The sequence below is a fragment of the Humulus lupulus genome, chromosome 1, assembly GCF_963169125.1.
Source record: "Humulus lupulus chromosome 1, drHumLupu1.1, whole genome shotgun sequence".
NCBI classification, from domain to species: Eukaryota; Viridiplantae; Streptophyta; class Magnoliopsida; order Rosales; family Cannabaceae; genus Humulus; species Humulus lupulus.
Genome location: NC_084793.1, coordinates 218,330,774 through 218,402,862, shown reverse-complemented (window position 1 = coordinate 218,402,862; position 72,089 = coordinate 218,330,774). Strand labels below are relative to the sequence as shown.

At 37.9% G+C, this 72,089-nt stretch overlaps 1 protein-coding gene across 1 annotated transcript; it reads left to right on the top strand.

Moving 5' to 3' along the window:
- The first annotated feature begins 39,087 nt into the window (after nucleotides 1–39,087).
- On the top strand, nucleotides 39,088–41,038 carry LOC133829515 (protein FAR1-RELATED SEQUENCE 5-like). Its single transcript, XM_062259228.1, has 4 exons — nucleotides 39,088–39,348; nucleotides 39,978–40,036; nucleotides 40,109–40,417; nucleotides 40,501–41,038. Exons 1-4 carry the CDS (start codon nucleotides 39,088–39,090, stop codon nucleotides 41,036–41,038), a joined length of 1,167 nt encoding a protein of 388 aa, XP_062115212.1.
- The last annotated feature ends 31,051 nt before the right edge of the window (nucleotides 41,039–72,089 follow it).

The window sequence follows — 72,089 nt, the reverse complement described above, 5'->3', positions numbered from 1 at the left end:
ATTTATTCAAACTCATATATTATTAGGTCATTGAATTTGAGGTTCAATAAATCAAATTATGAACTTATTTCACTTTTACTAATAAGCCATATATATGGATAATTAGAAATACACAAACTTATAATTTTTGTAAGTCCATAGTCATATGATCCAATCACATTGATAAGAAATTATACATTAAAAGTTCAACAATGATTCAAGAATAGAAATGGAATATTATCCAACATTCATTACTATACCATTCATTTCTTATTTTTATAACTTAATATTATATATATATATATATATAAGGAAAAGTTCTCAAAGGTTATTACCCACATATAGGTACCTAGATAAATGTGCAAATATGCTGACATGGCATATAGGTGACTTGGTACATCAAGTTACCAACAAGTAAAAATTCTTTTTTTTTTTGGCATAGACTTTTTTTTTTGCATTAATTTCAAAATTGGCTTTTTTTTGTCATTAGGAATGGTGATTCCAACCAATAAGAGGTAAGCTCTATTTTCAAGTTTCGAATTAATTTAAAATTTTAAAAATTAGGGTTTCATAATAAATGCACACTCATTTCTTAAACTCTCTATTCTTCTTCTTCTTCTTCTTCTTTCAAATTAAAAAAATAAACATAAAAAAATCAGAATTGCACCATCATTTTCGTGAGCATGTGAAGGAGAGAAAGAAGAAAAAAAAACGTGTAAGGAAAAAATAGAGGGGGAGAGAGAGAAAACGTATGGGAGTAGAGGGGAAGGGGATGAATAATAAAAGGAGTAGATCTAAGGATTTAGAAGGAAGGGTTGAAAAGAAGAGACAATTTTTTTATGATAACTCATTGTCTCCTAATCGAATCAGGTCAAAATTGCTTTTAGATCGCGCTCGTCGGTATAGATCTCCTATGAAAAGTTTGGAGTCTTCCTCTTCAATGTTCAAAAGTAGAACTCGGCGTTGTCTTCATAGTGAGTCTTATTGTTCTTTTTGTAAGGTAATATCTTCATATCTATATATGTGTCTATGATTGAGGTCTCATTTTATGTTTATGTTAGAACACTTCAATTATATTTTCTAAAATATTTTTTCTATTTAAAAATTAGGAATACGAAAACCATGTATGTGTAGATGAGGTAGACCGTGACGTTCCTATCCCACCATGGAGTTTTGTCATACCTGATGAAGATGGTGATGCAATGACCATTAATATATCATCAGATGTAAACAAAGGGAACCTTCAAATTCCAGACCATGTAAAATGTGTATGTATTATTATTTTTTATTATTATTATTTTAATTATTTTTGAAATTTTATATTAGTTTATTTTTTACAGGTTGGGGTGACAAAAGTAAATGCTTTGCTCACAATGGTTGTTGGTTTGCAAAATATTTTGGTTACAAAGATCCTTAAATCTAGAGAAATGTTAAATGGTTCAAATAATATTATCCATCAACTTCGTCGTCGTCTGGTTGGTATATCTTAATTAATTTCATAATTTTACAGTATGAAACATTATCTGGTTGGTATATGTTTATCTAATTTTATTTATTTATTTATTTATTGTTTTGTATAGCAACTATGTGAAGCATCTCAAATATCTGAAGACTATAATCAAGATATCATTGATAGTAGCAATGTAATCAATAAATAGGGAGATGTGGAGTAGTAATTTGGTTTACTTTTGTATTTTTATATTGTTGATCGAAATAAGTTTGTTTAATTTCCAATGTAGCATTTTAAATATTATTTGGTGCAAGTATATGTAATTTCCAATGAACTAATTGAAATATATTTTTTTAATTTCTTTAATGTATTAAACTTTAATTTCGAAATTATTATTTCAAATTTGAGATTTTATTATTTAAATCTTATATTGGAAATCACAACTAATTAATGATTTTTTATGTACCCTAAAATAATAGATGACTATTAGTTTTTCTAACAATAATAGAACATCAAAACAAAAATAAGAAATAAATATTTCCATATTACAGTATAAAATACAAATTTAAAAAGAAAAAACAACTTTGATTTATGCCAAAGTACTTTGATTATAGGTAAAATGAATCAATACAACTCTTCATTTTTTCCCAAAAAATGTTAACTTAATTCATTTTATTTTTTCCATAAATTACAAAACAATACAACTTTTCAAATTTTCTATTATCAATAAATGAGCATTTATTGATAAGATTACATCATAACCAATAACTATTTATATTCTTTGCCTTGAAAATATATTTTTAAATTGAAACTTTTTTTAAATCATTATTTTCGGCATGCACTAATTAAAAAAAAAATCGACTAGCATTAAAAAACTATTTTGATTTTTTAAAAGAAGCATATCTTTGTATTCTCTTGGGAAAATCAAATTATGCTGTTTTGAAATTAGATATTTATTCATTAGTCCTATATTGCCCAATAAGGAATCTTATTCATTTAATATAATTGGTTAGGTAATTTATAAAATCCATTAATTTAGAGATTGCTTAATGGTAAATTGTTAATTTTTAATTAAAATTTTACATTGAAAACAGAAAATTAATATACAATTTCGGCATTAATTTAAAAAAAAAAATTGGACAATTTCACTCCAACAAAATTATTAACATTATTAATAAATAAATAATAATAAGATTTTATCTGAAGACCCAAAAAGAAATAAAAGTTTATTTTCATAACAAATCCTCATAAGAAAATGTCCATAAAAAAATTAAAACATAATAGAATAAAAATATTATAGTAAGACCTAAGGAAACACATAGAAACAATAAATTTAAAAAAAAAAAAAAACACTTGAAGCATTTTAGAAATTGTCATTCTTCTTTGTCATCTTCTTCTCCTTATCCTTCAAATATTTCTCCCACACCTCGTTCTTTTTCCTCTTTGCATCAAAATAGTTGGCTACTGATTCATGCAGAGTTTGCATCGCAAAAGTGCATCTTGTCATCTCTAGAACAAATTCATCCATGTTGTTCTTCAATTAAAGTAGACGACTGATATTTTCATTAAATTTTTGGAACATAATATCGAAATATATTACATTTGGATTGTTCTCTAGTTGAGCATCAAGTGGATTCACATCTTTCTCACCACCGCTAAACTTCTCAGTCTTGATATTCTTCAATTGAGACTTTGCATCATTGTCAAACTTCTCAACCTTGATCTTCTTCAATGGAGAATTTACTTCATCATCTTTAGAATCAAAGGGTGAAGAGTTATCTTTATTCTTTGAATAGGTTGAATTTGATATGTTGATGATAGACATGGTAGTTGAATGTTTGTAAAACTTGATTTTTTTTTTTTTTAAAAAAATAGGACAATTGGTTTGGGCTATATGGGAATATATTTATAGTGTGTGTTATGAAGAAACAATGCAACCTTTCAAATTCTTAATAAAATATTTTGGATTTATTTAAATTAAGTAATAAAATATTATTGAAAGAATAAATAATTAATATGTGGTAACTTCCCAATGTAAACACTAATCATGCATTCACATTAATTAAATATTATTTCTATTTTATAAAATAGACCCATTAATTTTGGCAACCTATATTTTAATAAGCAATTTCACAAATTAAATGCATTTAACAAAAAAAAAATTTCAAAAACTGAAAAAATAATAACAATATTAAACTATGTCATTTAATACAAGAACCACACTTTCTTAATTTAATGAATAAATAATTAATATGTTGTTACTTCCCAAATGTAATTAGTAATCATGTAGCAACATTTAATTTAATATTGTCTTTTTGAATCATTTATCAATAAATTTCGGCTACTACCAATTTTTATAATTTAATATTAAATTTTTAATAAAAATCACCCATTAATTTAAGCCACTATAATTTTAGTTACAAATTTGACCAATTAAATGCTTTAAAAAACAAAAAAAATCAAAAACCGAAAAAATAATAACAATATTAAACTATGTCATTTAATGCAAGAACCACACTTTCTTAATTTAATGAATAAATAATTAATATGGTGTTACTTCCCAAATGTAATTAGTAATCATGTAGCAACATTTAATTTAATATTGTCTTTTTGAATCATTTATCAATTAATTTTGGCTACTACCAATTTTTATAATTTAATATTAAATTTTTAATAAAAATCACCCATTAATTTCAGCCACTATAATTTTAATTACAAATTTGACCAATTAAATGCATTAAAAAAATAAATAGAAAATAGCATTAATAATTTAAGACACTTAATACAACTACCACAATTTTTTGATTTAATGAATTTAAAAAAACAAAATTAAATAAAAATTTGATAAGGTGAAACTGTATAATTTTATTATTGGCAGATATTTACAAATTTAATTAATTCTTATCCTAAACTAAAATAAATCCGAGAATTTAATAAATCATTAAATTATAGTATTGATTTAATTTTATTAATAATGAGAATTATTTTAATAATACAAAACGAAATTATAATTAAAAAAACCTTAATTGAAAATTTTAAAATAAAAATTTGTTTGTTGTTTCAAAATAAAAAATATATATTTATATATTAGGGACATTATATTTGCATTCCAATAATATATAAAGACACTCCATTAATTAAACAAAAAATTAATTTTATATTCATTTCTAACACTTTTTCTCAAAAAAAATTATTGGCATTATTTAATTTTTTTTTGTTAATTTCAAAAAGCTTTTTTATATTATTTTCATCATTATTTTTAAAATATAATGTTTTTTTTTTATGAAAAAGCCTCTTATTTTACCAAGTTTTTAATATATATATATATTTTAATATTATTTATTTAAATATTTAAAAAAAATTATTATTTATATGTATTGTTTAAAATATGAAAAATAAAAAAATTATGTCATAATTAGGGCTGCTTAGTGCAATGTTATCTAGTAATAATTTTTCGGGATCGGATCCCCTTCTAAATTCTCTACTATATCTTAGTGCAATGTTATCTAGTAGTATTTTTCGGGATCGGATCCCCTTCTAAATTCACTACTCTATCTTACTCAGCATGACAACTATATGAGACCCTAGCGGTAGTATTGGTTTACTAGTGTACGTAGGAACGGTTCATTATGTAATAATTAGGTCTGCTTAGTGCAATGTTATCTAGTAATAATTTTTCCGGGATCGGATCCCCTTCTAAATTCACTACTATATCTTAGTACAACGTTTTCTAGTAATATTTTTCCGAGATCAGACCCCCTTCTAAATTCACTACTCTATCTTACTCAGCATGACAACTATAAGAGACCCTAGCGGTAGTATTGGTTTACTGGTGTACGTTGGAACGGTTCATTATGTCATAATTAGGTCTGCTTAGTGCAATGTTATCTAGTAATAATTTTTTCGGGATCGGATCCCCTTCTAAATTCACTACTATATCTTAGTACAACGTTATCTAGTAATATTTTTCCGAGATCGGACCCCCTTCTAAATTCACTACTCTATCTTACTCAGCATGACAACTATAAGAGACCCTAGCGGTAGTATTGGTTTACTGGTGTACGTTCGAATGGTTCATTATGTCATAATTAGGTCTGCTTAGTGCAATGTTATCTAGTAATAATTTTTCAAGATCGGATCCCCTTCTAAATTCACTACTATATCTTAGTGCAATGTTATCTAGTAGTATTTTTCGGGATCGGATCCCCTTCAAAATTCACTAATCTATCTTACTCAGAATGACAACTATATGAGATCCTAGCAGTAGTATTGGTTTACTAGTGTACGTTGGAACAGTTCATTATGTCATAATTAGGTCGGCTTAGTGCAATGTTTTCTAGTAATAATTTTTCAGGATCGGATCCCCTTCTAAATTCACTACTATATCTTAGTGCAATGTTATCTAGTAGTATTTTTCGGGATCGGGTCCCCTTCTAAATTCACTACTCTATCTTACTCAGAATGACAACTATATGAGACCCTAGCGGTAGTATTGGTTTACAAGTGTACGTTGGAATGGTTCATTGTGTCATAATTAGGTCTGCTTAGTGCAATGTTATCTAGTAATAATTTTTCAAGATCGGATCCCCTTCTAAATTCACTACTATATCTTAGTGCAATGTTATCTAGTAGTATTTTTCAGGATCGGATCCCCTTCTGAATTCACCACTCTATCTTACTCAGAATGACAACTATATGAGACCCTAGCGGTAGTATTGGTTTACTTGTGTACGTTGGAATGGCTCATTATGTCATAATTAGGTCTGCTTAGTGCAATGTTTTCTAGTAATAATTTTTCAGGATCGGATCCCCTTCTAAATTCACTACTATATCTTAGTGCAATGTTATCTAGTAGTATTTTTCGGGATCGAATCCCCTTCTGAATTCACTACTCTATCTTACTCAGAATGACAACTATATGAGACCCTAGCGGTAGTATTGGTTTACAAGTGTACGTTGGAATGGTTCATTATGTCATAATTAGGTCTGCTTAGTGCAATGTTATCTAGTAATAATTTTTCAGGATCGGATCCCCTTCTAAATTCAGTACTATATCTTAGTGCAATGTTTTCTAGTAGTATTTTTCGGGATCGGATCCCCTTTTAAATTCACTACTATATCTTACTCAGAATGACAACTATATGAGATCCTAGCGATAGTATTGGTTTACTAGTGTACGTTGGAATGGTTCATTATGTCATAATTAGGTCTGCCTAGTGCAATGTTATCTAGTAATAATTTTTCAGGATCGGATCCCCTTCTAAATTCACTACTATATCTTAGTGCAATGTTATCTAGTAGTATTTTTCGGGATCGGGTCCCCTTCTAAATTCACTAATCTATCTTACTCAGAATGACAACTATATGAGATCCTAGCAGTAGTATTGGTTTACTAGTGTACGTTGGAACAGTTCATTATGTCATAATTAGGTCGGCTTAGTGCAATGTTTTCTAGTAATAATTTTTCAGGATCGGATCCCCTTCTAAATTCACTACTATATCTTAGTGCAATGTTATCTAGTAGTATTTTTCGGGATCGGGTCCCCTTCTAAATTCACTACTCTATCTTACTCAGAATGACAACTATATGAGACCCTAGCGGTATTATTGGTTTACTAGTGTACGTTGGAACGGTTCATTATGTCATAATTAGGTCTGCTTAGTGCAATGTTATCTAGTAATAATTTTTCAGGATCGGATCCCCTTCTAAATTCACTACTATATCTTAGTGCAATGTTATCTAGTAGTATTTTTCGGGACCGAATCCCCTTCTGAATTCACTACTTTATCTTACTCAGAATGACAACTATATGAGACCCTATCGGTAGTATTGGTTTACTAGTGTACGTTGGAACGGTTCATTATGTCATAATTAGGTCTACTTAGTGCAATGTTATCTAGTAATAATTTTTCAGGATCGGATCCCCTTCTAAATTCAGTACTATATCTTAGTGCAATGTTATCTAGTAGTATTTTTCAGGATCGGGTCCCCTTCTAAATTCACTACTCTATCTTACTCAGAATGACAACTATATGAGACCCTAGCGGTAGTATTGGTTTACTAGTGTACGTTGGAACGGTTCTTTATGTCATAATTAGGTCTACTTAGTGTGTTACACCCAGATTTCGAGCCATGAAAATTGTGACCTCGAAACCTGGACTTATAAGGAATGAATTCGAAGTCTGGAATATGACCAAGATCTAAGCATCGAACCTGCGAAGTGGAGACGACTTTGAAGATAATAGCCTGGAAAACCTCGCAAGCTCGAAAGATAGACCCCGAGATACATCTGTGCTCGGGATGGCCTCGGATTAGAACATCGAGCCTGACGCGCGTGTGAGCTCGAAGTCATATAGCCTCGAGAAGTTGTTATAGCTCGAAACTCAATAAGAAACCTGAGTGAATGGGGGCCTTGATGATATATGATAATGACTTTGAGCATCCTAGTGAATCACCAATAAAAGACGCGGTCTACATTTATTATTCTAAATCCCCTATAATCAAGGGATATTATTTGTTCAGTTATACGCCCCCTGATCTTCAGGGGATGTTTCCTTGTATATCGGATTGCAGGCTTTTAATGCCATTTAATTTATTTGCATATACAGAATAACTTCCCAAATTATGTGGGATAGTATTCTGAAATCTTCTCTATAAATAGAGAGATCATGCACCATTGTAAGGGACCGAACTTTTGTGAGCTTGAGGAAAACTCTGGAGAATTCATCCTTGAAGGATTTTCGGAGATATTCTTAAGTCTTGATAAGAAAGACTCGTGGACTAGGCAAATTTTAACTGCTGAACCACGTAAAAAATCTTGTTTGTATTATCATATTTTGTGGCCATTATTGATTATTGTTTTCGTGCTCTTCTTTCACTATTGACGAAAAACAGCGTCAACAGTTTGGTGCTTTCATTGAGTGCCTTAAGCATTCATTCCTGAATAAGTCATGGCCACTAACAATCAAAATACACCTGAAGAGAATTTCCCAAGACGTCCTGAGAAACAGCTGGTGGAAATCCCAGATGTCGAAGAAAGGAGTGGATCCTCCGATTCTAGGGGACCACCTCCTCCACCAAGAGATGAGGATATGTATTACAATCTTGAGCGATGTGTTCCTATTGTGGAACTTGAGAACCGACAACTGAAACAGCAGTTGGCAGAGGCCAACAAGCGGAATGAGGATTTAGCTAGGATAGCCGCAGAGGCACAGGTGGCTCAGCCCCCGCCTTCGCGTGAAAACCAAGCACCTCCTCCTAGGGATGTGCATGTTCCTCCCCGTAGGCCCCGTGGGCGTCCACGGAAAAATGCTGCCCCAAGAAATACTCGGGCTAGGGCCCCGACACAACCTCCGGCACCAGCAGAGCCACCCGCTCCTCCTAGGCCCTAGAGAAGTACTCGGGCTAGGGGTCCGGTTAATCCACCTGTGGAAGTACCTGGGGGAGCTGAGAACAACCGAGCCCCTGCAGAGGCTCGGACTCAAGTCCCTGGGAGCGTACCACACGCAATCAACCCATCTCAAGAAAAATCCAGACCGTCTAGGCCGCGAAATGGGTGGCAGCCACCGTCACCCATACGGTTCCCTCCATCGCCTATAAGGTATCCTTCACCTCCTCGCAGGAATACACAACCAGTTCGAGATCAGAACAAAAGGCATGCGAAAAGGAGACAAGGAAACAGGGGAACTTTTCAGGAGCAGAGAGGTGCCCTATCTGAAAAGAGTCAAACATCTCGGTCTCGCACGGCGGAAACGAGGCGGCATGGAAAAAACCCATCTCGGAATAATCATGCGGCAAGTTTCACCAGTGACGACTCGGGAGATACCAGGTCGGTCAGCATGCATGATCGAGGTCGTAAGAATACTGGGAGCCGCAGGAATCGCTTCGACTTACGAGAACATTTGAATAAAAGTCGGGCCAATGTTGACCCGATAAATCCGGACCTGAGGGATCGCTTGAATAGGCATAAAGATCCCTTACGGAGACGCGAGCCTGGAATTGTGATCGACGACAACCGATTCCAAACATTTCCTCTCACGGACCCAGTCCAAGAGAGAATCGATCAGCTGGAAAAGGCATTCAGGCTTTTGAAAAATGAGCAAGAACATGATCGATATGAAGATTCTGATGAGGAGCTTGAACCGTTTGCTCCCCATATTTCCAACACTCCATTTCCCCAAGGGTTTCGGATCCCTCATGTCCCGACGTTTGAGGGAAAAACCGACCCATACAGTCATCTGAGTACGTTCAACACCATAATGAGAGCCAGTAACGTGGGTTACGAGCTCAGATGCATGTTATTTCCAGCATCATTGACAGGACCAGCAAAAAGCTGGTTCGAAAAATATAAGAGACATTCAATAACCTCTTGGGAGCAGCTGTCTAAAGACTTCAAAAAGCAGTTCAAGGCCATGATGGGGGTTCGACCTGAAGCGTCAACCCTAACTAATGTTCGGCAACAACCAGGCGAAACATTAAAAAGTTACCTTACAAGGTTTAACTTGGAAGTTGCCCGAGCTCGGAATGTGGATGACAGTGGACACTTAATGGCTGTCCAAGCTAGAGTAATGCCAAGAAGCGCCCTCTGGGATGATATGCAAAGAAAACCGGTGAGGTCCCTAACCGAGTTTAATAGATGAGCGCAGAGGTTTGTCAATGTAGAGGAAGCGAGGTCGACACTTAACGTGACTTCCCAGCCCGAAACTACAACGATAAACGTAAACTTTGCCTCAACCTCGGCGGACCCAGTAGCTTCAAAGTCTGCTGTGGAAAACCCTTCCAAGAGAAAAAAGAATGAGGGAAGTAACCCCGAGGTCGAAGGAGGAAAGAAAAAGAAAGGGGAGAGATATTTCTCCGTGTACAGAGTGTACACCGAGCTCAACGAGTCTCGGGAGAACATATACCTGGCTAATGAAAACCAGGTCCCCTTTAGGCGTCCGGACCCGATGAGAAATCAAAAGTCCAAGAGGGATTCAAGCAAGTATTGCCAATTTCACAGAGACACATGGCATACTACCGATGAATGTCGACAGCTGAAAGACGAGATCGAAGGATTGATCTCGAGAGGTTACTTTAGACAATATGTCAAGAACCAGAGTACTAATCAGGCGACCGCGAACCAGAGAGTAGTCGCGTCGCAGCCCACACAAAACAATAATTCCCGAACTCGGGAAGAGGATAGGCCCCCGCCGATTGATGGAGAGGATGTGATAACCATCTCGAGAGGGCCTCATCCTACAAGAACGGGTAGAAATGCCCAAAAGAGATACGTTAATGAGATGAAGACCGGGGACGGGTCTCCCTACGAACCCGAACCCAGAGCTCCAAAAAGTCAGAGGATTGAATCCCAACCAATTACTTTTACTGAGGAAGACGCGTCCCATGTTCAGTTTCCTCACCATGATCCGCTGGTCATCACTCTCCAGCTGGCAAATAAGAGGGTCCGCCGAGTTCTCATAGACAATGGGAGCTCTATTAACATCCTCTATAAAGCAACCCTCGAGAAGATGGGATTCTCCCTTCGTGACCTGAAAGCGTGTGCAACTACTTTATACGGCTTTTCAGGAGAAGGAACCGCCTGCATGGGCTCCATCTAGCTCCCCGTAACCTTAGGAGACTACCCAGTCTCGACAACTAAGATGATGGAATTCGTGGTAGTGGATCTACCTTCAGCCTACAATGTTCTGCTCGGGAGACCAGCCCTGGTCGGGCTGGAAGCAGTCTCATCAGTAAGGCATCTGGCCCTTAAGTTCCTAACCCTTAGCGGCGTCGGAACATTAAAGGGAGATCAATTAGCTGGGTGGGAATGCTACAGCATCTCCTTGAGAGGAAAGAAACAGACGAGCGCACAAACGCTCGTCATCATTCAAAACAAAGATGGAACGATCTTAGAGATTGACGAAGAGATCGATCCAAGGGTTGAGGAAAAAGCTAACCTCGAACCCTTGGAAGAGCTCGAAGAAATTCAACTCGAAGAAACCGATCCCTCGAAAAAGGTGAAAGTTGGAAAACACCTCCAGGAAGAGACAAAATAGCAACTAATTTGCTTTTTAAAGAAAAACCAGGATGTCTTTGCATGGTCACATTTGGACATGGTGGGGATAAGTCCGAATATAGCAAGCCACGCATTAAATATAGATAAAAGCTTCCCTCCGAAGCAACAAAAACGAAGGCAGCTGGATGATGACAGAAAGAAGGCACTGAAAGAGGAGGTCGATAGGTTAAAAGCAAACCGATTCATTAGGGACACTTTTTACCCTGACTGGGTAGCCAATCCGGTGTTGGCCCAAAGCCTAATGGGACGTGGCGAATCTGCATTGACTACTCGGACCTCAACAAAGCTTGCCCAAAGGATTATTTTCCATTACCAAGGATTGATCAGCTCGTGGATGCCACGGCGGGGCATGGACTGATGTCGTTCATGGATGCCTATTCTGGATATAACCAGATTCCCATGCATGCCCCCAACCAAGAACATACGAGCTTCATAACGGATAAGGGGCTATACTGCTATAATGTCATGCCATTCGGGCTCAAGAATGCTGGGGCCACATACTAGCGGCTCGTGAACATGATGTTTTTAGAACAAATAGGGAATAACATGGAAGTTTATGTTGATGACATGCTTGTCAAGTCTCAACTCAACAAGAACCATGTTGATGACCTCGAAGAATGCTTCGGCGTGCTCCGAAAGTATAACATGAAGCTAAATCCTCAGAAGTGCACTTTCGGGGTATCTTCAAGAAAATTCCTGGGCTTTATCGTGAACTCTCGTGGAATCGAGGCCAACCCCAACAAGATCCAGGCCCTGATTGACATGCCCTCACCTTGAAGACACAAAGATGTCCAAAGTTTGACCGGTAGGATGGCGGCCCTAAGCAGATTCATCTCGAAATCTATGGACTGTGGTCTTCTGTTTTTCAACCTATTGAGGGGAGGCAAGAAATTTGAATGGACGGAGGAGTGCGAGCTGGCCTTTCAGGAGCTCAAAAATCACCTTCCAGAACCCCCCATCCTGTCAAAACCTATTACGGGAGAAGTACTGTACCTATACCTTTCCACCACCGAACACGCGATAAGCGCAGTACTCGTACGGGAAGAGGAGAAGGTACAGAGACCTGTTTATTACATCAGTAAAAGGTTACTGGGGGCAGAATCGAGATACCCCTTGATGGAAAAGCTGGCACTCAGCTTAATACATTCATCTCGTAAACTTCGCTCCTACTTTCAGGCGCATCCCATCCATGTGTTGACTGATCAACCACTTCGACAAGTCTTGTCCAAACCGAAGGCTTCAGGTCGACTTCTTAAATGGGCGGTTGAGCTCGGGCAGTTCGAGATCACCTACCACCCGAGGACGACAATTAGGGCTCAGGCTTTGGCTGACTTTATAGTGGAATGTACTGGCATAGCCGACGACGAGGTGATAACCCCGGCCGACGAGCTGTGGAAACTTTACGTCGACGGCTCATCAAATGAAAATGGAGCGGGGGCAGGGGTCATTTTGGTTACCCCCGCAGGGAGCAGATTTCATTCTGCCTTAAGATTTGGCTTCAAAGCGTCGAATAATGAGGCCGAATACGAGGCTTTACTCGCGGGACTTCGTATAGCAAAAGAACTCAAAGCTAAAGCTATACATTGCTACAGTGACTCCCAGCTTGTAGTTAATCAAATCTTAGGAGAATACTAGGCTCGTGGCACGATGATGGCAGCTTATTTGGAGAAGGCAAAATCTGCATAAGAGCATTTCGAGTTTTATGCGATCGAACAGGTTCCCCGAGAGCGGAACTCAAATGCAGATGCTTTAGCTCGGCTCGCTACCTCCGCTGAGAATGATGAACTAAACGTTGTCCCCATAGAACACCTCCCGGCACCTAGCATTAACGAGATGGAGGAGGAAGACGTATGTATGATTGAGTCCGAGCCAACGTGGATGACCCTGATAGTGGAATATCTCGAGACCGGTGTCCTTCCAAAAGACCGGAACCAGGCCTGAAAGTTAATGTATCAGCTTCCCCGATACACCATGTTGGATGGAAAGCTATATAGAAGGGGGTACTCCATGCCATTACTACGGTGCGTAACTCCACCCGAAGCCAAGAAAATCATCGAAAAAATTCATGAAGGGTTCTGTGGAGACCATACTGGGGGGCATAGCCTGTCCAAGAAAATCATACGCCAAGGATATTTTTTGCCCACCATTAAGTCAGATTCTTTCGAATATGTAAAGAAATGCGAAAAATGCCAGAGATTCGCCACGATTCCTCGAGCTCCACCATCCGAGCTGACCATGTTGACAACCCCATGGTCATTCGCGGTATGGGGAATCGACCTTATTGGCTCTCTCCCAACTGGCAAAGGTGGTGTAAAATATGTTGTAGTCGCGGTGGATTACTTCACAAGGTGGACGGAAGCTGAACCGTTGGCGACAATAACTTTCAAAAAAGTCCTTGACTTCGTGGTAAAGAACATTGTATGCCGATATGGGGTGCCGAGGAAGATTGTGTCCGATAACGGAACCCAGTTCGATAGCGACTTGTTTACCAACTTTTGTGAAAAGAATGGAATAATAAAGAGTTTTTCGTCAGTGGCTCATCCTCAGGCAAATGGCCAGGTCGAGGCTGTAAACAAAACTCTCAAGAGTTCATTAAAGAAAAAGTTGGAGGAAGCAAAGGGACGTTGGCCCGAAGAATTGCCCCAAGTCCTATGGGGTTATAGGACCACTACTCGAACTTCAACGGGACATACCCCGTTCTCTCTAGCATACGGATGTGAGGCTATGTTACCTATTGAGGTCGAAGTTCCGACAGTTCGAACTCAAATTTACGACCAAGACTCAAACCACACTCATCTCGAAGAAACCTTAGACTTGATTGAAGAAAAGAGAAACGAGGCTCAGCTAAGGAACGCTGCCTACCAGCAACGAGCTACCAGGTATTTCAACAAGAGGGTTCGAGGTCAAAAATTTGGTGTGGGAGATCTGGTGTTAAGACGCGTATTCTTGGCAACACGAGATCCAACAGCTGGTGTGCTCGGGCCAAATTGGGAAGGTCCGTACTAGATAGAGTCAGTCATCCGGTCCGGTGTGTACAAACTTGCGAGATTGGATGGGAGCCTGGTACCGCGAGCATGGAATGGCGAACACCTTAGACCTTACTATCAGTAGTATAGGAAGTGTGTTGCTTGTAACCTTGATTGATTATCTGTACTAATTTGTCTATTTTTGAATTCCATTAAATAAGGATCTATTTCGTTCAATATGTTATCTCTTTTTATTTTTACAATCTCTCTTAATTTAATAACCTATGGTCACACTCATATGATATTAAGGGGGCATCATTGGTACATATACCATCAGCTTAAAAAATAAAATAACATACACGAAATACATACAAGTGTCTGGATACAACCAGATGCACGAGCTTGGATAGTTTGGACGCAACCAAATTGTCAAAAACATACAAGTGTTTGGATATAACCAGATGCACGAGCTTAGATAGTTTGGACATAACCAAATTATCAAAAGATAAAAACGTTTGGATGTAACCAAATGTGCGAACCAGATTAAAAATACAAGTGTATGGATTACAAACTAAACACGACCTTAATAGGTTTGGAACAAACCAGCTAAAACTAATTGACGAGTTGGAATTTAAACCTACTTTGAGATAAGTTGAGATCGAGGCTGGAATATCTTATGGGAAAATAGTTTCGAACTCATAACTTCGGAGAAATAACCGAGGACGAGAAAAAGTAACTAAGAAATAGGATATAACTAGACCGTTTATATTACACACCATACAAGTACTTTCGAGTTCATGGTTAAAGTAATATCCAACCTTGATATATAACAAGATCGGAAGAGGATAATTCGAGCAAGCGATGCATATATGCGTCTGGTTTCGAGCCTACATCCAAACTATGTTTGTATGAATAAATAAAAATAAACGATTCATTAATATAAAATGTGCAAAATATTTCGAACCAAGAAATGTAAAGCATATGTATTAATATAAAAGAAATTGCATCAACCCTATGGGCATAAATTAAAACAATCACAAAAATAAGGGGACACAGCCCCAAGGTAAGATTTCCCTGAGATCAGGAAGGAGAAGTTCCCTTGGCCTTCTCGGCGTCAACGGCACTAGACCCATCAGGACGAATAGCATGACTATCCTTCTAAGCAGCCTCCCGAGCAGCTTCACTCGCCTCGAGATGGGCATTCCACCGCTCTACATACTTGGCCTCAAGAGGACCCAGGAAGCTAGTGTCGAGGTCGGCATTATCAACCCAAATTTTGTACATGGCCTGGTCGATCGCCTTCTCCTTTTGCTCTTTGAACTCGTCGAGGAGGCGGGCCTTCTCGCTTTCCATGATGTCGAAAGTGGCAGCTTTCTCCTCCTCGAGCTTAGCATTAGCCTTCTCCAGCTCAGCAAGACAAGTCTTCACCTGTTCAAGCTCGGCCTTTATCTTATCCAGCCCCGCGAGCTGAGTCTTCGCCTTCTCGAGCTCGGTCTTCGAGTCCTTCAGTTCATCAGCCATTTTAAGCTGGAGATCCCTTGACTCTTGGGCCAGAGACATGCTCGTGTGCACCTCGTTGGTCAGCTTATAATTAAGCTTTGCTGAAACGACAAGGGCCTGAAATACAAAGAATGAATTAGCTCACGAGCCAAGACATAAGCAATTAGAGGAGAGTTGCGAAGGTTACTGCGGCAGTGAGCTCAATACTCTTATCATAAAGAGTATTACAGTCTGAGGCCTTGTGCACAAGATCCCAGCGGTCGGCACCGAAGCCTGAAAAACTTTGACCCACTCGAGAGAGAACGTCCGAGCTAAGTATGGCACCTTGGGTCCCAGCAGCACCGTCAAGCACGAACTCCTCAACATGAGGTCGGGCCGTCGGCAGTAAGACCGTGGAGACGGAGGGTTTCTTCGGAGGCCGGTTGACTGTTATTTGAGTGCTGGCTGGAGGAAGCAAGATGGGCGCGGTCGAAGCAGATGCATCAACCTGGACACTCGGCTCCTCGACTGTGCTCGCTGTAGCCTGAGCCGTTGGGGTCTTCTCAAAGCGTCTGGGGACCTTGGATGGTCGATCTGACCTCCGTGAGGCTCTCGGGCGCTTACTCTTCTGAGCTCCAGCTCCCTCATCGCTAAAAAGCACAGCGTCAAGGTCGGGATCCATAGCGCCTGCACAGTATCAATCAAGGTTAAAGATACTTCTAATAAACTTGAAAAAAAAAAAACCAAGTAAAGGAGAAACTTAACTGGAACTCTCCCCCGAGCTCGAGCTCGGGGACCATGAAATTCCCCCATCTTCAGAAGAGGCGGGGGGAGTACCTTCCCTATAGGTGGATGTCAACCTCGAAAGGTCCCTATAGTCATTGGTCCCATACTGGATGGCTATCCTGTCCCACACCTCATTCAGGATGTACATTGTATCATACTTCCCAAGCCAACTATCAAACATATGAACTCGGTCATCTACCTAAGTCCATATATAGAAGTGATCTCTATCATCGGGGCATAAAACTAACCTATCGGGTTTGTGTTTTAATAAGGTGGGGGACCACATTCTCGAGCTAAGGATGACTTTACCTTCTTCATCTGAGTCTAAGCTCGAGGCTTCATCGTTAGCCTCGTTCCCCGATGGTGGACTCCTTCGGCGAGCTGGGGGTGGAGGCCTCACCTCTCTCCTTGGAGGGAGGATGCGTGTGGGCAAAGGCACCTGCTCCCAACGATCATACTTTTTATTAGACCAGTCCAAGGTGGACTGGCCATCTCCCAAAAGCCGACAAGCTTGGAGCTTACTCTCATGTAAGAGGTACGAGAGAGACCTCCGGCCGTAAGGGAGTTGGAGCATAGTCTCTCTATGCTCCTTCATGGCGTCGTCAGGTGTTGGGCGGTGAAAATTAGCTGGAAATTAAGACACATTGCAACTAAGTACGAACCTACAAATAAAAACCCGAGCACAGAGGTAAAGAAGGTTGGAGTACTTACGAATCCGTCTGAAGGAGTAGCATCGAGACGGGGACAAGCCATCTGTCCAGAAGAAGGCTTTTTTGAAGTCAGGCGGATGATTAGGAAGGTCCTCAAACACCTTTTTCTCTTTGGGGTAGCTCGAAAGATAGTAAAAGCTGTCTCCTCCCTGAGCTCGGGAGGGGTTGCTTTTCAGACAGAAGAGGTATAAAATCTCCTGCGGTGAGGGTCCTTCCCACTTCAGCTCGTGGATAGCGACCTCAGGGAAGACAGAACCTTGTAAGAATTGGTGTTGAGCTGGAATGGAGCCAGCCCAACAAAGTCCGTGAAGTCCTTGAAAAATGACTTCAAAGGCAGTACCGCTCCTGCCTTCATATGCTCTTGGCTCCAGGCCGCATATCTCAGTTTGGGATTTCCATCTCCCGGGGCGTGGCAGCTTTGCTCACTGGGGGTAGGAGCTCGACACCTTAGGATGCCTGACTGCCTAAGACCATGGAGAGCCAGGATGTTAGTTATCTGGCCCAGTGAAGTAACCGAGCTCCAGTAGTGCTCGGCTTCGAAGAACTCCCTCCTTGGTTACGAGGTGGAAGGCTCCCCCATGAGTGAGAATTGGAGCTCTCCCGGGCTATAAGCAACGGTCACTTTTAATTTAGGGTCGAGGGGAATCGGCCTGGGTCCAGAATCAAATTCTGGATAAAGAGCCTCCCGAAGGGTTCTCCTTTTCCTCTCTATAACCTCGTCAATTTGACGTCGATAATGAGCTCGAACCTCCTCCTGTTCGCGCGTGAGATCGTACTCGCGAATCAGACGTTGATTCCAGGCAAACAGCGACTCTGGGCTCAGGGTTTTTGGCGAGTAAGGGATTGCCAGCAACGACCCCCACCGTCTTTCCAGATTCTGTGACATCTAGTGAGAAAGAAAAAATGGTGAGGGCCATGCATGCAAGGGTTCAAGAATTACGAGCTTGACAGGATAAGCTCGGAGAATGCTTAAGAATACAACGAGCTTGAAACTAAGACTCCGATTGAGTCAGAACGTGTATTCCACGAGAAAAAGGAGGAGAGTGGACTTTTTTGTTTTTTTTTTGAAAATCCCGAAAATCAGGGGAAAAAGAGTGGCGGTTATCCAGAAAAGGTAATCTTGGGTATCGTGCGTTCTTTAAGGCCAAGGTTTTATACCCGATATCTTGGTGTGCAAGAAATGTCTTTTAAAATTTTAAAAACCCAGAAAAAAGAGATCTTGCTCAAACACCAAAACTGGATATGGAACCAGTGGTTTAAACCGAGTATGGAGACTTAAACGTGAAAGCCTATCGGTAAAAAATTCCTTAACGTATCATACTAAGAAAAACTAGTACATTCACAGAAATAACAAGAACAATACGGACAGAAACTTGCATAAAAGAAAATAAAAAGACAATCGGACACTTACACAAGGTTGGCGATTGCAGAGAAATCGTCAATTGAAGGAGAGGCTGCAGGTATGAGCACACGGTCTCGAACAAACTGGTGGTCCTTTGTTTCTTCGGTTGAGAAAGCATGCACAAGCAAGAAATTCTCAGGGATAGTCTCTGGTTTTGTTCTCTTTTTTCTTCTGATGAGCGAAAGGTAAAAGGAAGACGATGAGTGGGGTCTTGTTTATATAGATGGAAAAAGGGAGTTAATCTGAGCCAGTGAATAAAACCCTTGCAAAATCCAACGGATAGGGATTAATGATGTGATGGTACCAGAAAGGTGGCAAACGAACGATCGTGGGCATATTTCCAAGGTACTCGAGTACCCTGAGTGGACAATACCCAACTGACATGTGCCCATTCTCAAATATGTGACGGTACGGTTCTCGAAGAAAGTAGTTCAAAAGTATCCTTCTCATAGGATTCGAACAAATACTTTTGAGGGGGAAAAATGTTACACCTAGATTTCAAGCCATGAAAATTGTGACCTCGAAACCTGGATTTATAAGGAATGAATTTGAAGTCTGGAATATGTCCAAGATCTAAGCATCGAACCTGCGAAAAGGAGATGACTTCGAAGATAATAGCCTCGAAAACCTCGCAAGCTCGAAAGATAGACCCCGAGATACATATGTGCTCGGGATGGCCTCAGATCAGAACATCGAGCCTGACGCGCGTGTGAGCTCGAAGTTATATAGCCTCGGGAAGATGTTATAGCTCGAAACTCAATAAGAAACCTGAGTGAATGGGGGCCTTGATGATATATGATAATGACTTTGAGCATCCTAGTGAATCGCCAATAAAAGACGCGGTCTACATTTATTATTCTAAATCCCCTATAATCAAGGGATATTATTTGTTCAGTTATACGCCCCCTGATCTTCAGGGGACGTTTCCTTGTATATCGGATTGCAGGCTTTTAATGCCATTTAATTTATTTGCATATAAAGAATAACTTCCCGATTTATGTGGGATAGTATTCTGAAATCTTCCCTATAAATAGAGAGATCATGCACCATTGTAAGGGACCGAACTTTTGTGAGCTTGAGGAAAACTCTGGAGAATTCATCCTTGAAGGATTTTCGGAGATATTCTTAAGTCTTGATAAGAAAGACTCGTGGACTAGGCAGATTTTAACTGCTGAACCACGTAAAAAATCTTGTTTGTATTATCATATTTTGTGGCCATTATTGATTATTGTTTTCGTGCTCTTCTTTCACTGTTGACGAAAAACGGCGTCAACATAGTGCAATGTTATCTAGTAATAATTTTTCAGGATCGGATCCCCTTCTAAATTCACTACTATATCTTAGTGCAATGTTATCTAGTAGTATTTTTCGGGATCGGATCCCCTTCTGAATTCACTACTCTATCTTACTCAGAATGACAATTATATGAGACCCTAGCGGTAGTATTGGTTTACTAGTGTACGTTGGAACGGTTCATTATGTCATAATTAGGTCTGCTTAGTGCAATTTTATCTAGTTATAATTTTTCAGGATCGAATCCCCTTCTAAATTCTCTAGTATATCTTAGTGCAATGTTATCTAGTGGTATTTTTCGGGACCGGATCCCCTTCTGAATTCACTACTCTATCTTACTCAGAATGACAACTATATGAGACCTTATCGGTAGTATTGGTTTACTAGTGTACGTTGGAACGGTTCATTATGTCATAATTAGGTCTGCTTAGTGCAATGTTATCTAGTAATAATTTTTCAAGATCGGATCCCCTTCTAAATTCACTACTATATCTTAGTGCAATGTCATCTAGTAGTATTTTTCAGGATCGGGTCCCCTTCTGAATTTACTACTCTATCTTACTCAAAATGATAACTATATGAGATCCTAGCGGTAGTATTGGTTTACTAGTGTATGTTGGAACGGTTCATTATGTCATAATTAGGTCTGCTTAGTGCAATGTTATCTAGTAATAATTTTTCAAGATCGGATCCCCTTCTAAATTCACTACTATATCTTAGTGCAATGTTATCTAGTAGTATTTTTCGGGATCGGATCCCCTTCTGAATTCACTACTCTATCTTACTCAGAATGACCACTATATGAGACCCTAGCAGTAGTATTGGTTTACTATTGTACGTTGGAACGGTTCATTATGTCATAATTAGGTCTGCTTAGTGCAATGTTATCTAGTAATAATTTTTCAGGATCGGATCCCCTTCTAAATTCACTACTATATCTTAGTGCAATGTTATCTAGTAGTATTTTTCAGGATCAGGTCCCCTTCTAAATTCACTACTCTATCTTACTCAGAATGACAACTATATGAGACCCTAGCGGTAGTATTGGTTTACTAGTGTACGTTGGAACGGTTCATTATGTCATAATTAGGTGTGCTTAGTGCAATGTTATCTAGTAATAATTTTTCAGGATCGGATCCCCTTCTAAATTCACTACTATATCTTAGTGCAATGTTATCTAGTAGTATTTTTTGGGACCGGATCCCCTTCTAAATTCACTACTATATCTTAGTGCAATGTTATCTAGTAATATTTTTCCGGGATCGGATCCCCTTCTAAATTCACTACTCTATCTTACTCAGAATGACAACTATATGAGACCCTAGCAGTAGTATTGGTTTACTAGTGTATGCTGGAACGGTTCATTATGTCATAATTAGGTTTGCTTAGTGCAATGTTATCTAGTAATAATTTTTCGGGATCGGATCCCCTTCTAAATTCTCAATTGTATCAAATGAAAATATATTGTACAACTATCCAAGACTCTATGATATTATATGAATATCAAAATTTCAATCCAAGATTCCCTAAAAAATGAAACTAACCATAGATTAATTACCCTCAACGAAAACTAAATTATTTTTGCATGTACACGTACGGTTGGCCTTTTTATTTGAAAAAACAGGAATAAAAATAACAATAATAATTTATGCAATTTAATACAATTACCATAATTTTTTAATTAAATGAATTTAAAAAAATTAAAATTTAGTTCAAATTTGATAAGATAAAACTTTCTAATTTTATGATTGGAAGATATTAAAAAATTTAATTAATTTTTCTTAAATACTAAATAAATTTTGAGAATTTAATGAAACAACCAAAATATAATATTAATTTAAATTTAAATTTATTAATAAAATAAATAAATTAAAAAAAATTCAGTTACCTTTCTTAAATCTAAAAAAAAAAAAAAACCATGTTAATGGAAATTAAGATTGGTAGCTTATCCATCTCACCAATTGACCAATATTTATCTTCCCTATGTTTTTATCATGTAATATATTTCAACCAATATTATTAATTGTACCTATAATATTTTTTTTTAAAACACAACAACTTCATTGATGTCTTTTATTCTCTCTATTTTATGTGAACACACAAGTTGATTATATATATTTTATAGATTTCCTCCTCTTATATTCTCTACATATCTCATCTTTTGCTTATAGTTATAACGGAAAAGTAACCATTCTAGTCTTGGATTATGGCTCCTCCCAAAATCATAGGTGATCCATACTACCAAATAGTAACAGGTGATATTGATAACACCATCAGACTAGGTGAAGGTTCTGATTCTTTCTTTGTTATTCTCCTCTTCGTAAAATTTTCACGACATCCACTAACTAGTAGCGAACCAAATTTTATAAATTGGATGGTCGATAACGGCATGGAAGACTTTGTTTGTTGTGATACTATTGTATTTATTTCAAGACAAACGTTGATGGCCAATGAAAATAATCATGCCAAAGTTATCATTGACGAGATGCTAGGTGAGGCTTATCTCCATCCTTCTATATTTTTTCTTTCAGATAAAATTATTGATTACGCTCGAAAGATGTGGAACGAAGAGGATTTTAATTTCTGTGTAAAAGTGGATGTTCATGTTTTTGTTTATGATCTTCCTCCACAACACGATTCTGGCATTGATGGTGACGTTGATAGTGAGGAGTATATGGATAATATGACTATTAATTTTGTGGCGGCAAGCGAGAAATCCATTGAAAGATTGGAGAAAGTTTTGATTAAAGATGATCAAATTGTATGTTCTATTTGCTTTGAGAATGTTCATGTTGGTTTGGAAGCTACAAAGTTACCTTGCACACACACATATCATGAAAAATCTATTGTTCAGTGGCTACAAACTAGTAAATTTTGTCCAATGTGTCGATTTGAGATAGTTTAAAAAAAATCATTTTTATATTTGTTACACAAATTTCAGCATGTATTAAATCCTATTATATACTAATAATCCGAATTTTATTTACAATTTTTACATATAATTTCGAAAATGTGGGAACATTTGAATTTCAATATTTATATAACAAAACATTGCATGTTTAATTAGAAAGACTTATTCATTTGAAAGACACATATTCATCTTCCCAATAAAATAATAAAAATAAATATAATAGTTATATATTTATAAATGAATTAATCCACATTTATTCTATCAGCACAACTTTATCTATAATTATTAAATGACATGTTCACATTAAAAGGCAAAGGTTCATAGGACCTATACATATTTTTGAAATACCCTATTGTAATGCAAAAAAAAAAAAATTCCAATAATATTTTGAAATTTATAATTTTGTACATCAAAGATAATTATTATGGATGTAAATTGTTCAACTTCCCATATTAATTTATGATATTCTCTATTTTTTTATTAATTTTTAATTGTTATTATCTAAATCCTATTAATTTTTATCATGTTTAAATATAATATAATATTTTCAAATTTTCAATCTCCCCACTAATTATATTAAATGCACATCTTCATATTTAAATACTCTAACCAACTATCTATAACCTAGCATTAAAATAAAATAAAAAATTAATATTGCACAATTGTGGTTCTCTAAACCCTAATTTCAAAATTTGTAATGAAAATTTTGAAAATTATAACAATTATATTATTACACATTAATTAGGGTTTACACTTAATTATTGAATATATGTGTTATCCCAAAAATCAGGAGTGAATGACGTAGCAGGAATTAATTGCACGTGGATGACACCTAGCAAAACCTGTGTTTGACTATCGACCAGGAAGATGTTCGGCGTTATGCGATCGGTCTCTTCATATGACCAGTCTGGTCGTAGGCACGTAACACGCGGAGGAAATCTTAGGCAGTTATGATGGAATCCGAAATTCTCTCCCATGATTTCCTGAGTATCCGATTATTTAGGAAATAATATCTGTAACAAATTAATGTAAATCTTCCCTGAGCTTATAAATAGAAGAAGAGGGCTCAGGGAAGCGGATCCGATCTTTTTTCTCTTTTTCTGACTTCTAAATCGCTAGAGTTTAGAGTGTTCATATCAATCATATTGTATTGTGCTTCAGAGATTAGTGAAACTCATTGAACCCTAGTTCTTTGATCACTCCTTTGAATCCCACATCAATAGCAATCTAAGTGGATGTAGGTTATTACCAGATCCTGGGGCCGAACCACTATAAAATATCGTGTTCTTATTATTTTCGCTATTACATTCTTTTCAACGCATTCATCCACGTCAAGCGTATTTTGACTCCGTGTCAGTTGCCCAAAATTAGGGTCAACATTCTGGTGCTTTCATTGAGAGCTTGATTTGTAACCGTTGAGAAAACCAATGGCGAAAACTGCAAGGAAAACTGGACAGGTGGCCGCCGCTGCACCATCAAACCCGCCTCCTCCTCCTACAAGCGTGGCTGAGGATGAGCCACATTTGCACTTTGAGGAATAAGAAATGGATGACGCGATGCTAAAGAGTACTCTGGGGGCGTTGCATGAAGAGTTGGCCAGTCTGAGGGCCAGTCAAGAAAGTGCTGCCGAAATCATGGCGCGGCAGCAGCAAGAGATTGAACGGCAGCGCGCGGAGTTAAGCGAAAGGCAGGTGGAGATGGACCGTCGCCAGAGCAAAGCCATGGCAGCCCTAGAGGCAGCCTTGCAATTAGCTAGGAATCAAGCTGCACCTGCCACGCACCCTGATCAACCCACAAATGGGCCGCCCCACAGGGGTCCCAATCCTAGTCCGCCTATCCAACCCTCGAGCCCGCAAAGGCCCGTGCAGCCTCAGATGCCTCATGACGATGTCCCACAAGACCCTGAGGCACAACCTCTATCCCAAGCTGGTCGCGGAAATCCCCCGCATCAGAGGCAGAATAGGACCGAGCATCAGCCTCGTAGTCCTAGACGCCATAGGGGCGATGAGCCAAACCTTCCGAATAGAGGACAGCATCCTCCTGGTAATAGGAGGAACTCAGAGTTGGGCTCTGCGGTCCGAGGTCCCCCACGGCATGATAATGCGCAGGTACCTAACGACCAACGCAGGCCACTCTCTAACGCTCGGGACGTTTCAGCCCGGGAAGGAAATTGAGGAAACAGTTGATCCCATCATAGCCAATCGCGATTCAGAGATGGCAATGGATACGATGAGGCCGATTCCGGCAAAGGAAATGCCGGTCGGAGGAATGAAGAAAGAGGTGGAAACAGGAATCAGCCACCTCAGGATGACCAACCCAATAGACGGGATGCTGGGGGGCAACCCAGGCAAAATAACATCTTCAACCAGCTCGAAGCTGGCGAGCAGCGGAGAAGAGATGAGGACTTGAGAGATGTACTCAACGATCACCGAGAGCGGCATGGCGAGAATGTCCCCCCAACAACAGAGGCCACAGCGATTCCTGTCGCTGTGCAGGCCCAAATAGATGCCCTCAACTAGGCGGTGCAGCAGCTGGTCGGGGGAAGAACATCTCATATCGACCATGACAGGAGGAAAGGCACTCCTTTCGTCCAGAGGATAGCTATGGCAGAGACTCCTAGCAAATTTAAAATGCCTACACTTCCGAACTTTGATGGGTACGGTGACCCGGTATCTCACGTTAATAAGTTTGAGATACAAATGGACATTCAGAAAGTGTCCGAAGATGCTCGGTGGAGGATCTTCCCTGCAACACTTTCTGATGTTGCACAGGAGTGGTTTTTTAAGTTCCCTCCTGCAAGCATAGTTTCCTGGGAGATGTTCGTAAGGGAGTTTTACGGACAATTCTATGCAGGTCGTGTGCATCCGACCGAGGCAAACCAACTAGTTGAAATTCGCCAACAGGATGGAGAATCACTGAAGGACTACATCCAGCGCTTTATGCGAGCAGCAGCTGGAGCAAAAAAATTGGGGGACGATGGCAAAATGATGGCCATAACCGCAGGGGTTAGGCATCGCTCCCCCCTCTGGAAGAGCCTCCAAAAAGATGGGGTTAGAACTACCCAGGAATTCTTGGATCGGGCTGATCGTTACATCAAGCTCGAAGATGCCATAGCCGACGATGGAAAGCCTTCAGGCAAGGATAAGAAGGCTGCCGAGCCTGCCAAAGCCGCCAATGGGTCTAAACCTAACGGTAACGGCAAAGGCAACGGGAACGGTAACGGCAATGGCAAGAATGGTGGAAAACGGCCACACAATGAGCCTTCCACCTCCGACAATAAACGAGCCAAGGGTAACCGTTATGAACCTCGGTTCACTAACTACACTGCCCTTGTTGAGTCTCGGGGAGAGGTTTATCAGGCCACGAGTTCCAGTGTGCCTTATAAGAAGCTTGCCCCCATTCGAAAAGATATTTCGAAAAGAGACATTATCAAGTTCTGTCGCTATCATAGCGACTACGGACATGATACCAACGAATGCAACCAGCTGAAGGATGAAATCGAGTTCCTTATTAGACAAGGACACTTGAGAAGATACATACGGGCCTCGGGAAATTCCCAACGAGAAGCTCCAGGTGGCTACGAGCAAGCACCAACACGCCAACGCTCGCCACCTTTGCAGCCTGCCCCCGTGACTGGCACACTGTTAACCATTTGTGGAGGCCCGCACCTCGCGGGAAATAGCAGAAAGGCCAGGGAACGATACGCTCGAATTCTGCGCCACGACCGTGCGCCAAAAAAGGCTCGGTCAGAAGAGGGCGAAATAACCTTCTTTGATAGCGATGCCCAGCATGTCCGGTTCCCACATTCCGATCCGCTGGTCGTGGATATCCAAATGGCCAACATGATGGTGAAGAGAGTGCTGGTTGATACAGGAAGTTCGTTGAATATCCTGTATAAGTCTTCGCTGGAACGCATGAAATTGTCCGTTAAGGACCTGGAGCCTTGCAACCAAACAATATACGGATTCTCTGGTGAGGGACTCGCCCCCGCCGGATCGATCAGACTACCAGTGACGACAGGTACATCGCCCGCTACCAGGACATTACTCGCTACTTTTGTAGTAGTCGATTGTCCTTCGGCATACAATGCCGTCATTGGGAGGCCTATACTAGTTGATCTACGGGCCGTCATCTCTATGTGGCACTTAGGCATGAAGTTCCCGACAGACGCAGGGGTAGGACGCGTGTTGGGGAACCAGAGGGAAGCCAGAGAGTGCTACAACGCCTCAGTCATGAAGGCGAAAAAGGGAACATCAAATAGCACTACCTCAGATAAGTTGCAGATGGCGATTGATACACAAGCCCAATCCGGTGATGAAGTCACCAAATAGAGTGTTGCCCAAAGTGAGGATAAAGATCTAGATCCTCGCTTTGGGGATTCTGAAGAGAACGTTGGACCCGTCGAGGACCTGGAAGAGGTCCAACTCGACGAAAAAGACCCGACCAGAGTCGTGAAGGTCGGGAAAAACTTAAAACCAACCACGAAACATGCACTTGTGGAATTTTTGCGAAAGAACCAAGAGGTTTTTGCCTGGTCGCACAAAGACATGGCTGGGATAGACCCTGCAGTTATCAGCCATGTCCTAAACATAGACAAGACTTTTCCATCCCTGCAACAAAAAAGAAGGCTGCTCGATAAGGATCGATCGAGAGCCTTAAAAGAAGAAGTTGAAAGATTAAAGGAGAATGGGTTCATCAGGGTGGCATTTTATCCATCATGGGTCTCCAATCCAGTGCTGGTTCCCAAGCCTAACGGCAAATGGCGAACCTCCGTGGATTTTACAGACCTCAATAAAGCCTGCCCAAAGGATTGCTTCCCACTCCCAAGAATCGACTAGCTGGTCGACGCTACCGCAGGACACGAGATCCTCTCCTTCATGGATGCATATTCGGGCTATAATCAGATTAGCATGCATCCCCCTGACGAGGATCACACCAGCTTTCGGACCGATACGGGCTTATACTGTTATAAAGTAATGCCCTTCGGACTGAAAAACGCAGGTGCGACTTACCAGCGGCTAGTCAATCACATGTTTAAAGAGCTGATCGGAGTAAACATGGAGGTATACGTGGACGACATGCTGGTAAAGTCTGAAAAGGCATAAGGACATGTGAAGGATTTATAAGAATGTTTTGATGTATTGAACAAATACCAGATGAAGTTAAATCCCCTCAAATGTTCCTTCGGAGTTGGATCAGGGAAGTTTTTGGGGTTCATTGTAAATTCAAGAGGAATCGAGGCTAACCCCGACAAGATAAAAGCCCTGATCAACATGAAATCGCCAGAGAAGATCAAAGATGTAAAAAGTTTAACCGGGAGAATCGCAGCCCTAAGTAGATTTATTTCGAAGTCAACTGACAAATGTGTCCCTTTTTTCAATCTACTTAGGGGCAATAAGAAGTTTGAATGGACAGGAGACTGCAAACAAGCTTTTTAGGCCTTGAAGGCGCATATGGCACAACCTCCCATCTTATCAAAGCCAATCGAAGGAGAAACTTTGTTCATTTACCTGGCGATCACTGAAGTTGCTTCTAGTACGGTACTAGTTCGAGAGGAAGAAGGCGTACAAAAAGCGGTCTGCTATGTTAGCAAGAGGCTGATTGGGGCAGAACTAAGATATCCACCCATTGAAAGGTTAGCATATTGCTTAATCCTGGCCTCAAGGAAGCTACGTCCTTACTTTCAAGCCCATCCTATCACAGTGCTAACCGACCAGCCCCTTCGGAAAGTCCTCCAAAAACCAGAGGCGGCTGGGCGATTATTAAAATGGGCAGTCGAACTAGGGCAGTTCGATATCACATATTCACCGCGAGCAGTAGTAAAAGGACAAATCTTGGCTGATCTTATTGCAGAGTTCACCGAACTCCCAGACAGCGAACAGTGCGAATAGCCTAGTGCGCCTGAGCCTCAAGAGAAAGCTCCATCGTGGAAGTTATTCACGGATGGGTCGTCCAACGAATCCCACGCAGGAGCGGGAGAGATATTGATAATGCCGGAAGGGCATCGATTTCACTGCGCCATTAGGTTCGACTTCACCGCGTCAAATAATGAAGCCGAATACGAAGCAGTCCTCGCTGGATTGAGAATGGCCAAAGACATGGGCATAAAGACGCTTGATATTTACAGCGATTCTGTAACGCCCTGGATAGCCAAGACCGTTACACTGTGTGTTTATAAAGTGCCAGACTTGCTAATCAAGTCTTTTGAATAAAACCGTGTTATTGAAACTATTAAGGAACTAGGGTTAAAAGCGTTTTGGTCTCAAAAGTCACGTTTTCATTAAGAAACATTGTTTATTTACACGGAATCCCAAAAATATCAGTTTAAAGACCATCTACAAAAGTTACAAGGTTCAAATACATTAACCAGCCATACTAAGGCAAAACGAGCAGTTAGGTAATCCCTGTCCTGACTCTCTCCTCGACCATGGTGATCGAACAGCTGGCTAAGTACATTCTGCCTCGGGGCTCTCCACCTAAGGCTTGGTCCAGCTTGCCTTTGCCTTTACCTGCACCACGTAGCAGCCGTGAGCCAAGGCCCAGCAAGAAAACACAACAACAACAGAGCATGAACAATTAACAGACAAATCAATAACTCACATTGCATCTCATAAACTTAGATATATCATCAGTCAGTATAATCAAGTATTCCACATACTAGGCATTTCAGTTCATAATATGCACAATTCACAAACGATAACCAGGGCTGGCGCCCTCAGGCTGCTCCCTCTGTTATCCCGTTGTTCCTGGCTCCCAGTGGCCAATTCGCGCCCTGTGCGCTAAAATCACGTACGGTACTCTTAGACCGCTTTCACATGTCCCATGGCGTGGTACCAACGTTGACACGATATAACTTTCGGGAGCACTTAGTCCCATCACAATCTCACAACCGGGTGCAGTTTTCTTACCTTTCAATTCACTAGTTTCCGATGCCACGAAGCCACGAGCACGGTCCTCTACCCCGAGCCTCTCCAAAGACCTAGTCACAACACAAATAAAACATCCTTTGTCACTAATCAATCCCAAAACTACTTCCCAGAACCAATCCCACACTCTCGGAATCCCCCAAATCCCTAAAACAATGCCCCGAAGACATCCCCCGAACCCCCGGAGCAAAGGCTCAAAATTGCAAAATCCCATGTTCTGAAATTGGCCTAGCGCCGCGGCACAGCCCTGTAGGGCCGCGGCGCCCAGCAAGTTTGAGCCGCGGCGCCCAACAAGTCAGAGAACTTGCTCTGCCCAGAATCAACCTTGCGCCGCGGCGCGCAAGAACAGCGCCGCGGCGCTCCTTCGCGAGCCCAGAAATCTGGGTTTTTCCCCTGCGTTTTCCCGAACCCAAATCATTCCAAATCACCCCAAACTCCTACCTAAGCCCCAAAACCAACTCAAAACCCCAAATAGACCATACCTCAACATATAAACATCATAGTCTAACTCAATTACACAACCACCCACATAATTCACACTTAAATTCATATTCAAACCCTTGAACCAAAGCTTGAGAAAAGTGTAAACCAGCCCCTTTAGATTCTTAAACCATAACAGCTACGAAAATTTAAACATGATACACTCTTACCTCAGTCAAGAACCCAGCTTGAATTCTCCTCAACTCTAGCTTCAAATCACCTTCTCTTTTGATTATTCCAACTCAAAATTCATGCAAACCAGCCACGAACTTGCTTTAATTCATACTCATCATCTAAAAACCAGACTTGAAACTTAAACATATCATAGCTAAATCCTTACCTCTGAGTATTCTTGGCCTAAGCTTGATTGATAACTTCAAACACCCCTTGATTCTCCTTCCAAGAGCTAAAGTTCAGCTTCCCTTTTCTATCTTTCTTTTGTTCTACTTCTAGGTCTCCAAAATTCAGCATAAAACCAACTTCCCAAAATGCTATACGTAAGTGTATTTTCCTTCAACTCAAACTCACCTATTTACTGCCAAAAGACCAATTTATCCCTCCATTAATATCCCTTTCTAACTAGACCTCAGGGGCTTACTTGTCCTTTTACTAGCTTTACAATTCTACCACCTCTCCAACAAAACTTGTTACCCTCTATGGTTACTAACAGTTACACAGGTTACCAAATCACCAGTTACCACTATCTAGCTTTCTAGGACCGTCTCGGCACGTGCATCACATTGAAATCACCGCACCCACGTGGTACAAATCACATATCATAATTATCACATAACATAATACACATACTCATATAATATGCTTTAAATCATAATCATCCATCTAAATCATCAAAATCACACATAATTCCCATTATGCCCTCCAGGCACACTAATCAAGGCCCTCAAGCCTAATTAGTGAATTTGGGTCGTTACAGATTCACAGCTGGTAGTGAACCAAGTTCTAGGGGAATATCAAGCGTGAGGCCTAAAAATGGTGGCCTACTTGAATAAAACAAAAGACCTGCTAGCCCAGTTCACGAGGGATCAGAATTAAAATGCAGATGCCTTAGCTAAACTCGCAAGAGCGAAAGATGCTGACACTTTGAACATTGTGCCAGTAGAAAGATTGAGTGAGCCAAGCATACGAGCAATTGAAACCAGTATGGAAATTCGAATGGAGGATACATGGATGGCGCCTTACTTGGAGTATCTGACAAAAGGTATACTACCAACAGATAGAAACAAGGCCAGAACTCTGCAAAGGCAAGCTGCTAGGTACATACTGGTCGATGGTGTTATGTACCGAAGAGGATATTCCATGCCACTACTCAGGTGCGTTACACCAGAAAAAGCTAAGGAACTAATGAAAGATGTGCATGAAGGCTTCTGCGGGGATCACGCTGGGGGGCAGAGATTGGCAAAAAAGATTCTAAGGTAAGGTTACTTCTGGCCAACTATGAACGAGGATTCGATGGAATTTGTACGAAGATGTGATAAATGTCAAAGGTTCTCCAAAATTCCACGAGCAGCTCCAAACGAGTTGAAACAGATGCAGAGTTCGTGGCCTTTTGCGGTATGGGGGATAGATTTGATTGGATCCCTGCCAACGAGAAAAGGCGGAATAAAGTACGCAGTCGTGGCAGTTGATTACTTCACCAAATGGGCCAAAGTTGAACCACTCGCTACCATAACGACCAAGAAAGTACTTGACTTTGTCATCAAGAACATTGTTTGCCGGTATGGTTTGCCCCGAAAGATAGTTTCAGACAACGGAACCCAATTTGACAGTGACTTATTTACTGACTTCTGCGAAAGGCATGGAGTTATTAAAATCTTTTCTTCAGTTGCGCATCCCCAAGCAAACGGGCAGGTCGAGGCCGTGAATAAAACCCTTAAGGACACCCTGAAGAAGAGGCTCGAAGACACCAAAGGAGCATGGCCAGAACAGCTAGCTGAAGTCCTCTGGTCGTATAGAACGTCTCACCGAACAGCGACAGGTCATACCCCATTTTCCTTAGCCTACGGATATGAGTCTATGTTACCTGTCGAGTTAGATCCCCCCTCACATCGACGCTTAACATACGACCAGGACCAGAACAGCCAACTAATGATGAAGTCCCTAGACTCAATTGACGAGATACGGGAAAAAGCCCAACTCTGAGTTGCTGCATATCAGCAAAAGGTCGCCAGGTACTTTAATTCAAAAGTAAAAGAAAGAAAATTCAACGTCGGAGAGCTAGTGCTACGACGAGTTTTCTTGAATACCCGCGACTCCACTGCTGGAGTACTCGGACCTAATTGGGAAGGACCTTACCAGATTGAGGAAGTCCTTCACCCGGGCACCTACAAACTTGCACGCCTAAACAAAGATCTCGTTCCACGCTATTGGAATGGAGAACACCTGCGCAAGTATTATCAGTGAACAGTCCTTTTTAAAGGACTGGCTTGTATTAAATTCTACTTTTTACAAGTTTTGCAAAAAGGGTTAGCCACGTTGTATGGCTAATCGCTTATAAATGTAAGATCTTTTTTAAGATCACTCGTAAAGACATGTTTAGTCCATTTTAATACGAGATTATAAGGGACTGTGCGCAACCAGTCATTCTTGCCAACTTTTGTAAATTTATTTTTACAAGTATTTGTTCATTACGTGTGTTGTTTTGCTGTATTACAAGTGTTAAATTTTGCAACGAGCAGAAATGTTCGCATAGGTCGTGGTCAAGGCAAGTGACCAAGGACCTAAAGCTCCTCGATCACTTGGGGGGCATATAAGGTACATCAATAGCAAAGCATACCACGAGGTATGTAAACACATGAACAAAATGAGTGAAAGAAGGCTACGGTACTTAGAGTATTTTTCAAAATTTATGATTTTGTTAAATCAAACCAAAGTACTATGCTAAGTTCGGTCATGCGAACAGGTCTTATAATAAAAGACTATAATATCAAAGGCAAACGTTTACACCGCGAGCATTAGTGCTCGGATGTAAAAATAGAATTAAAAGGAATAAAAACCTTTACACCGCGAGCAGTATTGCTCGGATGTAATTGTTCAAGCATAAGCAAAAGAGCTGCCCTCGCAGCAATAAAATAAAAAAAGATTTACTTTACAAAAAGACCCGTGGGCCATAAAGAGAAAAAAGAAAAAAAATAAATATTAATTTTGCTGGGGGGCAAGAAGGTTTTCTGGATTAGGAGCATTTTGATCAGCCGGAGGTTTGGCCACAGCAGCAGCAGCAGCAGGAGTTTGGGCCTTGGCTTTCTCTTCTGCCTCCAGACGAGCAACGCACTGCGCCATCAGCGTCTTTTGCAAATGCTCGGAGAGATAGCTAATGTCTACCCCCCGATTGTGCTTCCAGAGGTCATAGAAGCAGAGGAAGGTGGCTTCCTTGTACTTCTTCAGAGTTTTAACTCTGTCCTCCTCGAGCTCGCACACCCATTCCTCAAGCTTCTTTACCTCATCCCTGCTGGCGATCAGATCAAGCATGAGCTGTTTACACTCTTGGGTGTTGAGTTTGCAGTTCTCCTTCCATTTGTGCCGCTCGTCAATGGCTTTATTCCGGGCCGCTTCACTCTCCTGAAGCTCTCGGGTAAGAGTGGATTGGTCCTCGCATAACTGCTCATTCAGCTTAGCCAGCTCCTTGTTCTCCTCGAGCAGCTTGGTCTTCTCATCCTCAAGTGCTCGCGTAGCCTGGGCAAGCTTGGAGTCAAAGTTCCTCTCTCGAGAGACCATTGCCCCAGCTTGGCGCCAGCTAGTAGTCAAGGAAAAAAACCCCTGAAGAAAAAATGAGTTAAGAAAGGAAGTTTAGCATAAATGATGAAGCAGCGAAAGACGACTTACACTGGCTATCTCGTTCAACCCTCTGTTAATGACTTCGTTTATATCCATTGTGGCAGTGTCATTGATGGCGAACTGGGAGCGCTTATGCTTGGAGAGCCGATATAATCTCTCCCTGGCCATGCCAACTCTGTGGCTGGGCAGGGAGCCTTCGGACAAGTGGTCCGTGGTCTCTTTGTCTACAGCCCTTGAGGAAGACCGAGGATCGGCAGGCGTGTGAGTTTATTGCTCGGGGACAGGCGGATGTGTTAAGTCCTCTTTAGAGGGGGAGTCGGTGGGAGCATCTTTTGTTCAGGCCTTCTTTGAAGGGGTCTTGCTACTTTCCCCACGAGCTCTTTTGTTGTCCTTCTTCGGGACAAAAGCTTCGGCGGCAGCTTGGTAGTGTGTAAAGAAGTCCCCGGAGTCCATACCTGCGCAAAGAATGACATTTCAAACGATGAGATTAAAAGGTCGTAGAGAAACAGAGGTTAGAATGTAAGAATTGCAAAAGTAAGGTACCCGAGCTACATCTACTGGTCGTAACATTATCTACTGAACTACCTAGTTCCTGGAAGAAATCTGAATTTAAAGAAGGAGTGTTCCTAAAGTTTCCGTCCCCATCAAATAGGTGGATGGGAATTGGTAAGTTATTTAAAAACGAGAATGATGTACCGTATACATCCGACGAGTCGTCAGACTGTTCGGCAGGCTCAGCAGCCTTTTGTTTCCCCTTGCCCTTGGGGATCGACGGTTCTGCTACTCGCTGAGGAACAGCAGGCTCCCTGATCGTAACCCTAGTTGGTCTCCTCCTAGGAGGAGGTGCCTGAGGTTGCTGCTCGGGACCCTGCTCAAGTCCCACGCCAGCTTGGACACCACCCGTCGCAGGTTCGCTGGTCGCAGGAGGGGAGCCCTTAAGGCCAGCCAACCTAAGGTTAGCCTCAGTGATCAAGTTTTTCACACTCTTAGCAGCATTGGACATGCTGGCTAATAGTGCTGCCCTCGACTCCATTCCTGGAGTGGAGGTCGGGCGCAACCATGGACCTGGAGTACAGTGGAACAGTAGAGCATTATGACAAGAAAAACTTAAAGGGCAAGAGCTACTGATTTAAGGCTCGTTATTTTCCTTACCTCCTCGGGTGAAGTCCAGGTTGTCCGCAGCGATGTCAGGCGTGAGAAAGTAATCCAGATGATACTTCCCCACGTTGGAGATATGGGTGGTCTCGGACAGAAACGTGCGTCCGGTCTCCTGATGGCAAAAATGGAAGAACCCCATACTGTCTTGGTTGGGGTTGGACTTAAGGTCAAATAGATAATTGACCTCATGAGGGGAGGGGGCTGGCCATTTCTTGAGTTTGTAAAGGATATAAAGCGTGGTCAACATCCTATATCCGTTCGGGGTAATCTGAAAAAGGGGCCACCCCGAAGTAATTAACCACCCCTTGGAAAAATGAATGCAGAGGCAAGGTGGCACCCGCCTCAATGTGATATCTCGACCAGGCGCTATAAGCCCCCCCTGGCAGGTAGGCTCGCTGGTCGATGGAAGGTCTGACTAGTGTTATCCCCATCATATTGTACTTATTTAAATATTGGAGACCATGCGAATTGTCACTGTGCTCGGAGGTACCACGTGCCACTCGACAGCCGGCTGGTTGGCATGACGAGGATGGGCACATGCCTGAACTTCGGTCTCAGGAAGGAATTCTCCTCGACCACTGGTCGAGGGGGCATCAGCAGGAGGCTGACTTGGAGAAGGGTTGCGTCTTTTTCTGGCCTTGTTTTTTGTTCAGGCCATTTTCTAGATAGGAGCTGGTGGAGGATTTGGGTTAGAGCGTGAGAATGGAATTTCTGGAATCAACGTGGATGGATTCTCTTCGTCTTCGAGCAGTTGGGCTAAGAGTTCGTCTTCGATAAGTCTTTCTCCCCCCCAAGGGTCTTGCATATGAACTGCAAATAGACAATGGAGGAGATAAGACAATCCGTGAAGTAGTGGGAAAAGCTGGGATAACGTTGCTCGTGCCTAGATAACCAGCAGCATCCTAGTCCTACACTAACTTCAACGTGGGTAGTTTAAAAGATGGATATAAACAAAAAGGAAAGAACATCTTCTGAAAAGAACTTTTTTCAACTCCTAAAGGGCGGGAAAATTTCAGTCTTTTCGCCTAGCTTAAAGGTTGAATCTTTCGTCAACCTAACGTCCTAAACCGGAGATCCTCACTATCAAACTATAGTCCTGATCCACGCAAAGCATAAAAACGCATTTTTACCCAGCAAAAGATGGTTTATACCAAAAACCCTAAAAACCCTATTCAAGAACGCAGACATATCAGAGCACAAAAATAGCATGCATGGCGAAGTACAGAGCTTAAAGGATGGAATCCTTACCTGAGAGAAGGAGGAGATTCGGAAGAAAATGAAAACTTGAGGCGGAAGACCTGCGGCACGATGTCGGACTGGTTTCCGAAGCTTTGAACACTGGCGCGAGTTCTTGAAGATTTTAGCAAAGTTGATGGGTAAAAATTCCTTGAAAGAAAAGAAAGGCCTACTTATAGAGATCGAAGGGACAGCCAAAAGTCAGTAATCATCACTTCCCACTTTTGAAACGTGGGGAAGTGGACAAGCTGTCAGATTGGCTTTTTGGAAACCGAAAAGGCTTGATTAGACATAATTATGACACAATTTTCGAAAATGCACGGGGATTCTGACACACGTGGGAAGACGAACGGTTGTTCCCTTAAGTTTCTTTATTACTGGTCGCACTAAAAAAACTTGGGGGGCAAATGTTATCCCAAAAATCAGGAGTGAATGACGTGGTAGGAATTAATTGCACGTGGCTGACACCTGGCAAAACCTGTGTTCGACTATCGACCAGGAAGATGTTCAGCGTTATGCGATCGGTCTCTTCATACGACCAGTCTGGTCGTAGGCACGTAACACGCGGAGGAAATCTTAGGCAGTTATGATGGAATCCGAAATTCTCTCCCAGGATTTCCTGAGTATCCTATTATTTAGGAAATAATATCTGTAACAAATCAATGTAAATCTTCCCTGAGCTTATAAATAGAAGAAGAGGGCTCAGGGAAGCGGATCCGATCTTTTTTCTCTTTTTCTGACTTCTAAATCGCTAGAGTTTAGAGTGTTCATATCAATCATATTGTATTGTTCTTCAGAGGTTAGTGAAACTCATTGAACCCTAGTTCTTTGATCACTCCTTTGAATCCCACATCAATAACAATCTAAGTGGACGTAGGTTATTACTAGATCCTGGGGCCGAACCACTATAAAATATCGTGTTCTTATTATTTTCTCTATTACATTCTTTTCAACGCATTCATCCACGTCAAGCGTATTTTGACTCCGTGTCAGTTGCCTAAAATCAGGGTCAACAATATGTTAACTATTAAATGCACATCTTCATATTCAAAGACTCTAACCAACTATCTATATCCTAGCATTAAATAAAAAAAAATTAATATTGCACAATTTTAGTTCTCTTAACCCTAATTTCGAAATTTGTAATGAAAATTTTGAAAATTATAACAATTATATTATTACACATTAATTAGGGTTTACACTAATTACTATTTTGAACAATTAATTATTGAATATATGTTAAATATTAAATGCACATCTTCATATTCAAAGACTTTAACCAATTATCTATATCCTTGCATTAAATAAAAAAACATTAATATTGCACAATTGTGGTTCTCTAAACCCTAATTTCGAATTTTGTAATGAAAATTTTGAAAATTATAACAATTATATTATTATACATTAATTAGGGTTTACACTAATTACTATTTTGAACAATTAATTATTGAATATATGTTAAATATTAAATGCACATCTTCATATTCAAAGACTCTAACCAACTATCTATATCCTAGCATTAAATAAAAAAAATTAATATTGCACAATTGTGGTTATCTGAACCCTAATTTCGAAAATTATAATGAAAATTTCGAAATATTATTGGATTTATACATATTTTCTAAATTTCAAAATTATATTAAATGCTATTATAATTTTGAAATTTGTAAGTATCAACTTTTCAACCACCTCACTAATTATATTCATTAATGCTATTATAATTTCGAAATTTATAAGCATCAACTTTTCAACCACCCCACTAATTATATTAAATGTTAATATAATTTCTAAAAATTTAAGTGTAATTCTATTGGTTAAACATTCTGGTGATTCTTAATTACAAAGCAAAGGTTCATAGAACCTACACATATTTTCGAAATTACCTATCATTATGCCAAAAATTATATATAATTATTAAAATTACAATTTTTCTACTTCCCATCAAAACACAATGGTTTAAAAAATGATTTAGTATTTTTTTAAAAAATTTATAACAATTATATTATTATACATTAATTATTGAAAATATGTTAAATATTAAATGCATATCTTCATATGCAAAGACTCTAACTAACTATCTATATCCTAACATTAAAAAAAAAATTAATATTGCACAACTGTGGTTATCTAAATCCTAATTTCGAAAATTCTAATGAAAACTTCGAAAATTATAATGAAAATTTTGAAATATTATTGGATTTATACATATTTTCAAAATTGCAAAATTATATTAAATGCTATTATAATTTCGAAATTTGTCAGTATCAACTTTTCAACCACTCCACTAATTATATTAATTAATGCTATTATAATTTCGAAATTTATAAGCATCAACTTTTCAATCACCCCACTAATTATATTAATTGATGCAATTTTAATAATATAATCAGTTTAAATGTAAAAAATATTGAACAGTGCTACACACCATTCGAAGAAAAAAAATTTGAAGGAATAGGCTGGAAAAATGACTAGTTACGAAAATGGTTTGGAAGCTGAACAAGAAGATACAAAATCCTTATCTTCTGAACATGAAGTAGACCCTGCTGGGGGAACACGTTTGGAAGAGACAAATGATGAAGATGTACCAGAAGACAATGTTGAATGTGGCATTACTGAAGAATGGACCGAACCTGATATTGCGCAATGGAGGAGCTTGCTTCAATTTTTGGATATTGACAAAGAACCAGAACATATTCAGTTTTCGGACTTCGAAGGGAAGGAGTTTGTAAGTATTGAACAAGCAGAATCTTTTTATTTTTTGTATATGAAAATGATGGGGTTTAGTGTTAGAAAAAAACTGAAGAGGGAGGACAAAAAAGGTATTTTACACATTAGAAGTTGGGTGTGTTCAAACGAAGGTTTTAGAGAACAAAAATATTGTAATCTTGATAATAGGTGTAAAGAAGCTCGTGCTCTAACAAGAACAGGTTGTAATTCAGAGTTTAGAATAAATTTAAATAGGGAAACTAACCACTGGATTACTAAGTGTTTTAATAGCCACCACAACCATAAGTTTGCCTTCTTTCGTGAAAAACTATTTCTTAGATCTCATAGAATATTTAGGGACGAGATGAGGGAACAAGTTATGTCAATGAAGAGAGCCGGAATTAAGACATTCCAAATTTGGAATTACATGGTAGAAGTTCATGATGGTTGGGAAAATGTGGGATGTATCAAAGATGACTTGTACAAGGGAATCTGTAAAAAATATTCAACTTGGGATGATTGTGACACGTCCACAGCAATGGGTTATCTCGAAGCAAAAAAAGTTCCAGAAACATGTTTTTCTACAAGTATGATGTAGATAAAGAAAATAGATTGAAAAATTTATTCTGGTCTGACGGGACTTCCCAGGTTGATTACCAATTATTTGGTAATTGTTTGGCTTTTGATTCTACTTACAAAATCAATAGGTATTTTTTATATTTTTTTTTACCTTATATCGATTTCTTAGTAAAATATCATATTAATTTTTTGTTCAACAGGTACGGAAAGCCATTAGTAATACTACTTGGGTCTAATAATCATGACAAAACGTGTGTGTTTGGAGCTGCACTTCTTGATAATGAGACTTCAACCACATATGATTGGGTATTGGAAAGATTTTTAGAGTGCATGGGTGGTAAGATGCCGTCAGTAGTTTTGACGGACGGTTGCAAAGTAATGAACAAAGCACTGGATAATATTATGCCTGGCGTTCCACATCGTATTTGCTCGTGGCACATACTAAAAAATGCAATGCACCATGTACACAATATAGCATTCCATCAAGAATTGAAGAAATTTATTTTCAGGTAATACATTAAATGGTGTTTTATCTTATTCTCTCAATTATAATATGAAAACATTTATATTTTTCTTTTTTACAAAAATATAGGTATTACAAGGAGGAAGAATGGGAGGATAATTGGAAAGTGACTGTGAATAAATATAGATTGACAGGAAATGCATGGGTGGAAGCACAATATGGCACAAGAAAGCAGTGGGCAGATACTTTTCTGCGTGGTATTTATTTTGGTGGAGCTACTGCTACCGGTAGATGCAAATCTATGAATGCATTCTTGAAAAGAGATTTGCAAAATAAAATACCATTGTGGATGTTTATACGACACTTTGACCATGCTTTATCTATGTTACGTTACAACGAGATGAAAGAACACTACAAAACTAATTTGAATGAACCCGTTTTGAACCAGACAACTATGTCGTGTGTGGAGGATGAAATTTCTTCAATTTTCACGAGGGAAATTTTTACAAGGATAAGAAAGGAGATACGGCGTGGCGATAATTATATTGTCCTAAAGGAGGATAAGATACCAGGTTACACTCTTTGTTTGGTGAAAAAATATATTGGTTCTGGATTAAAGCGCAAAGTGTTAATCTCCAACGATGGGGATGATGTACGATGGGGATGATGTACGATGTGATTGCTATTCTCTTGAGACAAAAGGAATTCCATGTAGACATATTTTTATTTCATTGAAGAATATGGAGAGAAGAAGTTTGCCAATTTGTTTGGTAAATAGACGTTGGCTAAAAGATGCTAAAGAAGTTAAACATTTAACTCAAGGTAATGAAAGAAAGTGTCCTCATCCTGAAGTTATTGAAAATTCTAGGTACGGTGGTGTAACCATACAAACTACTATCACGTCGTACTTTGCTCCAAGATCGCGAGAAGCATTTGAAAAGGCTATGAAAGTTATATCAGAGTTGAATGCAGAATTGGAAAAAATGCCACCAGATGAAGAGTTAAAACATCCTCAAAATGATGAAGGAGTATTTCCTAATAATATTTTGGACTCTCAGATTAAAAAAACAAAAGGCAGACCAACTACAGCCAGTTTGTCGAAATCATTCTCTGGAGGTGCAAAGAAGAGAAAACCAAAAAAATCGCTATTACATTGCAAGTATTGTGGTGAGGTTGGACATGATTCAAGGAATTGTCCTATGCAGACAAAGTCCACTACAAAGAAAAATGGTCATTCGAAGAATAAGAAGAAAAAAATCAATCCATGATTAGTGATGTATTTTGTATAATTGTTTACAAACACTTTCTGTATTGCAATCATTAATTTCGGCTACAATAATATAGGGCTAATTATTGTGTTTTTTTTCAAATATTATAAATATGGTATTGAGAATTGGAAAATTTAATTCATTTGCATAATTAGGGCATACACTAATAATTAGTTTGAACAATTAAATATTGAATATATTTTAAATATCAAATGCACCTCTTCATATTCAAAGACAATACAAAATAATTGCACATCTAAAATATGGTATTGAGAAGTGGGAATTGTTAATGCACCTCTTCAAATTGAAAGACTCAAAGACTATATATATCCTAGCATTTAGTAAATAATTAATTATTATATAAAAATATATTTTTTATCATTAATTTCGGCTACAACAATATAGGGTTAATTATTGTGTTTTTTTTTTCAAATATTATAAATATGGTATTGAGAATAGGAAAATTTAATTCATTTGCATAATTAGGGCCTACACTAATAGTTAATTTGAACAATTAAATATTGAATATATGTTAAATATCAAATGCACCACTTCATATTCAAAGACAATAACCAACTATCTAAACCCTAATTTCAAAAATTATAATTAGATGTGTAAAATTTATTAATATACAAACCCTAATTTCGGCTATGCAATTGTGGTTTACAATTAATATTGAATTTTTTTAGCATTAAAAATACAAAATAATTGCACATCTTAAATATGGTATTGAGAAGTGGGAATTGTTAATGCACCTCTTCAAATTGAAAGACTCAAAGAGTATATATATCCTAGCATTTAGTAAATAATTAATTATTATATAAAAATATATTTTTTAATTTCGGCTACAACAATATAGGGTTAATTATTGTGTTTTTTTTTTCAAATATTATAAATATGGTATTGAGAATAGGAAAATTTAATTCATTTGCATAATTAGGGCCTACACTAATAGTTAGTTTGAACAATTAAATATTGAATATATGTTAAAGATCAAATGCACCTCTTCATATTCAAAGACAATAACCAACTATCTAAACCCTAATTTCAAAAATTATAATTAGATGTCTAAAATTTATTAATATACAAACCCTAATTTCGGCTATGCCAATTGTGGTTTACAATTAATATTGAATTTTTTTAGCATTAAAAATACAAAATAATTGCACATCTAAAATATGGTATTGAGAAGTGGGAATTGTTAATGCACCTCTTCAAATTGAAAGACTCAAAGACTATATATATCCTAGCATTTAGTAAATAATTAATTATTATATAAAAATATATTTTTTATCATTAATTTCGGCTACAACAATATAGGGTTAATTATTGTTTTTTTTCTTTCAAATATTAGAAATATGGTATTGAGAATAGGAAAATTTAATTCATTTGCATAATTAGGCCCTACACTAATAGTTAGTTTGAACAATTAAATATTGAATATATGTTAAATATCAAATGCACCTCTTCATATTCAAAGACAATAACCAACTATCTAAACCCTAATTTCAAAAATAATAATTAGATGTGTTTAATTTATTAATATACAAACCCTAATTTCGGCTATGCCAATTGTGGTTTACAATTAATATTGAATTTTTTTAGCATTAAAAATACAAAATAATTGCACATCTTAAATATGGTATTGAGAAGTGGGAATTGTTAATGCACCTCTTCAAATTGAAAGACTCAAAGACTATATATATATCCTAGCATTTAGTAAATAATTAATTATTATATAAAAATATATTTTTTATCATTAATTTCGGCTACAACAATATAGGGTTAATTATTTTGTTTTTTTTTTTCAAATATTATCAATATGGTATTGAGAATAGGAAAATTTAATTTATTTGCATAATTAGGGCCTACACTAATAGTTAGTTTGAACAATTAAATATTGAATATATGTTAAATATCAAATCCACATCTTCATATTCAAAGACAATAACCAACTATCTAAACCCTAATTTCAATAATTATAATTAGATGTGTAAAATTTATTAATATACAAACCTTAATTTCGGCTATGTCAATTGTGGTTTACAATTAATATTGAATTTTTTTAGCATTAAAAATACTAAATAATTGCACATCTTAAATATGGTATTGAGAAGTGGGAATTGTTAATGCACCTCTTCAAATTGAAAGACTCAAAGACTATATATATCCTAGCATTTAGTAAATAATTAATTATTATATAAAAATATATTTTTTATCATTAATTTCGGCTACAACAATATAGGGTTAATTATTTTGTTTTTTTTTTTCAAATATTATCAATATGGTATTGAGAATAGGAAAATTTAATTGATTTGCATAATTAGGGCCTACACTAATAGTTAGTTTGAACAATTAAATATTGAATATATGTTAAATATCAAATGCACATCTTCATATTCAAAGACAATAACCAACTATCTAAACCCTAATTTCAAAAATTATAATTAGATGTCTAAAATTTATTAATATACAAACCCTAATTTCGGCTATGCCAATTGTGGTTTACAATTAATATTGAATTTTTTTAGCATTAAAAATACAAAATAATTGCACATCTTAAATATGGTATTGAGAAGTGGGGATTGTTAATGCCCCTCTTCAAATTGAAAGACTCAAAGACTATATATATCCTAGCATTTAGTAAATAATTAATTATTATATAAAAATATATTTTTTAATTTCGGCTACAACAATATAGGGTTAATTATTGTGTTTTTTTTTCAAATATTATAAATGTTATACCCAGATTTCATGCCATGAGAATTGTGACCTCGAAAGCTGGATTCATAATGAATGAACTCGTAAAGTCTGGAATATGTTCGAAATCTAAACATCGAGCCTGCGAAGCAGAGACAACTTCGAAGATGGTAGCCTCGAAATCCTCACAAGCTCGAAAGGTAGACCCCGAGGTGCATCTGTTCTTGGGGATGACCTCGGATCAGGGCTCCGAGCGTGACGCGCATACGAGCTCGAAGTCATGTGGCCTCGTGAGATGTTACAGCTCGAAAGTCAGTAAGAAACCTGGGAGAATATGGCCTTGGTGATATAGGATAATAACTTTGAATATCCTAATGAGTCATCTATAAGAGACGCGGTCTACATTTATTATTGTAAATCCCCTACAATCAAGGGATATTATTTGATTAGTTATACGTCCCCTGGTCTTCAGGGGACGTTTCCTTTTATATTGGATTGCATGCATTTAATGCCATTTGATTTATTTGCAAATATAGAGTAACTACCCGAAATATGTGGGATAGTATTCTGAAATCTTCTCTATAAATAGAGAGGACATGCACTATTGTAAAGGACCGAATTTTTGTGATCTTGAGAGAAAACTCTGAAGAATTCATCCTTGAAGAATTTTCAGAGATCATCTTGAGCTTAATAACAAAGACTCGTGGACTAGGCAGATTTAACTGCTGAACCACGTAAAAAATCGTGTTTGCGTTATCATATTTTTATTGGTCATTACTGATTGTTGTTTACGTGCTCTTCTTTCACTGTTGAAGAAAAAAGGCGTCAACAGTTTGGTGCTTTCATTGAGAGCCTTAAGCATTCAGTCCCTGAGTAAGTTATGGCCACTAATAATCAGAACGCTCCTGAAGAGAATTACCCAAGACGTCCTGGGAAACAACCAATGAAAAATCCAGATGTCGAAGAAAGAAGTGGATCTTCCGATTCTCGGGGACCACCTGCTCCACCAAGGGATGAGGATATGTATTACAATCCTGAGCGATATGTTCCCATTGTGGAACTTGAGAACCGGAAACTGAAACAGTAGTTGGCAGAGGCCAACAAACGGAATGAGGAGTTGGCAAGGATAGCCGCAGAGGCGCAGGAGCCTCAGCCCCCGCCTACGCATGAAAACCAAGTCCCTCCTCCAAGGGACGTACACGTTCCTCCCCGTAGACCCCGTGGGCGCCCACGGAAAGATGCTACCACAAGAAGGCCGGCTCAACCTCCGGCACCAGCAGAGCCATCCGCTCCCCCTAGGCCCCAGAGAAGTACTCGGGCTAGGGCCCCGGTGAATCCACCTGTGGAAGTACCTGTGGGAACTGAGAACAACCGAGCCCCTGCAGAGGCTCGGACTCAAATCCCTGGGAGCGCACCAAATACAACCAACCCATCTCGGGCAAACTCCGGACCGTCTAGGTCGCGAAATGGATGGCAACCACCATCACCCATACGGTTCCCTCCATCACCTATAAGATATCCTTCACCCCGTCGCAGGAATGCTCAACCAGTTCGAGATTAGGGCGAGAGGCGTGCGGGAGGGAGACAAGGAAACGGGGAAGCTTTCCAGGAGCAGAGGGGCGCCCCATCAGAAAGAAGTCAAACATCTCGGTCTCGCACGGTGGAGACAAGGCAACATGGAAGAGATCCATCTCGAAATAACTATGCGACGAGTTTTACCAGTGACGACTCTGGAGATACCAGGTCGGTCAGCAAGCATGACCGAGGTCGTAAGAATACTGGAAGCCGCAGAAATCGCCCCGACCTGCGAGAACACCTGAATCAGAGTCGGGGTAATGTTGACCCGATAAATCCAGACCTCAGGGATCGCTTGAATAGGCGTAGAGATCCCTTACGGAGGCGCGAGCCTGGAATTGTGATCGATGACAACCGATTCAGGACAGTACCTCTTGCGGACCTAGTCCAAGAAAGAATTGATCAGCTTGAAAAGGCCTTTAGGCTTTTGAAAAACGACCAAGAGCACGATCGATATGAAGACTCTGACGAGGAGCTCGAGCCGTTTGCTCCCCATTTTTCCAACACTCCATTTCCCCAAGGGTTTCGGATCCCCCACGTCCCAACATTTGAAGGAAAGACCAACCCGTATAGTCATCTGAGTACGTTCAACACCATAATGAGAGCCAGTAACGTGGGTTACGAGCTCAGATGCATGTTGTTTCCAGCATCATTGACAGGACCAGCCAAAAGCTGGTTCGAAAAATATAAGGGACACTCAATAACTTCTTGGGAGCAGCTGTCTAAAGACTTTAAGAAGCAGTTCAGAGCCATGATGGGGGTTAGACCAGAGGCATCAACCCTAACTAACGTTCGGCAACAACCGGGCGAAACGTTAAAAAGTTATCTAACAAGGTTTAATTTGGAAGTCGCCCGAGCTTGGAACGTAGATGACAGTGGACACCTAATGGATGTCCAAGCTGGAGTAATGCCAGGGAGTGCCCTCTGGGACGATATGCAAAGAAAATCGGTGAGGTCCATAACCGAGTTTAACAAACGAGCGCAGAGGTTTGCTAATGAAGAGGAAGCGAGGTCGACACTTAATGTGACTTCCCAGCCCGAAACTACAACGATAAACGTCAACTCTGCCTCAACCTCGGCGGACCCAGCAGCTGCAAAGCCTGTTGCGGAAAACCCCTCCAAGAGGAAAAAGAACTAAGGGAGTAACCCCAAGGCCGATGGAGGAAAGAAAAAGAAAGGGGAGAGATATTTCTCCGTGTACAGAGTGTACACCGAGCTCAACGAGTCTCGGGAGAACATATACCTGGCCAATGAAAACCAGGTCCCCTTTAGGCGTCCGGACCCGATGAGAAATCAAAAGTCCAAGAGGGACTCCAGCAAGTATTGCCGATTTCACAGAGACACCGGGCATACAACCGATGAATGTCGACAACTGAAAGACGAGATCGAAGGATTGATCTCGAGAGGTTACTTTAGACAATATGTCAAGAACCAGAGTACTAGTCAGGCGGCCGCGAGCCAAAAAGTAGCCGCGCCTCCACCCGTACAAAACAATAATTCTCGAGCTCGAGAAGAAGATAGGCCCCCGCCGATAGATGGAGAGGATGTAATAACCATCTCAGGAGGGCCTCATCCCGCAGGAATGGGCAGGAATGCCCAAAAGAGATACGTTAACGAGCTGAAGACTGGGGACGGGTCTCCCTATGAACCCGAACCTAAGGCTCCAAAAAGCCAGAGGATTGAATCCCAACCAATAACCTTCACTGAGGAAGACGCGTCCCATGTCCAGTTTCCTCACCATGATCCGCTGGTCATCACTCTCCAGCTGGCCAATAAAAGGGTCCACCGAGTTCTCGTAGACAATGGGAGCTCAGTCAACATTCTCTATAAAGCAACCCTTGAGAAGATGGGACTCTCCCTTCGCGACCTGAAAGCATGTGAAACTACTTTATACGACTTTTCAGGAGAAGGAACCACCTGCATGGGATCCATCGAGCTCCCCGTAACCTTGGGAGACTACCCAGTCTCGGCAACCAAGATAATGGAGTTCGTGGTAGTAGATCTACCTTCAGCCTATAATGTGCTGCTCGGGAGACCTGCCCTGGTTGGGCTGGGGACAGTCTCATCGGTAAGGCATCTGGCCCTTAAGTTCCCGACCCCTAGCAACGTCGGAACATTAAAGGGAGATCAATTAACCGGGAGGGAACGCTATAGTATTTCCTTGAGAGGAAAGAAACAGACGAGCGCACAAACACTCGTCATTGTTCAAAATAAAGACGGGACAATCTTAGAAATTGACGAAGAGATCGATCCAAGGGTTGAGGAGAAAGCTGACCTCAAACCCTTAGAAGAGCTCGAAGAAATTTAGCTCGAGGAAGCCGATCCCTCGAAAAAGGTGAAGGTTGGAAAACACCTCCAAGATGAGACAAAATAGCAACTAATTTGCTTTTTGAAGAAGAACCAGGATGTCTTCGCATGGTCACACTCGGACATGGTGGGAATAAGTCCGAATATAGCAAACCACGCACTGAATATAGACAAAAGCTTCCCTCCGAAGCAACAAAAGCGAAGACAGCTAGACGAGGACAGAAAGAAGGCACTAAAGGAGGAGGTTGACAGGTTAAAGGAAAACCGATTCATTAGGGATGCCTTTTACCCTGACTGGGTAGCCAATCCGGTGTTGGTCCCAAAACCCAATGGGATGTGGCGGACCTGTATTGACTATTCATACCTCAACAAAGCTTGCCCGAAAGACTGTTTTCCATTACCAAGGATTGACCAGCTCGTGGATGCCACGGAGGGGCATGGCCTGATGTCCTTCATGGATGCCTATTATGGATATAACCAGATTCCCATGCATGCCCCCGACCAAGAACATACGAGCTTCATAACGGATAAGGGGCTATACTGTTACAATGTCATGCCATTCGGGCTCAAAAATGCTGGGGCCACATACCAGCGGCTCGTGAACATGATGTTTTCAGAACAGATAGGAAACAACATGGAGGTTTATGTTGAAGACATGCTTGTCAAGTCTCAACTTAAAAATGACCATGTTGATGACCTCGAAGAGTTCTTTGACATGCTCTGAAAGTATAACATGAAACTGAATCCTCAGAAGTGCACTTTCAGGGTATCGTCAGGAAAATTCTTGGGCTTTATCGTGAACGCTCGTGGAATAGAAGCCAACCCCGACAAGATCAAGGCCCTAATTGACATGCCCTCACCTCGAAGACATAAGGATGTCCAAAGTTTGACCGGCAGGATGGCGGCCCTAAGTAGGTTTATTTCGAAATCTACGGACCGTTGTCTCCCGTTTTTCAACCTTTTGAGAGGAGGAAAGAAATTTGAATGGACAGAGGAGTGCGAGCTGGCATTCCAGGAACTTAAAAAGCACCTCGCCGAACCCCCTATCTTATCAAAACCTGAAACGGGAGAAATACTGTACCTATACCTGTCCACCACCGAACACGCAATAAGCGCAGTACTCGTTCGAGAAGAAGAGAAGGTACAAAGACCCGTTTACTACATCAGTAAAAGATTACTGGGGGCAGAGTCAAGATACCCCCTGATGGAGAAGCTGGTGCTTAGTCTAATTCATTCGTCTCGTAAACTCCGCCCCTACTTCCAAGCGCATCCCATCCATGTGTTGACTGATCAACCACTTAGGCAAGTCTTGTCTAAACCAGAAGCTTCAGGTCAACTTCTTAAATGGGCAGTTGAGCTCGGACAGTTCGAGATCACCTACCACCCAAGGATGACCATTAGGGCGCAGGCATTAGCGGACTTTGTAGTAGAATGTACTGGCATGACCAACAACGAAGTCATAACCCCGGCCCACGAGCTGTGGAAACTATATGTCGATGGCTCATCCAATGAAAATGGATTGGGAGCAGGAATCATTTTGATTACCCCCGCAGGAAGCAGATTTCATTCTGCCTTAAGATTCAACTTCAAGGCGTCGAATAATGAAGCCGAATACGAGGCTTTACAGGCGGGGCTTCGTATAGCCAAGGAGCTCAAAACTAAAGCAATACATTGCCACAGCGACTCCCAGCTTGTGGTTAAACAAATCTTAGGAGAATACCAGGCTCGTGGCACGAGAATGGCAGCTTATTTGGAGAAGTTAAAATCCACATTGGAGTGTTTCGAATTTTATACAATCGAACAGGTTCCCCGAGAGCGGAACTCTAATGCAGATGCCTTAGCTCGGCTCGCCACCTCCGCCGAAAATGAAGAACTGAACGTTGTGCCCATAGAACACCTATTGGCACCTAGCATTAACGAGCCAGAGGAGGACGATGTGTGTATGATCGAAACAGAGCCTACCTGGATGACCCCAATAGTTGAATATCTCGAGAACGGAGTCCTTCCAAAAGATCGGAACCAGGCGCGAAAGTTAATGTATCAACTTCCCCGTTACACCATTTTGGACGGAAAGCTATACAGAAGGGGATATTTCATGCCATTACTTCGGTGCGTAACTCCACCCGAAGCTAAGAAGATCATTGAAGAAATTCATGAAGGGTTCTGCAGAGATCACACCGGGGGGCATAGCCTATCCAAGAAGATCATACGCCAAGGATATTTCTGGCCTACTATTAAAATGGATTCTTTCGATAACGTGAAGAAATGCGACAAATGCTAGATATTCGCCACGATTCCTCGAGCTCCACCATCCGAGCTGACCATGTTGACTTCCCCATGGCCTTTCGCGGTATGGGGAATTGACCTCATAGGCTCTCTCCCAACTGGCAAAGGCGAAGTAAAATATGCTGTAGTCGCCGTGGATTACTTCACGAAGTGGACGGAGGTTGAACCATTGGCAACAATAACTTCAAAAAATATCCTTGATTTCGTAGTAAAAAACATTGTATACCAATATGGGGTGCCGAGGAAGATTGTATCCAACAACGGAACCCAGTTCGATTGCGACTTGTTCACCAACTTTTGTGAACAGAACGGCATAATAAAGAGTTTCTCGTCAGTAGCTCATCCTCAGGCGAATGGCCAGGTCGAGGTTGTGAACAAAACTCTCAAGAGTTCTCTAAAGAAAAATTTGGAGGAGGCGAAGGGACGATGGCCTAAAGAATTGCCCCAAGTCCTATGGGGATATAGAACCACTGCTCGAACATCAATGGGGCATACCCTATTCTCTCTAGCATACGGTTGCGAGGCAATGTTGCCTATTGAGGTCGAAATCCCAACAATCCGAGCTCAGATTTACGACCAAAATTCAAACCACACTCAGCTCGAGGAAACCTTAGACTTGATTGAAGAAAAGAGAGAAGAGGCTCAGCTGAGAAACGCTGCCTACCAGCAACGAGCTACCAGGTATTTCAACAAGAGGGTTCGAGATCGAAAGTTCGGAATGGGAGATCTGGTGTTAAGACGCGTATTTTTGGCAACACGAGATCCGACAGCTGGTGTGCTCAGGCCGAATTGGGAAGGATCATACCAGATAGAGTCAGTCATCCGGCCCGGTGTTTACAAGCTAGCAAGGTTGGATGGGAGCCTGGTACCGCGAGCATGGAATGTCGAACACCTAAGACCTTACTACCAATAGTATAGGAAAAGTGTTGCCTGTAACCATGATTTTCTAACTATATTAATTTGTCTGCTTTGGAATTTCATCAAATAAAGATCTATTTCGTTCAATATGTTATCTCTTTTTATTTTTGCAATCTCTCTTAATTTAATAACCTATGGTCATACTCATAGGATATTAAGGGGGCATCATGGGTATATATACCATTAGCTTAAAAAATAAAATAACATGCACGAAATACATAACCAAGTGTTTGGATATAACCAGATGCACGAGCTTAGATAGTTTGGACATAACCGAATTATAAAAAACATACAAGTATTTGGATGTAACAAGATACGCGAGCTTAGATAGTTTGGACATAACCGAATTATCAAAAACATACAAGTATTTGGATGTAACCAGATACACGAGCTTAGATAGTTTGGACATAACCAAATTATAAAAAGATAAAAGTGTTTGGATTTAATCAAATGTGCGAACTTAACAGGTTTGGAGCAAACCAGCTAGAACTAATCGACGATAAGTTGGAACCTAAACCTACTTCGACATAAGTCGAGATTGAGGCTGGAATATCTTAAAGAAAAATAGTTTCGAACTCATAACCTCGGGGAAATAACCGAGGACGAGCAAAAGTAACTAGGCAATAAGATATAACTAAACCATTCACATTACATACCATACAAGTACTTTCGGGTTCATGGTTAAAGTAATATCCGACCTTGATGAATAACAAGATCGGAAGCGGATAATTCGAACAAACAATGCGTGAATGCATCGAGTTTCGAGCCTAAATCCAAACTATGTTTGTATGAAGAAATAAACATAAACAATTCATTAATATAAAATATGCAAAATATTTCGAGCCAAGAAATGTAAAGCATATATAAGTTAATATAAAAAGAAATTGTATCAGCCCTAAGGGCATAAATTAAAATAGTTACAAAGAATAAAGGGACGCAGCCCCGAGGTGAGGATCAGGAAGGAGCAGTTCCCTTGGCTTTTCCAGCGTCAACGGCACTAGACCCCCCAGGACGAATAGCATGACTATCCTTATGAGCAGCCTCTCGAGCAGCTTCACTCGCCTCAAGACGGGCATTCCACCGCTCTACATACGTGGCCTCGAGAGGACCCAGGAAGCTGGTATCGAGGTCGGCATTGTCAACCCAAATTTTGTACATGGCTTGGTCGACCGCCTTCTCCTTCTGCTCTTTGAACTCGTCCAGGAGGCGGGCCTTCTCGCTTTCCATGATGTCGAAAGTAGTAGCTTTCTCCTCCTCGAGCTTAGCATTAGCCTTCTCCAGCTCAGCAAGACGAGTCTTCGCCTGTTCAAGCTCGGCTTTTGTCTTCTCCAGCTCAGCAAGATGAGTCTTCGCCTGTTCAAGCTCGGCTTTCGTCTTCTCCAGCTCCGCGAGACGGGTCTTCACATTCTCGAGTTCGGTCTTCGAGTCCTTGAGTTCATCAGCCATCTTAAGCTGGAGATCCCTCGACTCTTGGGCCAGAGACATACTCGTGTGCACCTCGTTGGTCAACTTATAATTAAGCTGTGCTGAAACGACAAGGGCATGAAATACAAAGAATGAATTAGATCACGAGCTGAGACACAAACAATTAAAGGAGAGTTGCGAAGGTTACCGCGGCAGTAAGTTCAATACTCTTATCATAAAGAGTATTACAGTCTGAGGCCTTGTGCACAAGGTCCCAATGGTCGGCGCCGAAGCCTGAAAAACTCTGACCCACTCGAGAGAGGACGTCCGAGCTAAGTACAGCCCCTTGGGTCCCAGCAGCACCGTCAAGCACGAACTCCTCAACATGAGGTCGGGCCGTCGGCAGTAGGACCTTGGAGACGGAAGGCTTCTTCGGAGGCCGGCCGACTGTTATTTGAGTATCGGTTGGAGGAAGCAAGATGGGCGCGGTTGAACCAGATGCATCAACCTGGATGATCGGCTCCTCGGTTGTGCGCGCAGTAGCCTGAGCCGTTGGGGTCTTCTCGGAGCGTCTGGGGACCTTGGAGGGTTGGTCGAACCGTCACGAGGCTCTCGGGCGCTTACTCTTCTGAGCTCCAGCTCCCTCATCACTAAAAAGCACAGCGTCAAGGTTGGGATCCATGGCACCTACACAGTTCCAATCGAAGTTAGACATAATGCTAATAAACTTGGAAGAAAAAAAAAAAGAAAAAACCAAGTAAAGAAAGACCTAACTGGAACTCTCCCCCGAACTAGAGCTCGGGGACCACGAAATTCCCCCATCTTCAGAAGAGGCGAGGGGAGTACCTTCCCTATAGGTGGACGTCAACCTCGAAAGGTCCCTATAGTCATTTGTCCCATATTGGACGGCTATCCCATCCCACACCTCGTTCAGACTATACATGGTGTCATACTTCTCGAGCCAACTATCAAACCTATGAACTCGGTCTTCTACCCAAGTCCAAATATAGAAGTGGTCCCTATTGTCTGGGCACAAGACTAACCTATCGGGTTTTTATTTTAATAAGGTGGGGGACCACATTCTCAAGCTAAGGATGACTTTACCTTGATCATCCGAGTCTGAACTCGAGGCTTCATCGTTAGCCTCGTTCCCCGATGGCGGGCTTCTTCGACGAGCTGGGGGTGGAGGCCTCGCCTCTCTCCTTGGAGGGAGGACGCCTGTGGGCAAAGGCACCTCCTCCCAATGATCATACTTTTTATTGGGCAAGTCAGAGGTGGACTGGCCATCTCCCAAAAGCCCGCAATCTCGGAGCTTATTCTCATGCAAAAGGTACGAGAGAGACCTCCTGCCGTAAGGGAGTTGGAGCAGAGTCTCCCTATGCCCCTTCATTGCCTCGTCGGGAGTAGGACGGTGAAAATTGGCTGGAAAGCAAGACACATTTCAACTAAGTACGGATTTTACAAATAAAATCCCGAGCACAGAGACAAAGAAACCTTATTCTACACAAAAACTGGATTTGAAACCAGAGATTTAAGCCTAGTATGGGAACGTAAACGTAGAAGCCTATCGATCAAAAATTTCCTAGCATATAATACTAAGGAAATATATCAGCGCACTCCCAGAAATAACAAGAACAATATGGACAGAAAATGGCATAAGGGAAAATAAAAATTGGACACTTACACAATAATGGCGATTGCAGAGAAATCATTGATTGAAGGAGAGGCTGCAGGTATGAGCTCACGATCTCGAACAAACCGGTGATCCTTTACTTCTTCGGCTGAGAGAACATGCACAAGCAAGGAGTTTTCAGAGAGAGTTTCTGGTTTTGTTTTTGTTCTTTCTTCTGATGAGCGAAAAAATAAAAGGAAGATGATGAATGGGGTCTTATATATAGACGGTAAAAGGGGATTAATCTGGGACATTGAATAAAACCCTTGCAAGATTCAACGGGTAGGGATTACTGATATGATGGTACCAGAAAGGTGGCAGACGAATGATCGTGGGCAGATTTCCAAGGTACTCGAGTACCCTGAATGGGCAATACCCAACTGACACGTGTCCATTCTCAAGTATGTGACAGTACGGTTCCCGAAGAAAGTAGTTCAAAAGTTTCCTTCTCATAGGATTCGAACAAATACTTTTGAGGGGGCAAGATGTTATACCCAGATTTCATGCCATGAGAATTGTGACCTCGAAAGCTGGATTCATAATGAATGAACTCGTAAAGTCTGGAATATGTTCGAAATCTAAACATCGAGCTTGCGAAGCAGAGACGACTTCGAAGATGGTAGCCTCGAAATCCTCACAAGCTCGAAAGGTAGACCCCGAGGTGCATCTGTTCTCGGGGATGACCTCGGATCAGGGCTCCGAGCCTGACGCGCGTACGAGCTCGAAGTCATGTGGCCTTGGGAGATGTTATAGCTCGAAAGTCAGTAAGAAACCTGGGAGAATATGGCCTTGGTGATATAGGATAATAACTTTGAATATCCTAATGAGTCATCTATAAGAGACGCGATCTACATTTATTACTGTAAATCGCCTACAATCAAGGGATATTATTTGATTAGTTATACGTCCCCTGGTCTTCAGGGGACGTTTCCTTTTATATCGGATTGCAGGCATTTAATGCCATTTGATTTATTTGCAAATATAGAGTAACTACCCAAAATATGTGGGATAGTATTCTAAGATCTTCTCTATAAATAGAGAGGACATGCACTATTGTAAAGGACTGAATTTTTGTGATCTTGAGAGAAAAATCTGAAGAATTCATCCTTGAAGAATTTTCAGAGATCATCTTGAGCTTAATAACAAAGACTCGTGGACTAGGCAGATTTAACTGCTGAACCACATAAAAAATCGTGTTTGTGTTATCATATTTTTATTGGCCATTACTAATTGTTGTTTACGTGCTCTTCTTTCACTGTTGATGAAAAACGGCGTCAACAATAAATATGGTATTAAGAATAGGAAAATTTAATTCATTTGCATAATTAGGGCCTACACTAATAGTTAGTTTGAACAATTAAATATTGAATATATGTTAAATATCAAATGCACCTCTTCATATTCAAAGACAATAACCAACTATCTAAACCCTAATTTCAAAAATTATAATTAGATGTGTAAAATTTATTAATATACAAACCCTAATTTCGGCTATGCCAATTGTGGTTTACAATTAATATTGAAATTTTATCATTAATTTCGGCTAAAAAAATATGTAGTTTTAATTTTTAATGCACATCTTCAAATTGAAAGATTCAAATAATTAATTATATAAAAATATAGTTTTTATAATTAATTTCGGCTAAATTTGGATCTATTGTTTTAATTGTTTTTTTTTCAAATATTATAAACATGGTATTGAGAATCGGAAAATTTAATTCATTTGCATAATTAGGGTTTAAAGTCATTTTTTTAAAATTAATTTCGGCTACAAAAAATTAGGGCTAATTAGTATTTTTTTTTAATTTTGAATTAGGAGAAGTAATTTAATAATGGTATTGAGAATACATCAAGAAAAAACTATAACATTTAAAAAAACTAAAAACTAAACCAAAATCAGCAAGGTCAACATTTATTATATTAATCATAAACTAAACAAAAAACATTTAAAAAAAATACATCAAGAAAAAACTATAACAATCATAAATAAAACTCTTAGAAATCTATTGACCTTGCTTTGTAGTTTTAATTGTTTCATCATCTATTAGCATCTTCATATACTTTTCAAAGCGTTTTTTGTCACCGCCTGTTAAAACTTTATAGATTCGTTGTTCACCAATCTTAACTTTCACCATTTCTTTATTCCAAATTTGGATCTCCAACATCAAGTTTCTAACCATAAGCTTGGTTAACTCCGCTCTTTTCTCTTGTTGGGCGATGGAGAAGTTGATGAGATCACAAACGTTGCTCCGTGGGACATGATAGTCTCTTTCCTTGGCCAATGTTTCTACTATTGACAATTGCTCCCTTAATAAATCAATCATAACCAGAATTGGTAATTGAAAGGAAATGAAATCTTCCATGTTCAACATCTATTCTAACTCTAACCAAATATAAAGATTTTTTTTTCTATCTGTCTTTGAAATGTATAATATATAGGACAATACTCTAACCAAGTATTATGAAGCAATGCAACCTTTTCAATGTCTTTTTTTTTATATAGATTTTCGGTTTCCTTAGAGATTTTTTTTGGCAATATTAAAAAATAATAATTAATATGGAATATATCTTAAATATTAAATGCACATTTTCAAATTCAACTATCTATATTCTAGCACTTAATCAAAAAAAATTCGGCCACTACATTTATTAAATATTAAATGCACCTTTTCAAATTCAAACACTCTAACCAACTATAAAAATCTTAGTATTAAATCAAAATTTATTAAATTAATATTTTTATATACCAATTTTTTGGCCACAACAAAGTATTAGAGAGAATAATTATTTTTTTTTCTAAATAATTAAATATATTTTTGGGAATTGTGAAAATTCAATTAATTTGCATAATTAGGGTTTACACTAATTATTAGTTTGAACAATTAAATATTGAATATATCTTAAATATTAAATGCACATTTTTCAAATTCAAACACTCTAACCAACTATCAAAATCTTAGTATTAAATCAAAATTTATTAAATTAATATTTTTTTAAACCCATTTTTTGGCCACTGCATTTATTAGGAGAATAATTGTTTTGTTTTTAAAAAAATAAATATATATAGTTTTGAGAATTGTGAAAATTCAATTCATTTGCATAATTAGGGTTTACACTAATTATTAGTTTGAACAATTAAATGTTGAATATATATTAAATATTAAACGAACCTTTTCAAATTCAAACACTCTAACCAACTATCAAAATCTTGGTATTAAATCAAAATTTATTAAATTAATATTTTTTTACACCCATTTTTTGGCCACAACAAAATATTAGAGAATTATTTTTTTTTTCTAAAAAATTAAATATAGTTTTGAGAATTGTGAAAATTCAATTAATTTGTATAATTAGAGTTTACACTAATTATTAGTTTGAACAATTAAATATTGAATATATCTTAAATATTAAATGCACCTTTTCAAATTCAAACACTCTAACCAACTATCAAAATCTTAGTATTAAATCAAAATTTATTAAATTAATATTTTTTAAACCCATTTTTCGGCCACTACATTTATTAGGAGAATAATTGTTTTGTTTTCAAATAAATAAATAAATATAGTTTTGAGAATTGTGAAAATTCAATTAATTTGCATAATTAGGGTTTACACTAATTATTAGTTTGAACAATTAAATGTTGAATATATATTAAATATTAATTGCACCTTTTCAAATTCAAACACTCTAACCAACTATCAAAATCTTGGTATTAAATCAAAATTTATAAATTAATATTTTTATACACCCATTTTTCGGCCACAACAAAATATTAGAGAGAATAATTATTTTTTTTCTAAAAAATTAAATATAGTTTTGAGAATTGTGAAAATTCAATTAATTTGCATAATTAGGGTTTACACTAATTATTAAATGCACCTCTTCATATTCAAAGACAATAACTAACTATCCAAACCCTAATTTCGACTATGCCAATTATGGTTTACAATTAATATTGAAATTTTTGAAGAATAAAAAAAAAATTACACATCTTAAAATTCAAGAACTCTCCTTTTAGATAATAATAGTATTTTTCAAGACAATATAGATATTTGAAAGGGTACAATAATAAAAATAAAATCAACAAAATTAAATATAAAATACTTGTGGAAACAGTAAAAAAAATTAAAAAAAAAACTACTAATCTTCGACCTTCCTCTTCTTATTGGCGTGATCTTCTCCGATCATCATCTTCTTTGTTGGGTTTTCACTGATATGATGAAGAAATTTCATAGTTACCTCTTTGTGGTCTTCATGTGGCACCTTCTCAATCTGTTTGCAATTTCTCTTGATCTTTGCTAGTTCAATTTGCCATTTATTTATTTCCTCCTTCAAGTTTTCAACATATAACTTGGTTAGTTCCCTTCTCATTGTCTTTGATATACTGGCAAATGGATAAGGAATTCGACCACCATCTTCAAAATGTGTACCGTCTCCAACCTTGGTGATTGGTAAGGTAGGCAAAGTTTCGGCAATCTTCATCAAGGATTGAAGATTCTCAATCATTCCTTCTACTAGAGACAAGTATTATTGATCTACATTAGACATGGCTAAGAGTAGAAAGAGATGATAAAAACTGTGTTAATTTTTTTACTAAAATAATAAGATATGTAGAGGTTCAAATTAAGGTGTGTGATATATAAATAAGTAGGGTTTCAAAGATAAGTGCCTGTTCAATTTTTTTAATAAATTTCGACCAAGACCACTAAATAATTACATAATTTTTGGCCATTTAATAGGGAATTGGATATTATTGAAAAGTAGATAATATGGTTATTTTATTAATAAATATGAAACACTTGAGCACATAAGATTCAGCCACCTATGTTATTTTGAAAAGAATGGTAATTGGCAATTGTTAATAAATCCAGCAAATTATTAACAAAATTTTGGAATTGATATAATATTATAACATTAAATAACAAAACAACTTCCAATGTAGTACAATTGATTCCCTAAAGAAAATAAAGAGGAACATATGGTTATTTTTTATTTGAACCATGCATGCGATTGAAAAGCAAAGACTCATGATAATTAATTTCATATTCAACATCAAACAGTTGTTGCCTCCAAAATAAGTCTTCCTTCTCCGAACCTTCAATAAAAGATAACGCTAAATCTTTTTGAGCTTGTTCAATATCTTTCAAATCCAAATGATTTGTCGAGTATCGTTGGATTACCAGATCTGCCAAGATCATCCTTATTGTACTTCTTTCATGAAAATTTTGCAAGATGCGCGACTGAATATCATCCCGCAAAGCATGTAAGTCTCTAGTGATGAATCTTTCTTTGCATTTGGAAATGGAATGACGACGAACAATTTCCACCATAAATTTGTTATGCATTATGTTGTGACTCATCTTGAACTATCACTTTTCAATAATGAATAATGTTGTCACTTATATAGTATGCTTTTATTTTTAATCATAATTAACAATGGAATATGAGAGTTCAATGCATTTCTCATTAAAATGGTTACATTGATTATAAAGAGATGTAACATGTTCCAACCTATAACAATTAAATATTCAATTGGTAATTTCGAAAATATATTTACATATCTAAACAAAAATATATATTTGTTTTTTTTTTTAAAATAAAAGTAATTAAGATAGGATTTTATTATAGTTTTTATAGCATTTTTCATTACTATTATTACAGTGATTAAATATAAATTGATAATTTCGAGAAGACCTTTTACATATTCAAGAATTATAGTTGTGGCATGTGTGTTTTAGTATTTATTATAGTTGCGGGATGTGTGTTTAGGTATTATGTAACATTTTAGTTTTTAATAATTTGTATAGTTTTCGAGATCTACAAAGATATATTAAATAAATTACTATATTTTATATTTAATATACATTTCGATAATTAATATTAATAAATAATTATAGTTATTTTATGTAATTTTTTAATTTTTTATTAATTTTAAAAGTTATCAAATTCTAAAAAAATATTAAATAAATTACCAAATTTTAGATTAATTATAATTTCTGAAAATTATTATTAATAAATAACTATAGTTACTTAAAATATATTATGGTTTAGTGAGAAATTATTATCATAAGTTACTCTTAACATTTTGCCATTTACTTATCGTAACAATTTATAATGTTCATGTGTTGAAGAACATTGCAAACAAATAAATTGAAGAATATTGTAGAGAAACTAAAATTCATAAAATAAAATTCATAGACGACAAATTACAAAGAAAAGAAAACTAATATTGTCAAAATAAAAAATTTAATAAGAAATAACATTTTTCAAAATTTGAGTAGACTATTATCTTTATTTTCATCATGAACAATCTTCAAGAGTTCTTGGAGCCAAAAGTGCTCTTCCTTCTCTACAGCATGGATGAATTTCTGAATGATGATATGTTGAGAAAGTTGCATCTTGCGAGGTGACTTGAGATGCATCGAGATGAAAAGAGAGACCCAAGTTTAGTCTTTCTGGTACAGAGAAGAACCAAGAGTTGATTGATTTCATCCTTCTTCTTTTTTATATCTACCGATGTGGTGAGCTCTTTAAGATTAATAGTTGTATTATCAGATAGTAATTCAACAACTTTATTGAGGAACACATCGTCTCGTTCCATAACCTTCACGTCTACCAATTTTTTTTCCTTTTTCTTTTTCCTCATCCGTAACATCTGCCCATTTTCGCTTCCCTTTTCCTATATGATCAATGTCTTCAATTTTTGGCTTATCTTTCTGTACATTGTTGCTGTCGTCCATTTTTTGCTTGCCTTCCTCAAAAATAATAATATCAGTCATTTTTTGCTTCTCTTTCTCCATATCGTTGACCATATCTTTGTTTTGATTCTCTTTATCGATAGTCTTGATACCCTCCTTATTTTCATTCTCTTTCTCCATATCGTTGATGTACTCCATTTTTTTATTACGTTTCTCTATTTTTTAGGTTATCTTTGTAAATTCTTGACCTACATATATAAAGAGTTTTTATAACCTAACTAGATGAAAAAAAAAAATTAGAAATTAAAAAAAAATCATTTATTCAATTTAATAAATTTCGAAATTCTCATAAAAATTGTATACCACACACCTTTTTATAAATGTATTTAATTACTAGTTTAACTTCCAATACAAAGTTTAAGTTTTAAATTATAATAAAATTATTATGACTTTATTGTAAAGGCAATTGTTCAACTACCCATCATTTATTACTATTATTATTTGAAATACACACTTATATAATATTTCAAAAAAATCGGCCAAAATAATAAAGGTAATTATTTATATATTTATTGCATTTTTCGATTTTGAGAAATTTTTGCTTATCAATTTAATATGTTTTTCTTTCATTAATTTTTTTCCATAAAGGAATCCAAAATTTCGAACATGCCATTATTATTAGTTACAAATTTTCGTCAAATTTTCAATAATTTAAAAAAAAAAAATTAAATAGGAAAATATAACCAATACATTTAGTTATTAAATTTAGTTACATATCGTTGATGTACTCCGTTTTTTTATTATGTTTATCTATTTTTTAGGTTATCTTTGTAAATTCTTGACCCACATATATAAAGAGTTTTTATAACCTAACTAGATGAAAAAAAATAATTAGAAATTAAAAAAAAAACTCATTTATTCAATTTAATAAATTTCGAAATTCTCATAAAAATTGTATACCACACACTTATTTATAAATGTATTTAATTACCAGTTTAACTTCCAATACAAAGTTTAAGTTTTAAATTATAATAAAATTATTATGACTTTATTGTAAAGGCAATTGTTCAACTACCCATCATTTATTACTATTATTATTTGAAATACACACTTATATAATATTTCAAAAAATTCGGCCAAAATAATAAAGGTAATTATTTATATATTTATTACATTTTTCGATTTTGAGAAATTTTCGCTTATCAATTTAATAGGTTTTTCTTTCATTAATTTTTTTTTTCCTTAAAGGAATCCAAAATTTCGAACATGCTATTATTATTAGTTACAAATTTTCAATAATTTTAAAAAAAATTAATAAATAGGAAAATATAACCAATTCTCATGAATGATGCATATAAGTTATTTTTAATAAAATATACATGAAAAATAATAAAAAATTTCGACAAAATAAAAAAAAAACTTGAAATTCTTAATAATATTAGAGAGATTAATGTAAGAATCAATCACTAGGACTGAAGAACAATGTCATAACAAACTCATAAACTTACAAAATAAAACAAAGAAGAAACTTGATAATAATAATTTAAGTAAAATAATAAAACGGATAATCTACTCATCCTTGTCGGAGTTCAAATCAATTCCACTGATATCGATTTTTTCATCCTCCAAGAGAACTTTCATATTCTTTTTGAATAGTTCTTCGTTGCCACCCAATAATTGATCGAAGACGTCTTCGTCATCCATCCTCACCTTCTGAAGTTCTTCTCTACAAAGTTCAATTTCATATTCCAAATTTTCAACCATAAGAGAAGTCAAACATTTTCTTCTTTGTTGTTGCTTCTTGGCAAAAAGGACAATTTCAGACTCCGATTCGCTTTCGCTTTGAAAAGTCTCTTCTTTGGCAAATGTTTTGACGATGGATAATTTGCGTTCCCGCAGTTCAATCATTGAAAGAATAGGTACATGAAAAGTTATAAAGTCTTCCATAATAATGAAAAATTGTTTAGAAGAGATGTAGGAATTTTCTAGAGAAACTGATGAAGAGATATATATTTTTATGAAAACTATTTAATCTACTTTAGAATATATATATATAGCCTAAGAAGATGTTGTGTAGGGTTATGAAAAAATATTTTTTAATTGTTTGTTTATGAAAATAATATATTTAATGAGTAATTGCAACTTTTCAAATACATGCATGTTTCCATTTTCGAAAAATATATGGTATTATTTGGCCACATGCAACTTTTCATTTAGTGTGCATTTATGATACGAATAATTGCATCTATTAATTTTGAGGTGGTTATTCCCATTTTCGAAAATTGTTCCTATTTTCTTGAAATGGTGTATGAAAAAAAGACATTAATTGGAAACCAATTAGGTATCTTTTTAATGGTCATATATTAATTGAATATTAAATCATATTCCTTAATTATTTATTGGGTAAAATAAACATTTTTATTATTAATTGACAATAATAATTTTTTTAAAATTTAATTATTTTTTTTAATTTCACTGTATTAAATATAATTTTGTAAGATGTTAAATAACGATAAGAAACACAATAAATTTCAAAAATTTTACTGAAAAACTTAAAATATTTGTTCATATTAAAAATTAAGCATAAAATAAAAACAAAATACAAATAATTAATATTCTCTAACTTAAAATCTACTCTTCATTTCCTTTTATTTTTTTATTTGAAGATTCGCCTTCTTCATCTTCCATAATCCTCTTCTTGATGCTTTCACGCGTCTTCTTCATTTTGACAAGTTCTTTGTTCCAATCTTCAATTTCTTCCTTCAAGTTTTCAACATACATTTTGTTCAATCCCCTCCTCATTTTTCGAGATATTGTGACAAACTTGTAGGGAAAATTTGTTCCATCTTCGAACTCAGTAAATTTTGATGAAGGCAAGATCTCTACTACTGACAAAATGAATTTCAATTTTTTTATCATGCCTTTAGCAAGAGAGATGAGATCTTGAATCATGTTATCCATGAGGAATGTTGAAAGACAAAGAAATATGTGAAAGGAGAGTAAAGTAGGTTGTGTTTGAAGAAGAAGTGTATAATATATAAAGTGTGTTCTTAAATAATTAAAAAAATAATATTAATTTATTAACAATTGCAACTCTTCAACTTCATTGATTTAAATATTATATAATTAGAAAAAAAATATTCAGCCATTAATGTTGTTGGAGAGACAAAAAAAATTCAGCCACATTAATAACTATTATTATATATTTAATTTTTTTTTCAACTCTAAACATTCATGCATGTACATAAAACCTAGATTTCACATTTAATTATAATTATTATTATTTTAAACTTTATTTTTAAAATATACATTTATATTTTTTTGGGAAAGTTGGATAAATATGGGGAGTAGAAAGATTTGATTTTATCATCAATATGTATTGAAATAATAATAAACAACATGATTTTTCAGTTTTTTAAAAAGAAAAATCAATATTAAATGCAAATTTTATTATCACCACTATACTTAAATCATGCATAATAATTAAAATATAAAAAAATAAAAATTAATTGGACAATTAAATATATTTTTTGGTATTAATTTTATTTTATTTTTATAGTAAAATAATATCAAATTTTATTATTTTTAAATGAACTTGCAAAGTTTTAATTATAAAAAATAACCATAAAAATTAACTTTCAATTCATAACCGATAAATCATTATATAATATTTTAAAACAAAGTATGAATATTCCTACATATTCATGAAAGAGTTCAACAAAGTTTCATGATATACTATTTCGCGTTCAACATCATACATTAGACGCCTCCAATACAAGTCCTCCTTCTCAGAAGCATCGATGAACGTTTGTGCTAATTCATTCTGAATTTCTCTAATCTTACGTACTTTAGTGCTTTCTCCACTCCATTCTCCAAATGCTTGATCGATGAAGACGGTTCTCACTATACTTCTTTCTTCGAATGATCTCATGAGGCGCAACTTAATTTGTTCCACGAAATTGTACAACTCTCCACTTAAGTATTTTTCTTTGCATTTCGAAAGTGATCTAGTAAGAATTATTTCCTCTATCATCTTGTTGTCCATTTTCTTTCTATTTTTTTGGGTACCTAAATGGACAACCTTAGTGATGATGATGAACTAGGGTTGCCTAGTCCACTACAAGAAATATTGGTTTTAGAGGCGACACTATTAGGGGCGACACATCATTAGTCGCCCCTGATATTGGTATAAGTCGCCCCTGATGTTGAGAAATTTTCCCCATTTGTGAAAATTATTAGGGGCGACATGAAATCAGGGGCGACACATCATTAGTCGCCCCTGATGTTGAGAAATTTTTGCCATTTGTGAAAATTATTAGGGGCGACATGTCGCCCCTAATATTCTAGAAATCAGGGGTGACACATCATTAGTCACCCCTGATATTGGTATAAGTCGTCCCTGATGTTGAGAAATTTTTGCCGAAATCAGGGACGACACATCATTAGTCGCCCCTGATATTGGTATAAGTCGCCCTTGATGTTGAGAAATTTTCCCCATTTGTGAAAATTATTAGGGGCGACATGTCACCCCTAATATTCTAGAAATCAGGGGCGACACATCATTAGTCGCCCCTGATGTTGAGAAATTTTCCCCATTTGTGAAAATTATTAGTGGCGACATGCCGCCCCTAATATTCTAGAAATCAGGGGCGACACATCATTAGTCGCCCCTGATGTTGAGAAATTTTCCCCATTTCTGAAAATTATTAGGGGCGACATGTCGCCCCTAATATTCTAGAAATCAGGGGCGACACATCATTAGTCGCCCCTGATGTTGAGAAATTTTTTCCATTTGTGAAAATTATTAGGGGCAACACGTCGCCCCTAATATTCTAGAAATCAGGGGCGGCACATCATTAGTCGCCCCTAATATTGGTATAAGTCGCCCCTGATGTTGAGAAATTTTCGCCATTTGTGAAAATTATTATAGAATGTCGCCCCTGATACATTTTATTATTCTCCTCCACTGCATAAAACCTAATTACACAGCATCAGACCCTCATTTTCCTATTTGCCTTATAGTTTCGATTTATTTATTGCCGCAGACCTCACCCTCACTCTCACTCTCACTCTCGATCTCAGCCTCACCACCGCCGCACCGCCGCTGCACCCTCACCCTCACTCTCGATCTTAGCCTCACCGCCACCGTCGCCGCTGCACCCTCACCCTCACCCTCGCTATCACTATCACTCTCGATCTCAGCCTCACCGCCGCTGCACCCTCACTCTCGATGTCAGCCTCACCGCCACCGTCGCCGCACCCTCACCCTTACTCTCGATCTCAGCCAGCTGATTGCAGCCACACCGCCACCGCCACTGTCCCCGCACCCTCACCCTCACTCTCACTCACTACTACAAAACTGGGCTTTCCCGACACCCAACCACGACAGTCAACTCTGTTGACTGTCGTAGTTGCTTAGTGTGACTCTACGCTGACAGTTAAAAACTATAGGCATAGAGACCAACGCCGACAGCTAATAACTGTCACAGTTGCTTTTGACTGTCGCTATTGACCCCAACGCCGACAGTTAATTCGAGACCAATGCCAACAGTTAAAATGTGTCGCTATTGACCCCAACGCCGACAGTTAATTCTAGACCAATGCTAATACTAGATTAAAATTAAAAAGGGGTTTTAGTTTTAATAGCTGAAAACATAAAATGAAATAAATATCAATGATTGAATAACTAAGGATATAACGATATTAAAGAAATAGTCAAGAATTACTCTCCACCTTCAACAATCAATCTATCAACAATGATGAATAATATTCCCTATTCCCAATTAAACTATTAACCCCGCAGATAACACTTAAGCAGTCAATTATCCCAGTTTGCCTAATATAATTAATTAAAGCTAAGCGCTCTTAATTAACCCTTTTTACCCAGCAATAAACCCATTAAGCACGCAATCTATTTAACCTAGTAAAAGCATTACACTTTGTGGAAACAGGTTAATCTAGGCAACAAATTCATTAAGCATGCAATTCATTTAACCTAGGTTCTATTTCTCATCACAATTAGAATACATGTCACAATACCTTAATTGCAATTTATCACTTGTAACGCCCTAGATAGCCAAGACCGTTACACTGTGTGTTAATAAAGTGCCAGACTTGCTAATCAAGTCAATCAATTGAAAGCGTGTCATCGAAACTATAAAAGAACTAGGGTTTAAAATGTTTTGGTCTCAAAAAGCCACATTTTCATTAAGAAACATTATTTGTTTACACGGGATCCCAAAAATATCAGTTTAAAGACCATTTACAAAAGTTATAAGGTTCAGATACAATAACCAGCCATACTAACGCAAAACAAGCAGTTAGGTAATCCCTGTTCTGACCCACTCCTCGACCATGGTGATCGAACAGTTGGCTATGTACATTCAACCCCGCAGCTCTCAACCTCAGGATTGGTCCAGCTTGCCCTTGCCTTTACCTGCACCACGTAGCACCCGTGAGCCAAGGCCCAGCAAGAAAACACAACAACAACAGAGCATAAACAGTTAGCAGACAAGTCAACATCTCACATTGCATCACATAATCTCAGCCATATAACTATTCAGTTTAATCAAGTATTCCACATATTACGCATGTCAACTCATATCATTTACAGTTCACAAATGATAACTAGGGCTGGCGCCCTCAGGCTGCCCCCTCCGTTATCACACTGACCCCGGCCCACTTAAACCGGGCTCAGTGATTACTAAGCTGTCCTCGGCTACCAGTGGCCAAGCCGCGCCCTGTGCGCTGATATTATGTACAACACTCTTAGGCCGCTCTTACATGTCCCATGGCGTAATACCATCATTGACACGATACAATTCTCGGGAGCACTTAGTCCCATCACAACATATAGTCGGGTGCAGTTTTCTTACCTGTATCCTAAGCTTCCGATGCCCCAATGCCGCGAGCACGGTCCTCTACCCCGAGCCTCTCCAGAGACCTAGTCACAACACACATGAAACATCCTTTATCACTAACCAACCCAAAACTACTTCTCGGGACCAATCCCACACTCTCGGAATCCCCCAAATACCTAAAACAATGCACCGAAGACATCCCCCGAACCCCCGGATCAAAGGCTCAAAATTGCAAAATCCCATGCTCTTAAATTGGCCTAGCGCCGCGGCGCTGCCCTAGAGGGCCGCGGTGCCCAGCAAGTCAGAGAGCTTGCCTTGCCCAGAATCATCCTCGCGCCGCGGCTCCCAAGAACAGAGCCACGGCGCTCCTTCGCGAGCCCAGAAATCTGGGTTTTTCCTTGCGTTTTTCCCGAGCCTAAACCATTCCAAATCATCCGAAACAAGTACCTAAGCCCAAAAAATCAATTCAAAACCCCAAATGAACCCTTTAACAACCTATAAACATCATAAACAACCCCAATCACACAAGCACACCCAAGATCCCATCTTGAGTTTCAAATTCCTAAAACTTAAACCATGGCTTCCAAAACTATAAATCATGCCTCTAGAGTCTTAAACCACACCAATTACGAAAATTAAACATGATAAACTTTTACCTCAGTCAAGAACCCAGCTTGAATTCTCCTCACCTTCCTTTAAAAGCTTGTAATATAAGGCTAAGGTTGAAGGTAGATGAAAAAGGAATATTTAAGCTTAAATCACACCATAGCCTATATTTTTTTTCTATCTTCTAGATCTTCCCACAAATTTCCCATACAATTCAAGAAAAATACATATATATACATATATATTTCTTTCATATCTATCTTACCACTTCCCCCACACTTATACTTTTGCAATACTTTTTTTTTCATATTTCTCAATGCAGATTTTTTTTCTGCCCCTTTTTTTTCTTTTCGATTCAACACATTGGAAGAAATAATATATCATAGACTTTCACATTATAATCCAACAAACCAATACATCTTCACATTCTTACAATCCATAACCCATCGGGACTTCAACTTATCCGGAAATAGTTTGAGGCGAGAATGATACAATAATACTTTCTGTCCCGCATCAAATGTTTTCCGAATAATTCTATTTCGATCATGAAATGCTTTGGTCTTTTCTTTGTAAATCTTAGAGCTTTCATAAGCATCATTACGAATTTCCTCCAACTCTTGTAATTGCAGCATTCTTTGTTGGCCTGCATTGTCCATCTCCATGTTACACTTTTTCACAGCCCACCAAGCTTTATGCTCCAATTCAACCGGTAAATGACAAGGTTTTCCATATACCAACCGATACAGGGACATACCAAGAGGTGTTTTGTAAGCCGTGCGATACGCCCAAAGAGCATTATCTAATCTTATACTCCAATCCTTTCTATTTGGATTCACTGTCTTTTCAAGAATAGACTTGACTTCTCTATTCGATACCTCGACTTGGCCATTTGCTTGTGGATGGTAAGCAGTGGTTACCTTATGAGTCACTTGATAACGCTGAAATAAGGTTTCAATCATTTTATTGCAAAAGTGAGTACCCCGATCACTAATTATTGCCCTTGGTGTACCAAATCTCACAAAAATATTCGATCGAATGAACTCAACCTTTTGAAGAAGATTGCATAAAGGAGAAGCAATCTTTGAGAAATCCTTTATAAACCGCCTATAGAAGCCTGCATGACCAAGAAAGGATCTTATTTCTTTCACACTTGACGGTGGTGGAAGAGAACGAATGATCAGATCAATTTTTGCCTTGTCCACTCCAACCCCTTTTTCTGAAATAACATGCCCCAAAACAATACCTTGTTGCACCATAAAGTGACACTTCTCCCAATTCAATACAAGATTAGTGTCAATACATCGTTTAAGAACTAGAGTTAAATTATGGAGGCACTTATCAAAAGAATCACCATAGACACTGAAATCATCCATAAACAATTCTATGATGTTTTCTATAATATCCAAAATACCCTTATCAAATGCTAACAGTTAAAAGGTGTCGCTATTGAGCCCAACGCCGACAGTTAATTCGAGACCAATGCCAACAGTTAAAATGTGTCGCTATTGACCCCAACGTCAACAGTTAATAAAAGTCAAATGCCGACAGTCATAAAATGTCGCCAAAATTCAAATAAAAAATTATAATTAATGAATAATATAATTTTAAAAATATAAACTAAATTATGTAAATATATATTTATAAAAATTATGTATTTATTAAAAACTTTTAAAACTAGATTTTTTTTATTTCTAAATTTTTTATTTACTTTTGTATTTATAATAATTTTTATATCAAAATTTAAATTTATTATTCTTTAACATATTTATAAAATTTGTATTAGTTAATATATAGTTTTTTTATTAATTGGAAAAATATTGTAAAAAAATTAATGAATAATATAATTTTAAAAATAAACTAAATTATGTAAATATATATTTATAAAAATTATGTATTTATTAAAAAAATTTAAAACTAGATTTTTTTGTTTCTAAATTGTTCATATTATTATTTTTGTATTTATAATAATTTTTATATCAAAATTTAAATTTATTATTCTTTACCATATTTATAAAATTAATTATATTATTAATTATATTATTCTTTTAACACATTTATAAAAAAAAAATTTCCCCCCAAACCTCAATTTTTTGTTACGCTCGAAACCAAAATAAAACCCCCAAAAAATTTTTTCCCTCTATATTAAAGAGAAACAATGGGAAAAGTTTTCCCCTAATTTTCTCTAGGAATGTAATTAAGGTGAAATTTTTTTCTTCTTCTTTATTTTTATTTTTTATATTTAAAAGCGAAAAACATTTCTACCCTCCTAATATATGTAAATAATATAAATTAAAAATATATATATGTATAGCATTTTTAAAGGGACAATTTAGTCAATCTTAATATTCTAATTGTTGACGTCGTTTTTCGTCAAACAATAAAAGAAGAGCACGTAAACAATGAATGACAATGGCCAAATGAAATAAAACAAATCAAATACACGATTTTTACGTGGTTCAGCAGTTAAATCTCCCTAGTCCACGAGTCTCTGTTATTAATCTTAAGATTATCTCTGAAAATTCTTTAGCATGAATTCTTCAGAGTTTTCTCTCAAGAATCAGAATTTCGGTCCCTTACAATGATGCATGGCCTCTCTATTTATAGAGAAGGCTGTAGAATACTATCCCACATATTTTGGGTAGTTACTCTTTTGTGAATAAAAATAAATGGCTTTAAATGCCTATAATCAGATATAAAAGGAAACGTCCCTGAAGACCAGGAAACGCATAACTGACCAAATAATATCTCACGATTCTTGGGGATTTACATTAATAAATGAGGATTACATCTCATATTTATAATACTTGTAGATATTCAAGGTGGTTATCGCGTATCTCCAAGGCTTTAGCATCCCAGGTCTCACGTCATCGTGCGAGCTAATGACATCTCCCGAGATCACGTGTCTTTCGAGATCATACGTACATCGAGCTCGAAACCCCTGATCCGAAGTCGTCCCCGAAGATGAGTGTGTTCTCGGAGCTACCTTTCGAGATCGAGATCGTTTCGAGGTCACCATATTCGAGGTCATATATTGTACTTTGCAGGCTCGATATACAATCCTGGAGCATACTCTAGTCCTTACGAGACCATTTGTTGCGAATCCAACTTTCGAGATCACATTTACCATGGCTCGAAATCTGGGTATAACACTAATTCACTACAAGAAATTAGGTTTTTAGCTACAAAATTTGTAGCTACCAAATATTTTTGGTAGCAGTTAATTATCATTTGCTACTAAATTTTGGTAGCAAAATGATTTAGTAGTAAATTCTAATCATAAAATACCAAATATTACTGCTACCAAATATTTTGGTAGAATATTTATATTTTCAGCTACCAATGTTTTTTGGTAGCTAATATTGTTGGCGCCAATGAATAAATTGCTACTAAATTTTGGTAGCAAAATGATTTAGTGGAAAATTAT

Excerpts from the sequence above, each read along its gene's own strand:
- LOC133829515 (XM_062259228.1), top strand. The coding sequence starts at position 39,088 with ATGACTAGTTACGAAAATGGTTTGGAAGCTGAACAAGAAGATACAAAA. Across the intron at positions 40,037-40,108 it reads TCTACTTACAAAATCAATAG|GTACGGAAAGCCATTAGTAA; the intron begins GTATTTTTTATA and ends TTTGTTCAACAG. Across the intron at positions 40,418-40,500 it reads TTGAAGAAATTTATTTTCAG|GTATTACAAGGAGGAAGAAT; the intron begins GTAATACATTAA and ends ACAAAAATATAG.